The following is a 72,089-nucleotide window of genomic DNA, read 5'->3' on the forward strand; positions in this document are numbered from 1 at the left end:
CCCTATAATTCACATGCTTGTATGGTCACCCCGGAATTCAGAGATGTGCAAATAACCACTGCTCCTCAGCACCTTATCTTGTGCCCTTTTTGGAAATGCAAAGGTTTTCTTGATAGCAATTTTTTACTCTTTATATTTCAGCAAATGAATTGCTGTATACCCGGTATAGAATGAAAACGCACTGCAGGGTGCAGCTCATTTATTGGCTCTGGGTTCCTCGGGTTCTTGATGAACCTACAAGCCCTATATATCCCCGCAACCAGAGGAGTCCAGCAGACGTAACGGTATATTGCTTTCCATAATCTGACATTGCAGGGAAAAGTTACAGAGTAAAACATAGAGAAAAATTGATGTGTTTTTCACCTCAATTTCAATATTTTTCTTTTTCAGCTGTTATTTTCTGTAGGAAACCCTTGTAGGATCTACACAAATGACCCCTTGCTGAATTCAGAATTTTGTCTACTTTTCAGAAATGGTTAGGTTTCTGGGATCCAGCATTGGTTTCATGCCCATTCCTGTCACTGACTGGAAGGAGGCTGAAAGCACAAAAAATTGCAAAAATGGGGTAAGCCCCAGTAAAATGCCAAAATTGTGTTGAAAAATTGGGTTTTCTGATTCAAGTCTGCCTGTTCCTGAAAGCTAGGAAGCTGCTGAGTTTAGCACTACAAACCCTTTGTTGATGCCATTTTCGGGGGGAAATCCACAAGCCTTCTTCTGCAGCCACTTTTTCCATTTTTTAAAAAAAAAACGAAATTTTCACTGTATTTTGGCTAATTTCTTGGCCTCCTTCAAGGGAACCCACAAAGTCTGGGTACCTCTAGAATCCCTAGGATGTTGGAAAAAAAGGACGCAAATTTGGCTTGGTTAGCTTATGTGAACAAAAAGTTATGAGGGCCTAAGCGCGAACTGCCCCAAATAGGCAAAAAAAGGCCTGGCACAGGAGGGGGAAAAGGCCTGGCAGCGAAGGGGTTAAGGTGAACACCTTATTATAGGCACCAAGAGAATCAGGAGAGACAAAACTAAAATTGGCTCTTAATCTAAAAAAACATCATAAATTTAATCATCTTAAATGAGATAAAGGCCAAGATTAAAAACAAACCGAAAGTGGAAGTTGAATGGTAATGCTCATGTACTTTCAAAAACAAAAACAAAAATGTAGAGGCCTGAAACTATCATGGAAACTCTAGTCATGGGTCAACAAGTTTCACGTCTAGTGTCCATCCGGATCCAACGACGCTTCATCAGGACCAAAAAGATACTTCTCCTATAACACAACTAAATGTAAACCCTAAGCTTGGGGCTAAGATGTAGTCACTTACATTAAAGTCAACTGGTCAAATTAGTACGGTCGCCCTGAAAGACAAAGGATAGTATAATTATATCGTAACCAAATTATACATCATACCCAATCTGTGGGGAAATGTGTGCGCACGTGAAGTAGGTGCTCAGTGGTAATTCACATGGACAAAGCACAGCACTGTAGTAATAGACATAGAGAACGGACAAACGTCTGGGAAAACGTCTCTCTCTGGAAAATGTCCGTTCTCAAAAAAGTTTTGAACGTTTAGTTGTGTTATAGGAGAAGTATCTTTTTGGTCCTGATGAAGCGTCGTTGGATCCGGATGGACCACTAGACGTGAAACATGTTGACCCATGACTAAAGTTTCCATGATAGCTTCAGGCCTCTACATTTTTGGTTTTGTTTTTGAAAGTACATGAGCATTACCATTCAACTTCAAATTCCACTTTCGGTTTGTTTTTAATCTTGGCCTTTATCTCATTTAAGATGATTAAATTTATTATGTGTTTTGAGATTAAGAGCCAAATTTAGATTTGTCCCTCCTGATTCTCTTGGTGCCTATAATAAGGTGTTCACCTTAATATAACCATACCGAACAAGTCATTATTAGAGGATTTTGGCTAAGAGCTCCCTCCTTTGGGGAGCCCGTCAGGCATTGCAGCGCCGGCTTGACGAGGAGCATTCCCAATGATGAAACAAGACATCCATTTTGATGCGTGAGGGTTCTTGCTCCTGAAGAATCAGGTCCCCCGTCTTTCTGTGTTATTATACGCATACGATGCTGTTCTATTATCTAGGACACCCATCGGCCTGCAGAAACTGATGAATGCATTCAGGACCTTTATGGAATCAATTAAACTAGTGATTAATAAAGCTAAAACATATACTATGGCATATGGGAAAAAAGTGCAAAAAAGTAGACTTTTTAATTGGGAATACTCAGATAACTAGTGTTAACTCTTTCTTGTTATCTTTGGATAATATTTTCGAATAATGATGCTTGGTTCCACTATGTACAAAATACGACATCCAAGATGAGCAGAAACTGTCATGGAATATTCAGGTTCTCTGTGAAATTGGGTTATCTCTGCGTTAAGGAGATGATAGAAATATACAAGGCTAGAGGGGTTTCTACTGCTTTTTTGGGGGTGGGTTTGTGGGGTTATACCACTAGTCACCACCTACAGGTTGATGAAAATTCCTTTTTAAAGCATCTGTTATGTCTTCCCTCTTCAGTGTCTTCCCTGATTGTCCAAGAGTAGGTTGGTCTTCAATTTATAGAGGACCTACTTTTATTAGAACAATTATTACTTTGGTTCCCCATATTGGCAAAGGAGGAAACAAGATTTACTAAATCAATAATTACTGACTGCCTTACACTGGATCATGTTTCCCAAATCCCCTGGCTCTCCTGTATAAACAAGTATTTTATCTCTTTATTCAAAATGCCTGCCCTGAGAAATCCTCTCAAGATACTATCTCTTGATGAAAGATTAATCAAGTCGACATTCTTTAAACGGAGATATGAGCAGAAAATGTGAAAGGAGCAGAAGAAAACTAGCGTTTTATTTGATACTTAATCATTATGAGGGCTGTCAGTTTATTTGTCATGTGTTACCATCATTATGTCTTAACTAGATTTCGTGTGGGCACTGCTCATCACCTGGTTATTTTTCCTAATGTGAAGACTTGCCCACCTGACACGATGCGCTGTCCGTGTGATGGCTTGTCTATGCAGAGCACTCAGCACTGTATTTTGTTTTGTGATTTCTATGAGAATCTTAGGATTTATTATCTTAAACCAATTCTATCTGCGCAGAGTATTAGAGACTAGAAAGATGCACTGCACTTTTTGTCTGTGCTTGGAGATTATTGTGTGTGTTTTAATGTAGCTCTCTTTTTAAGGGCGTTAATACGTCTCAGGAAAAAATATGGGCATTTATTTATGATATGCATGATATCCATGAACTATTTGTATGCATTGGAGTTTATTGTGCATGTATTTTCATGCAGATCCTTTTTTAAGGGGAAGAAACTAGATTGTTTTTTAATCTGTTTTTTTCTTGTGTTTTTCTTGTTGATTACTTGTATATGTATCTAATGGCTGCTTTTAAAGAATCTTTCGAATAAAGTTTAATCGAATCGACTTTTAGTACTGCTTAAATGCCATGAGCACCGGGACGCTTCTTCAGAAGCAGCTGTGCGCTTTAAAAAATATATTGCATTATAGAGTATATTGTAACGTGGCCTCTTCGAACTAAGGGCGACCTAATCCTATTATGAAAATCATCAGAAAATGTTGCCGAAAAGCCAATTAATTCAAATCACAGTTTATTTTCAGTCTTTTGTGTCCAGCAATCATTACTTTTTAGGTGGAATATTTATAATCAGTTTCCTACATGAGCTCAATAAGAAGATCCAACCCATGGGGCACAGTTGGCATTTTTGGCAGGAGGGCAGCATCATTCACAAGTAGCCGTTACTGGTCAATGAGCGGAAAGCACAGAGCACTTCAGTGGACCGACTGGCTCCTGCCTTGGGGCAAGCCATTAGACCAACACAAAAGGCTGCGAGAAAACCCTACGCGAGCTACTCACACTTCTAGTGGAAAACCATCCTGATAGCACATTTTGTGCTTTGGCTGCATATTTCACATTGTCTGCTTTAGCACAATTGGCCTTGCGTATTAATATTGAATTAAATTGTTAAACCATGAACTTCATGCCAGCACCAAGATGTTCATAAAAATCTCCTGGTCCTGCTCTTAGGAAATGAATCCCTTCCCCAAGGTTTCCCTTCAGACCCATATTATTGTAATCTATGATCAACCACAGGATGCGACTTGAATATTTTTTAGAACAGCCACGTCCTCAACATACCGCCCAGATGAATACCTTCTGTCCAGCGCAGAATGAACAACTCACCATTAGCTACCACTCTAAGACCCAGCTTCACTGTGATGCTACAGAGGCATGCTGGCCTACAGAAACAGATCTGCTCACCGACCAGCGTGACTGCAAAGGCTTCCGAAGGTCAAGACTGGAGAGGTGTTAGGTCGAAACATATGTGTGTGTGTATATATATATATATATATATATATATATATACACACACACACACACACATACATGGTCAGGACACCCTTTTATTCTACAACGAAGGCTGAAAAGCAAGATTCAGTGAGAGGGTAGACTGTCTAAAAGACCCAATTGAGGAATAATCCCAACTCCACCATCCAGGAAAGTGGATAGATGCATATAGTCCACTCGTATTTGTAGGCTTTAATGTGCCTTTAAACCACTTGGAGCAATGGGTCAGCCCGCGTGCCTGCTAGCACTACATGCCAAGCACGTGTTTACTATTTTGTATAGCGCCAAAGAACTGCACTAAGTTATGCGTCAGAGCACTCTGAAACACAAGACACTTGGTTGCACAATAACCATGCTAGACCTATAACAATAGCTAATGTCTGAAAAGGTAGTCCGTCTCAATGAAAGCGCACCAGGCCGAGGGTGCTAACGGGATGTGTGTGATGAACACAGACAATCCTCAACAACACCGCCAGACAAAGAAAAAGCTGACTGTAGCGAGTAGACTCACCGATCAGTATTTACACAAGCGCTGTGGGGTCTCTCGGAGGCGATAAGGTTTTATGCACATCAGAGCAGGCGCTGAGTGGCACAAGTACTGCCTTGTCCAAAAGAATGGACACACGCAACTTCAACTAATGCTACCCCACACCCCACACACCCTCGCCCACCTCCATCAAGACACACAATAAATCTGAATCTGCAAGAGCTGCCTCACAACATCAGAGCTTCAAGAGAGGGCGCCAGTACCAGCAGTATTGAGGCACTTTGGGCAGTTGTTCATTTGAAACCGAAAAAGCCAAATGTGATACTTTGCAGCCGTATTAAAAAGTTAAAAAAAGAAAGAATTCGTTTCTTAATGTTCCCCATATACCTACCGCGTCTGGACCTTGCTTTCATTATTGAGAAGAACTAATGAACAGAGATTTTTGACGATGAGTCAAAGTTGGCATGTGGCGCGAAGACAGCAGTAAACGAGCAGCGCTGTGCCGACAGCACAATCACCTTGGTTGGATGACCTTCTTCAAGTCGACTTTATTGGTCTGCTCAGAAGCTGCGAAACCGCTGACACATCCACACCTACACAAGACACTACGAGGCAAAGCAGCAGTCCTGCCGTTCGGTAACAGCTCTGCCTACAGTCTGAATGGCATGTGCCTGTGAATGTCCACGCGCATTTAGTAGTTCAGTACGCACAAACACAAAACTTTGAATTGAGCAAGAAATGTATTGGTTTTAAGTGATTATTATGGGGAAACTGTGGGGCCTCGCTTGAAAAGTGGAACCAAGGCCAGAGTACTCTTTGGTACTGCCTTCAAACGCCCCTGTTTCCAGTCGCACAACACATAAGTACCTTCCTAAATACAAATGAAAGTGTTTACGTCACATCTTGTGGGAAGGGGCAGAATCCCAGTGAGTTGCGACTGTCTGGATCCCACAGGCACGTCAGAGTATACTGGTAGGCAGAGTAGGCAGAGGTGGAAAAAAGCCTTTGCCCATGCACTTGCTGTCATTGATGACGCAGAAAAAGAAGGACTGACATATATTCATATATCATGTAACCAAAATCGTATAAGGTAGTGTGATTTTAGCCAAGAAAAATAATGTACGTGGGAAATTGTGCCCACGGGGCAGTTCGCCATTATTATAAACAAGCTTAATTAATCATGAAGAATTGAAAATGTAGTAATCCGTCATAATTGCAAATGTATTCTATGATTTTCTTGTCGAAACTGTTATATGCTTAGCTTAAATTTAGCAGAGGCTTTGGCCTAGTTGCCTGGTCTCAAATGTAACTGCGTGGTTTTCACTTGTATTATCAAAGACATATTATTTTACTTTAAGGTTGTATTTTTCCAGTAGAGATGACTAATACACTTATCTCAAGGTTTCGTGCTAGGCTAGTTTCATCCCCTTTGAAGCAAGGTCAGCTTCTGCAGGTGCAGACAATAAGAGCTCTGATATAGAATTAATTGGCAAACTTTGTTGCAACTTGTGTTCCAAGGCTCAAGGACACCTTATGCATAAATGAGTACTAGGAGAAAGACACTATTCATTGGTCAAAAGGAAGCCACCCTATGAACCCTCCAATGGAAGACCCTGAAGAATTTGGAATGTTTCTCTACGATGGCATTTTGAAGCCCGATTCAAGACGCCATTTTGGAACGAACCCTTTGATGCCTTTTCTCTGTCGCAGAGAAAGAGACTTTAAAGAATTCTCACCCTAGAGACTTTAACTTTAATTTTGCCCCTTCCTGTCCATGCAGTAACTTTTGCCCCATTCTCCTTGCTGCCGCAAGGAAAACTTGCATTAACTTTGCCCCTTTGAAACCTGCCCCATGCTGATCGAACCGATACCTGAAGGACGAAGACTTTACTTGAATGCTGATTGTATTTGGTAAATATGAAAGGATAATTGTATTATGCATTGTGTTTTCTTTCCTAGGTACCAACTGCTTATTTTGATAGTGCCCAAGCTAGACGTTTTCTAAATTTGTGTTGACTAAATTCGTTTTGCATGAAGCCCCACATGTTAATGCTAATTAGAGGTTAGTTGAGGTACTCACTTGATGCACCATGCTAAATTGAAATCTTGTTATGCTGACCAATGTATGCAATTAGTCAAATTCAGTTGCTTATATTAGTGATTTGCATTGCTATAACCGAGTGTATTATAATCCAGATTTTGCGAAGATTGTGTTTCTTCCGTCGCTATGGACAGATAGTAATGTTTGTATATGTATACCATTTGATTTTGAGACTCACTTATATCATGCTAGCTTTGTTAATATAGGGAAATAAATTCATTAACTTCTAATAAACTGGTGTGGTTATTCATGACTGAAAGGTCATGGTGCGTAAAAATACTGATAGTTATTGATTCCTAATGTGTTGTTTGATCTATTAATTAAGTATTGGGTATTGATTATAATGGTTATTGATTATTGATTTGAAAGATCCGACTATATTTGGATGAGGAGAACCCAACTCGGTTAAAAGGTTCACCGATCTCCGGCGTGTCCAAGTACAAGTAATTTATAAAGACTGGACGAGCTATCAGTAGATGGTAGCAGAGGATGGTTTCGCCCTTTGGGACCCCATCCGAACAATAGATGGAGTCAAGTTAGAATTTTCTTTGATAAAAAAAGTTGGAGAGTTGATGATGCCCTAAATCCCCTATGACTTTCACAGAATCTCGGGGCTTGCGAATGGAGGAAATGGAGGTGTGAGAATGTTTTCGGCATTTCTAGTGACAGTATGAGTGAAGTTAGGGTTTTGCGCTTGCATAGCTTACGCTGCAGATGAATTGTGAAGTTTGTAAGGATTTAAGGGGGTTACGAACTCCAATTAAAAAAAAAATATTTAGAGGAGTGATACTCCAAAGTGTGAGAGTAGGGAAGTCGTCGAACTTCATGTGTGTTGTAAGGAAATGCCTCCTTGGCATGGTTACCCCCTGACTTTTTGCCTTTACTGATGCTATGTTTTGAATTGAAAGTTTGCTGAGGCCTGCTAACCAGGCCCCAGCACCAGTGTTCTTTCCCTAACCTGTACTTTTGTATCCACAATTGGCACACCCTGGCATCCAGGTAAGTCCCTTGTAACTGGTACCCCTGGTACCAAGGGCCCTGATGCCAGGGAAGGTCTCTAAGGGCTGCAGCATGTCTTATGCCACCCTGGGGACCCCTCACTCAGCACAGACACACTGCTTGCCAGCTTGTGTGTGCTGGTGAGGACAAAATGAGTAAGTCGACATGGCACTCCCCTCAGGGTTCCATGCCAACCTCTCACTGCCTATGCAGTATAGATAAGTCACCCCTCTAGCAGGCCTTACAGCCCTAAGGCAGGGTGTACTATACCATAGGTGAGGGCACCAGTGCATGAGCTCTGTGCCCCTACAGTGTCTAAGCCAAACATTAGACATTGTAAGTGCAGGGTAGCCATAAGAGTATATGGTCTGGGAGTCTGTCAAACACGAACTCCACAGCACCATAATGGCTACACTGAAAACTGGGAAGTTTGGTATCAAACTTCTTAGCACAATAAATGCACACTGATACCAGTGTACTTTTTATTGTAAAATACACCCCAGAGGGCACCTTAGAGGTGCCCCCTCAAACCTTAACCAACTACCTGTGTAGGCTGACTGGTTTTAGCAGCCTGCCACACTCGAGACATGTTGCTGGCCACATGGGAAGAGTGCCTTTGTCACTCTGTGGCTAGTAATAAAGCCTGCACTGGGTGGAGATGCTATCACCTCCCCCAGGCAGGAGCTGTAACACCTGGCGGTGAGCCTCAAAGGCTCACCCCCTTTGTTCCAGCGCCACAGGGCACTCCAGCTAGTGGAGTTGCCCGCCCCCTCCGGCCACGGCCCCACTTTTGGCGGCAAGGCCGGAGGAGATAATGTAAAAAACAAGGAGGAGTCACTGACCAGTCAGGACCGCCCCTAAGGCAACCTGAGCTGAAGTGACTCTGACTTTTAGGAATCCTCCATCTTGCAGATGGAGGATCCCCCCAATAGGGATAGGAATGTGACCCCCTCCCCTTGGGAGGAGGCACAAAGAGGGTGTAGCCACCCTCAGGACTAGTAGCAATTGGCTACTGCCCTCCCTGACCAAAACACACCCCTAAATTCTGTATTTAGGGGCTCCCCTGAACCTAGGAAACCAGATTCCTGCAACCTAAGAAGAAGAGGACTGCTGAGCTGAAAAACCCTGCAGAGAAGACGGAGACACCAACTGCTTTGGCCCCAGCCCTACCGGCCTGTCTCCCCCCTTCGGAAGAAAACTGCTCCAGCGACGCTTTCCCCAGGACCATCGACCTCTGAATCCTCAGAGGAATGCGCTGCTCTAAAAGGACCAAGAAACTCCAGAGAACAGCGGCCCTGTTCAACAAAGACTGCAACTTTGTTTCCAGAGGAGCAACTTTAAAGACCCCTGCAATCCCCGCCAGAAGCGTGAGACTTGCAACTCTGCACCCGGCAACCCCGACTCGACTGGTGGAGAAACAACGCTACAGGGAGGACCCCCCGGCGACTCCAAGACTGTGAGTAACCCAAGTTGTCCCCCCTGAGCCCCCACAGCGACGCCTGCAGAGGGAATCCCGAGGCTCCCCCTGACCGCGACTGTCTGAATCCAAAATCCCAACGCCTGGAAAAGACCCTGCACACGCAGCCCCCAGGACCTGAAGGATCGGAACTCCAGTGCAGGAGTGACCCCCAGGAGGCCCTCTCCCTTGCCCAGGTGGTGGCTACCCCGAGGAGCCCCCCCCCTTGCCTGCCTGCATCGCTGAAGAGACCCCTTGGTCTCCCATTGAAACCTATTGAAAACCCGACGCGTGTTTGCACACTGCACCCGGCCGCCCCCGTGCTGCTGAGGATGTACTTTCTGTGCTGACTTGTGTCCCCCCCCGGTGCCCTACAAAACCCCCCTGGTCTGCCCTCCGAAGACACGGGTACTTACCTGCTGGCACACTGGAACCGGGGCACCCCCTTCTCCATTGAAGCCTATGTGTTTTGGGCACCACTTTGAACTCTGCACCTGCGCGGCCCTGAGCTGCTGGTGTGGTAACTTTGGGGTTGCTCTGAACCCCCAACGGTGGGCTACCTTGGACCCCAACTTGAACCCCGTAGGTGGTTTACTTACCTGCAAGAACTAACAATAACTTACCTCCCCCAGAAACTGTTGAAAATTGCACTGTGTTAAAATAGCTATATGTGTTTTATTCCAAAAGTATATATGTTATTGTGATTATTCAAAGTTCCTAAAGTACTTACCTGCAATACCTTTCATGCAAAGTATTACATGTAGAATTTGAACCTGTGGTTCTTAAAATAAACTAAGAAAATATATTTTTCTATACAAAAACCTATTGGCCTGGAATTGTCTCTGAGTATGTGTCCCTCTTTTATTGCCTGTGTGAATGTACAACAAGTGCCTAACACTACTCCTTTGATAAGCCTACTGCTTGACCAAACTACCACAAAATAGAGCATTAGTATTATCTCTTTTTGCCACTATCTTACCCCTAAGGGGAACCCTTGGACTCTGTGCATACTATTCCTTACTTTGAAATAGTGCATACAAAGCCAACTTCCAACATTGGTGGATCAGCGGTGGGGTACAAGACTTTGCATTTGCTGGACTACTCAGCCAATACCTGATCACACGACAAATTCCAAAAATTGTCATTAGAAATTGATTTTTGCAATTTGAACTATTCTTCTAAATTTTTAAAAGTCCTGCTAGGGCCTTGTGTTAGTCCCTGTTAGCATTTCTTTTAGAGTTTAAAAGTTTTGGGAAAGTTTGAATTAGAACCTAGAACTAGTTTTAGATTCTTAAAAAGTATTCCAACTTTTAGAAGCATAATGTCTAGTGCAGAGATGAATGTGGAGGAACTCGACCTCACACCTTACCTCCATCTTAAGATGAGGGAGCTACGGTCACTCTGCAAAATAAAGAAAATCACAATGGGCCCAAGACCTTCCAAACTACAGCTCCAGGAGCTTTTGGCAGAGTTTGAAAAAGCCAACCCCTCTGAGGATGGCAACAGAGAGGATGAAGATAGTGACTTGGAGGAGAATTCCCCCCCTCCAGTCCTACTTAGGGAGAACAGGGCTACTCAAGCCCTGTCTCCAAATATACTAGTCAGAGATGCTGTTTCCCTCACAGGAGGGACCAGCACCTCTGAAATCACTGAGGATAACTCCAGTGAAGAGGACATCCACTTAGCCAGGATGGCCAAAAGATTGGCTTTGGAAAGACAAATCCTAGTCATAGAAAGGGAAAGACAAGCGATGGGACTAGGACCCATCAATGGTGACAGCAACATAACTAGGGTCAGAGATTCTCCTGACATGTTAAAAATCCCCAAAGGGATTGTAACCAAATATGAAGATGGTGATGACATTCACAGCTTTTGAGAGGGCTTGTGTAACCAGAAAAGTAAGCAAATCTCACTGGGGTGCTCTACTTTGGGAAATGTTCACTGGAAAGTGTAGGGATAGACTCCTCACACTCTCTGGAAAAGATGCAGAATCTTATGACCTCATGAAGGGAACCATGATTGAGGGCTTTGGATTCTCCATTGAGGAGTTTAGAATTAGATTCAGGGGGGCTCAAAAATCCTCAAGCCAGACCTGGGTTGATTTTGTAGACTACTCAGTGAAAACACTGGATGGTTGGATTCAAGGCAGATGTGTAAGTAATTATGATGGGCTGTACAATTTATTTGTGAAAGAACACCTATTAAGTAATTGTTTCAATGATAAACTGCATCAGCATCTGGTAGACCTAGGACCAATTTCTCCCCAAGAATTGGGAAAGAAGGCGGACCATTGGGTCAAGACTAGGGTGACCAAGACTTCCACAGGGGGTGATCAAAAGAAAGGGGTCACAAAGCCTCCCCAGGGGAAAGGTGTTAAGACATCCAAAAACAAAAATAGTAAAGAGTCTTCTACAGGCCCCCAAAAACCTGCACAGGAGGGTGGGCCCAGAGCCTCTTCACAAGCCAATTTTGGGTACAAGGGTAAAAACTTTGATCCCAAAAAGGCCTGGTGTCGTAGCTGTAATCAGCCTGGACACCAAACTGGAGACAAGGCCTGTCCCAAGAAAAATACCACTTCTAACTCCACTCCAGCTAACACTGGAATGGCTAGTCTCCAAGTGGGATCAACAGTGTGCCCAGAGCAAATCAGGTGTCACACTGAAGCTACATTAGTCTCTGAGGGTGGCATGGATTTAGCCACACTGGCTGCCTGGCCCCCTAATATGCAAAAATACAGGCAGCAGCTCTTAATTAATGGGACAAGTGTAGAAGGCCTGAAGGATACAGGTGCCAGTGTCACCATGGTGACAGAGAAACTGGTTTCCCCTGGTCAATACCTGGCTGGACAAACTTATCCAGTCACCAATGCTGACAATCAAACTAAAGTACATCCCATGGCTATGCTAACTTTACAGTGGGGAGGGGACAATGGCCTGAAACAGGTGGTGGTCTCCTCAAATATCCTAGTAGACTGTTTGCTTGGAAATGACCTGGAGTCCTCAGCATGGGCTGAGGTAGAACTGAAAACCCATGCAGCCATGCTGGGTATCCCTGAACTGGTGTGTGTCAAGACAAGGGCACAGTGCAAGGCTCAGGGTGAAAAAGTAGAGCTGGAGTCTGGAAAAAGGGCCCAGCCTACCAAGAGAAAAGGAAAGACAGCTGGGAAACCAGCTGCAACACAACAACAAAAAGAGAACCTCTCTTCTCAGGAAGAAGTTCTGCCTTCTGAGGGAACTGAGCCTATGGAGTTAGAACCTTATCAGGTTGAGCTCTTAGGCCCAGGGGGACCCTCAAGAGAGCAGTTGTGTAAGGGGCAAGAAACCTGTCCCTCTCTTGAAGGCCTTAGGCAGCAAGCTGCTGAAGAGTCCAATGGCAAGAAAACTGGAACATATAGGGTCTATTGGGAAGATGGACTCTTGTACACTGAGGCAAGAGATCCCAAACCTGGTGCCACTAGGAGAGTGGCAGTGCCTCAGAAGTTCAGAGAGTTCATACTGACCTTAGCCCATGATATTCCCCTTGCTGGGCATTTGGGACAAACCAAGACGTGGGAGAGACTAGTCAACCACTTCTACTGGCCCAACATGTCCCAGAAAGTTAAGGAGTTTTGTTTCTCCTGTACTACCTGTCAAGCTAGTGGCAAGACAGGTGGACATCCAAAGGCACCCCTCATTCCACTTCCAGTGTTGGGGGTCCCCTTTGAAAGAGTGGGTGTGGACATAGTGGGTCCACTTGAACCTCCCACAGCCTCAGGAAATATGTACATCCTAGTGGTAGTGGATCATGCTACTAGGTATCCTGAAGCTATTCCCCTTAGGTCGACTACTGCCCCTGCAGTAGCCAAGGCCCTCATTGGTATCTTTACCAGAGTGGGCTTCCCTAAGGAGGTGGTGTCTGACAGAGGTACCAACTTCATGTCAGCATACCTGAAACACATGTGGAATGAGTGTGGAGTGACTTATAAATTCACTACACCCTATCATCCACAAACTAATGGCCTTGTTGAGAGATTCAACAAGACATTAAAGGGCATGATCATGGGGCTCCCAGAAAAACTCAAAAGGAGATGGGATGTCCTCTTGCCATGTCTGCTCTTCGCTTACAGAGAGGTGCCTCAGAAGGGAGTAGGGTTCTCACCCTTTGAACTTCTGTTTGGCCACCCTGTAAGGGGACCACTAGCTCTTGTGAAAGAAGGCTGGGAGAGACCTCTTCATGAGCCTAAACAAGACATAGTGGACTATGTGCTTTGCCTTCGTTCAAGAATGGCAGAGTACATGGAAAAGGAAAGTAAAAACCTTGAGGCCAGCCAACAGCTCTAGAAGTTTTGGTATGACCAAAAGGCTGCAATGGTTGAATTTCAACCAGGGCAGAAAGTCTGGGTTTTGGAGCCTGTGGCTCCCAGGGCACTTAAGGACAAATGAATTGGCCCTTACCCAGTACTAGAGAAGAAGAGTCAGGTCACCTACCTGGTGGACCTAGGCACTAGCAGGAGCCCCAAGAGGGTGATCCATGTGAACCACCTAAAGCTCTTCCATGATAGGGCTGATGTGAATCTGTTGATGGTAACAGATGAGGACCAGGAAGCTGAGAGTGAACCTCTCCCTGATCTCCTCTCATCAAACCCTAAAGATGGTTCAGTAGATGGAGTGATGTATTCAGACACCCTCTCTGGCCAACAGCAATCTGATTGTAGGAAGGTCCTGCAACAGTTTGCTGAGCTCTTTTCCCTAACCCCTGGTCAGACACACCTGTGTACCCTTGATGTGGCCACAGGGGACAGCATGCCTGTCAAAAACAAAGTATTCAGACAGTCTGACCAAGTTAAGGAAAGCATCAAGGTGGAAGTCCACAAGATGCTGGAATTGGGAGTAATTGAGCCCTCTGACAGCCCCTGGGCTAGCCCAGTGGTCTTAGTCCCCAAACTTCCCACCAAAGATGGAAACAGAGAGATGAGGGTTTGTGTGGACTACAGAGGACTTAATTCTGTCACCAAGACAGATGCCCATCCCATTCCTAGAGCTGATGAACTGATAGACAAATTAGGTGCTGCCAAATTCTTAAGTACCTTTGACTTAACAGCAGGGTACTGGCAAATCAAAATGGCACCTGGAGCAAAAGAAAAGACAGCATTCTCCACACCTGATGGGCATTATCAGTTTACTGTTATGCCTTTTGGTTTAAAGAATGCCCCTGACACCTTCCAAAGGTTGGTGAATCAAGTCCTTGCTGATTTGGAGTCCTTTAGTGCAGCTTATCTTGATGATATTGCTGTCTTTAGCTCCAGCTGGCAGGATCACCTGGTCCTCCTGAAGAAGGTTTTGAATGCTCTGCAATCAGCAGGCCTCTCTATCAAGGCATCCAAATGCCAGATAGGGCAGGGAACTGGGGTTTACTTGGGACACCTTGTAGGTGGAGGCCAAGTTCAGCCTCTCCGGCCTAAGATCCAGTCTATTCTGGACTGGGCAGCTCCAAAAACCCAGACTCAAGTCAGGGCATTCCTTGGCTTGACTGGGTATTACAGGAGGTTTGTGAAGGGATATGGATCCATAGTGACAGCCCTCACAGAACTTACCTCCTAGAAAATGCCCAAGAAGGTAAACTGGACTGTAGAACGCCAACAGGCCTTTGACACCCTGAAACAAGCTATGTGCACAGCACCAGTTCTAAAAGCTCCAGATTACTCCAAGCAGTTCATTGTGCAGACAGATGCCTCTGAACATGGGATAGGGGCAGTTTTGTCCCAAACAAATGATGATGGCCTTGACCAGCCTGTTGCCTTCATTAGCAGGAGGTTACTCCCCAGGGAGCAGCGTTGGAGTGCCATTGAGAGGGAGGCCTTTGCTGTGGTTTGGTCCCTGAAGAAGCTGAGACCATACCTCTTTGGTACTCACTTTGTAGTTCAAACTGACCACAGACCTCTCAGGTGGCTGATGCAAATGAAACTGTTGAGGTGGTCCATCTACCTACAGGGAATGGACTTTATAGTGGAACACAGACCTGGGACTGCCCATGCCAATGCAGATGGCCTTTCCAGGTTCTTCCACTTAGAAAATGAAGACTCTCTTGGGAAAGGTTAGTCTCATCCTCTTTCGTTTTGGGGGGGGGGGTTGTGTAAGGAAATGCCTCCTTGGCATGGTTACCCCCTGACCTTTTCCCTTTGCTGATGCTATGTTTTGAATTGAAAGTGTGCTGAGGCCTGCTAACCAGGCCCCAGCACCAGTGTTCTTTCTTTAACCTGTACTTTTGTATCCACAATTGGCACACCCTGGCATCCAGGTAAGTACCTTGTAACTGGTACCCCTGGTACCAAGGGCCCTGATGCCAGGGAAGGTCTCTAAGGGCTGCAGCATGTCTTATGCCACCCTGGGGATGCCTCACTCAGCACAGACACACTGCTTGCCAGCTTGTGTGTGCTGGTGAGGACAAAATGAGTAAGTCGACATGGCACTCCCCTCAGGGTGCCATGCCAACCTCTCACTGCCTATGCAGTATAGATAAGTCACCCCTCTAGCAGGCCTTACAGCCCTAAGGCAGGGTGCACTATACCATAGGTGAGGGCACCAGTGCATGACCTCTGTGCCCCTACAGTGTCTAAGCCAAACCTTAGACATTGTAAGTGCAGGGTAGCCATAAGAGTATATGGTCTGGGAGTCTGTCAAACACGAACTCCACAGCACCATAATGGCTACACTGAAAACTGGGAAGTTTGGTATCAAACTTCTCAGCACAATAAATGCACACTGATACCAGTGTACATTTTATTGTAAAATACACCCCAGAGGGCACCTTAGAGGTGCCCCCTGAAACCTTAACCAACTACCTGTGTAGGCTGACTGGTTTTAGCAGCCTGCCACACTCAAGACATGTTGCTGGCCCCATGGGGAGAGTGCCTTTGTCACTCTGTGGCTAGTAACAAAGCCTGCACTGGGTGGAGATGCTATCACCTCCCCCAGGCAGGAGCTGTAACACCTGGCGGTGAGCCTCAAAGGCTCACCCACTTTGTTCCAGCGCCACAGGGCACTCCAGCTAGTGGAGTTGCCCACCCCCTCCGGTCACGGCCCCACTTTTGGCGGCAAGGCCGGAGGAGAATATGAGAAAAACAAGGAGGAGTCACTGACCAGTCAGGACAGCCCCTAAGGCAACCTGAGCTGAAGTGACTCTGACTTTTAGGAATCCTCCATCTTGCAGATGGAGGATCCCCCCAATAGGGATAGGAATGTGACCCCCTCCCCTTGGGAGGAGGCACAAAGAGGGTGTAGCCACCCTCAGGGCTAGTAGCCTTTGGCTACTGCCCTCCCTGACCTAAACACACCCCTAAATTCTGTATTTAGGGGCTCCCCTGAACCTAGGAAACCAGATTCCTGCAACCTAAGAAGAGGACTGCTGAGCTGAAAAACCCTGCAGAGAAGACAGAGACACCAACTGCTTTGGCCCCAGCCCTACCGGCCTGTCTCCCCCCTTCGGAAGAAAACTGCTCCAGCGATACTTTCCCCAGGACCAGCAACCTCTGAATCCTCAGAGGACTGCCCTGCTCTAAAAGGACCAAGAAACTCCAGAGAACAGCGGCCCTGTTCAACAAAGACTGCAACTTTGTTTCCAGAGGAGCAACTTTAAAGACCCCTGCAATCCCCGCCAGAAGCGTGAGACTTGCAACTCTGCACCCGGCGACCCCGACTCGACTGGTGGAGAAACAACGCTACAGGGAGGACCCCCCAGCGACTCCAAGACTGTGAGTAACCCAAGTTGTCCCCTCTGAGCCCCCACAGCGACGCCTGCAGAGAGAATCCCGAGGCTCCCCCTGACCGCGACTGTCTGAATCCAAAATCCCAACGCCTGGAAAAGACCCTTCACCCGCAGCCCCCAGGACCTGAAGGATCGGAACTCCAGTGCAGGAGTGACCCCCAGGAGGCCCTCTCCCTTCTCCAGGTGGTGGCTACACCGAGGAGCCCCACCCTTGCCTGCCTGCATCGCTGAAGAGACCCCTTGGTCTCCCATTGAAACCTATTGAAAACCCGACGCGTGTTTGCACACTGCACCTGGCCGCCCCGTGCTGCTGAGGGTGTACTTTCTGTGCTGACTTGTGTCCCCCCCGGTGCCCCACAAAACCCCCCTGGTCTGCCCTCCGAAGACGCAGGTACTTACCTGCTGGCAGACTGGAACCGGGGCACCCCCTTCTCCATTGAAGCCTATGTGTTTTGGGCACCACTTTGAACTCTGCACCTGACCGACCCTGAGCTGCTGGTGTGGTAATTTTGGGGTTGCTCTGAACCCCCAACGGTGGGCTACCTTGGACCCCAACTTGAACCCCGTAGGTGGTTTACTTACCTGCAAGAACTAACAATAACTTACCTCCCCCAGGAACTGTTGAAAATTGCACTGTCTAGTTTTAAAATAGCTATATGTGTTTTATTCCAAAAGTATATATGCTATTGTGATTATTCAAAGTTCCTAAAGTACTTACCTGCAATACCTTTCATGCAAAGTATTACATGTAGAATTTGAACCTGTGGTTCTTAAAATAAACTAAGAAAATATATTTTTCTATACAAAAACCTATTGGCCTGGAATTGTCTCTGAGTGTGTGTTCCTCATTTATTGCCTGTGTGAATGTACAACAAGTGCTTAACACTACTCCTTTGATAAGCCTACTGCTCAACCACACTACCACAAAATAGAGCATTAGTATTATCTCTTTTTGCCACTATCTTACCTCTAAGGGGAACCCTTGGACTCTGTGCATACTATTCCTTACTTTGAAATAGTGCATACAGAGCCAACTTCCTTCATGTGTGTATCGCTCTGTGCAGGAAAAATTGTCCACGTGGTTGTTGATGTTGAGACGGGCGCTGCGAGGTCAAGAGACTCCGGAATATGTTGAAAAGTGTATGAGACACTTGATTGATGTTGTAATCTGTTCGGTTTAATAGGTTGATCGGGTGTGGTCAACGAGTCAGTATGAATATTGAGGAATGGAAGAACATTTTTCGACTTTGAGATTTGACGAATTCTAAGGCGCGCTAGAATAGTTCATTGATCAGTTGAGAGTAAAGTTTGCGGGTCAAATTTTGCTTGTAAAAGTGGGAAACCGAGAAAGATGGAATAACTGCTGAGGCTAGTGAAAAATCCCTAAGGTTTCTGAAGCAATTGTATTACCCTTCCTGTAGTAAACCAACAGATTTGTTTTCTTCTTTTTGGTTAGTGCTCACGATATATTGCAGAAATTAGTTTTGAGTGAAGCTGAATGAAGGAGGACAAGCCGCAAGACTTTGGCAGCCGCAGTGTGTGGGTGTGACGTCACTAGGAGCCGCGATGGGATAGGTTGGTTGGTGAGAAGGGTTGCGCACGGATTGGACACAGTCCGTGAAGCGCGATTGGTGGGGAAAGGCAAGCGAAGAGTATTCCGGGAATTAAAGTCACTTATCAATCACATTTTTTAAGGAAAATAAAAGACGGAAAGATGAAATTTTTCAAAGCATTTGAGAGTGCCTTGAGAGGAGATGTATATATTAAAGCAAATGTAGGATAAGAAACACCGCCTGAGGGTACACCAGCTTACATCGTGATTGAAGAAAAGGGTGTCGCACCATGTCTTTGGTTAAAACAATGGTGTAAATTAACAGAAAAGCATGGATGTGTAGCGTTCCCTATCCATGGGTCGTTTAATCTAAGAGTTTTGGAGAATCTAAGATTTGCGCTATACGACATGAAAGTACCTCCAAGACCAGCACAGTTTGAAGCATTAACAATTTGAGAACTAATGGCTAGAAGGCAACAACAAAAGAAACTTGAGACAAGAGTGTGAAAAGTAGAAAAGACACTAGCGGATGCTAGATGGGATAGTACTCAAAAGGTTTGGAGATCAGACGTATTGCAGGGAATTCAATTGTTCCCAGCAATTACTGACGAAGCAGAGACGGAAGGAAGGAAAGCTACCTATAAAACAAACAGGAGTCAGTCCAGAGATAGAGAAAACAACAGAAATTTGAAAAGGTCAGACGAGTCAGACGATGAGGAGTTCATTATGCAATTGCTAAATGACCGCCCGCCACCATATGTGGAAAGTGAAAATGGCCCAAGCACCAGTACTGTCCCTCCTGAACCAATACAGGGTAACGTAACACCGAATTTGAGAATATCACAGAGACAAAGCAGTTCCGATATGCCTTTTACAACACAAATACCACAAGTTCAGAGAATATATCCTGACGTGCCTAAATTGAAACCTGTCAATGATTATCAGCCGCAGGTTCAAAGGCGCTATTGTGATGAGCATAATCTGGAAATGACCTCTAATTTAATGGCGCAGGGAGGACAGAATGATCAAAGACCGACATTGATTCAAGCCGAATCAACACAAATTTTTATGCCTCAAAAGCAAACGCAAGAGGTGCCGAGGTACACTCAAATAGCAGAAAACCAGTTAGACATGCCAGCAATGATGAACCATAATATGGGAATCAACATGCCACAGAATTCGGGGAACAGACAGAATCCAGACGCAATATCTTTGCCTTTCACTGTAGGTCCGCCAGTACCATTGTATATACAGGCAAAGCTGAATGTATGCGACCAAGGGGTAATGACACAAAATGAGACAGGGAGAAGATGCGTAGAAAATACTCCAGAAACGACTCCGGTAGGAACACTGCTAAATAGATCTGGGTCCTTGTTGGAATTCAGTCCAATTCCAGCTTATGCTCCGTAAACTGTGGTAAGGTCAGATCCACCACTAATAGTACAGCTAACTTCAAAAACAGAAGTGCCACAGAAACCGTCAGTAGCAGTGGACGCAAGTGCCACATTAATGGGACTGAACGCACAACAGTTAACACAATGGTTGAACAGCCTGAACTCCCCACAGAGCACACCCAGCGGGAAGGGAGAAGAATATTTGAATAAAATAAGATTGGGCATGGAAGCAGACGAACTAGTAGAAGGAACGATGGGTTTGAACAGGTTAGAATCATACACAGAAGAAGAGCTGAGATACATGTGCCCTAGAATTGCAAGAGAAGTAAGCAACATACATAAGAAGTTACAAGAAATTGCAGACAGAAACAAAGTCGACATAGGTAAAACCAAACACTTGAGCAGAAGTTATAGGTTAGACTTTGAGACAAAAGATTTTGAAACATTGAGATCTGCAGGAATGAAAACACACCTTAAGGAGTTACTGCAAAGCGCGCAGGTTTGGAGATGTTTAGACAAATGGGAGAGCAGGTGGGTTAAGAAAAAGGACAAGAAAAAAGAAAGTACCCCAGACCGGAATGAGAAAGTACAACAGAATGATGACCTGATAACCATGTTACCAATGAGAGAAACGGCAGGGGGAAAACTTGTACATGTACCGTGGCACAGGTGTGATATTCAATCCTTTATGGATGATTTCCCTAAATTAAGAGAAAAACCGATCGAATTGTATCAACAAACAGATAGATTTGTGAAACTCGCAAAATGTCTTTGGGAAGACCTGAATACCTTATTCAAGATTGTGCTTCCGGCAGATTTGTGGGAAGATTGCAAAAGGGCTGTAGGTTGGCCAACAAGTGAGCCAGAAAGAGATAGGGACACAGGTGCACCATCGCCTACAGTGATGAGTTTATACCACAAGGTGATTGAGCACTTAAAAACAAAAGTTGCGTCGAAAAATGTGGATTGGCAGAGAATAGGCAGAACAACACAAGAAGTTAAAGAGTCGATACATGCATACTATGAGAGATTGTTCAAAAGCGTTTAAAAATTACAGTGGCACGGAAACGATTGAGGCAAAAGACATGCTCCACTTTGTGTTTAGATTTGTGGAAGGATTGAGACCCGAAATCAGCCAGATGATTAAAATGCATTTGATTTGTTGGCAGTCAAAGTCGATCGATGAGGTGTTGAATTATGCAAAATACTACAGTGATAAGATTGAGACAAAGCAGAAAAGGTTGAAAGAAAAAGTGATGGTGATGCAGCTTAGAGCAGCTCAGACAGGTTCGCAAGGTTTGCAAGGTTTCCAAGGTTTCCAACAACAGTTGCTGCAGCTGCAACAGCAGGGAAATGCTATGTTTCAGCCACAGATGAGAGGCAGAGGCAGAGGAGGTCTTGTCAACAATGGTCCTGATTTAAATATCGTCGTGTTTCCAAACGGTATACAGGCAATGAAGAAGGTGATGCCATGTCACACGTGCGGAATCGTCGGGCATTGGAAACGGGAGTGCCCAATGTTGGTGCAGGAATGTGTAGGTCAGCAAAACAATGATGTCAATTCATTTCAGAATATGAGAGGACCGAAAATGAGAGGTCCAAATCCAAATTTCCAAAATAATGTAAATCAGATGCAGGGTTTACAACCCGTACAAGCGCAGCAGGTGCAAATGCCCCGTGTTCAAATGGCACAGTTGCAGCCAATGTAACAGCAGTTTCCTATGGTACCTAATCAGCAAATGCAAATACCCTTAGCACCAATGAATCAGCAACAAGTAATGCTTGCTCAACTGGTCACGGGTCAAGGAATGAACCAAAATGACACAGTACACCAATTCCTGTTACACAGTGAGAATGGAATAAACGATGTATGGGAGAGTGAAAGTTCAGATGAGGAGGGAAATTGTATGCTTGCAGCATCTTTGGAAGTTGATCAAAAGGGACCGTATGTGGAAGGAAGAGTTATGGGTCACAGCGTTTCATTCTTGGTTGACTCCGGAGCTACACGCTCTACAGTCAGAAGTATCGAAGTACCAAATTTTCCACTTTCTGGGAGAACAGTACAAGTAGTTGGAGTAGCAAATAGGTATCTGACAAACCCAATCACAGATCCAGTGCAAGTCAGAATTGGTAACTATTAAGGGTCACATAAATTTGTGGTATGTGACTCAAGCCCGATATCACTATTAGGGAGAGATTTATTGTGCAAATTGGGATGCTCGATTACGTGTTCAAATGATGGAATTAAAATTCAGACAAACAGTGATGAGGAAGAGGAGGACAGTTTAGGAGGGGACGAAGTGGAAACTGTCGATGAAGAGTATCCCCTGATTACTCTTTATCCAATGCTCACTGAAGCAGATATTCCTGCTGAATTACAGGAAACAGTTGAAGAGGAAGTGTGGGATATGACAGGGAAAGAAGTAGGCTTGGTCAAAGGAGCAGAACCAGTGAAAGTGACTGTAAAACCTAATGTAAATTTTCCTCAGACTCCACAATACCATATGTCACAAGACACTCTCATAAAAGTTGCCCAACTCATTGATGAGTTTGTGAAACAGGGAGTACTGAAAGAAGTACTAAGTAGTCCATGTAATTCACCAATCATGGGGTTAATAAAACCGAGTGGAAAGGTCCGAATTGTTCAAGATTTGAGAAAAATAAATGACATAATAGTCAAATGTTGTCCCGTGGTACCAAATCCAGCTGTGATAATGTTTCAAATTCCCTGTGATGCAGAGTGGTTCTCAGTCATCAACTTGTCCCACGCATTCTTTTCTGTGCCTCTTCATGAGGACAGACAATTTCTCTTTTGCTTCAAATTTCTGGACAGAGTCTAGAGTTAGTGTCGAATTCCTCAAGGGTTTTCGGAGTCACCATCAATTTTCAATCAGATTCTAAAGAAGGATTTGGAATTGTTGGAGTTACCTTTTGAATCAACCTTGGTACAGTATATTGACGATTTGCTGATCGCATCCAAGACAGAAAATGACTGTACGGTTGACACTATTGCCCTATTGAACCATTTGGGAAGGAATGGACACAAAGGGCCAGATGTAGCAAAGGTTTTTACCCATTCTGTGTCTATGGGAAAAAGTGTTCGTACATATGGCCCAAAGTGTCTCCTTCAAAATTACAATTCTGCCAGAAGAAAGTGAAATATTTGGGTCACCAAATAGAGAAAGGGTCGAGAAGAATCACGAAAGAAAGAATAACAAGTGTACTTCAAATGAGTCCACCCAAAACGAGGAGAGATGTGAGAAAGTTTTTGGGAATGGTGAGCTATTGTCGCCAATGGATTCCCAATTTCCAAACCTTTACTGAAACTGACCCAGAAAGATGTGCTGGATGAAATAGTGTTGAAAAGAGATGAAATGGATGCTTTTATTGAATTAAAGGAATGCATGTGCAGAGCTCCAGCTTTAGGTATGCCTGATTACACAAAGCCTTTCACATTGTTTTGTCATGAACGTGATGCATGTTCCTTGTCTGTCTTGACTCAAGCCCATGGTGGCATAAACAGACCAGTAGCATATTTTTCAGCTACTTTGGATCCAGTCGCAGCAGCCTTACCAGGATGCTTGCGTGCTGTAGCAGCAGTTGGTATGTGCCTAAATCAGAGCGAGGGAATAGTGATGGGACATTCTTTAACAGTCATGGTCCCTCACTCAGTTGAAATACTTTTGACACGTTCCAGAACACAGCACATGACCGGTGCTAGGCTTACAAGGTACGAGGCAATCATTTTGGGGTCACCCAATGTGCAGCTGAAAAGGTGCACTACGTTGAATCCAGCAACTTTGTTTCCCAGTGAAAATGTCGAAATTGAGAACGACTGTCTTCAGGTGACTGAATTTTGTACAAAACCAAGACCTAATATCAAAGACACACGGTTGGAAGAAAATGATCAAATTTATTTTGTTCATGTTTAAGAGATGCACTAGAAATATTGAAAGCAGGATATGCTGTATGTACAATAACTGGTGTTCTGGAAGCATCTTGGCTTCAGGGAGTTTATTCTGCACAGGTAGCAGAACTAGTAGCCCTTACTAGAGCTTGCCAACTTTCCACATTAATGAAAGTCACCATTTACACTGACAGTCAGTACGGATTTGGAATAGTACATGATTTTGGACAATTGAGGTCACAGAGAGGCTTCATGACCTCTTCAGGATCACCAGTGAAGAATGGTGAAAGAATAAGAGAATTGTTACACGCCATCCAGTTACCAGGAGAAGTAGCAGTGGTAAAATCCAGTGCACACTCGAAATCACAAGACAATGGGGGCATTCTGACCCCGGCGGGCGGCGGGAGCCGCCCGCCTGGAGGGAACCGCCAGAATACCGCTGCGCGGTCAAAAGACCGCCGCGGGTATTCTGGGTTTCCCACTGGGCTGGCGGGCGACCGCCAAAAGGCCGCCCGCCAGCCCAGTGGGAAACACCCCTCCATGAGGATGCCGGCTCCGAATGGAGCCGGCGGAGTGGAGGATGTGCGACGGGTGCAGTAGCACCCGTCGCGAATTTCAGTGTCTGCTAAGCAGACACTGAAATTCAGGGTGGGCCCTCTTACGGGGGCCCCTGCAGTGCCCATGCCATTAGCATGGGCACTGCATGGGGCCCCCAGGGGCCCCATGCAGCCAATACCGCCATCCTGTTCATGGCGGTATGGGGGTCAGAATCCCCATGGCGGCGCAGCAAGCTGCGCCGCCATGGAGGATTCTACAGGGCAGCGGAAAACCGGCGGGAGACCGCCGGTTTTCCCTTTCTGGCTGCGGCTGAACCGCCGCGGTCAGAATACCCTGGGGAGCACCGCCAGCCTGTTGGCGGTGCTCCCGCCGACCCCGGCCCCGGCGGTCCTTGACCGCTGGGGTCGGAATTACCCCCTATGTTTCTTTGGGAAATGGATGTGAAGATCAAGTCGCAAGATTTTGTGCATTGAACTGTATATTGCTCAGAGACTAATGTAACCTGATAAATGAGCCAGAACTTGAACCAAGTTAAGCCTTTGCTTTAAAAGTTGTAGATATGACTGAAGAATTGAAATTCCTACAAAATAATGTCAGTAAGGATGAGAAACTCTCATGGGGCAAACTACAGTGCATAAAGAAACCGGATGATTTGTGGGTTTCAAGTGAAGGGAGATTGATTCTACCAGACAGTCTTTTAACGCAATTGGCCAGGTTGTATCATGGACAAGCCACCTTGGAAGGGATGCCATGATTAGATTATTCAATATTGATTGGTTTAATCCCAAATTCCACCAAGTTGCTGAAGCAGTTTGCCATTGTTGCGTCAGTTACCAACAAATGAACGCAGGGAAGGGAACAGAAATTTGAGCCACATTGGAAGAGCAGATGGGCCATTCAGCAGGATGCAAATGGATTTCATTGAGATGCCTATGCATGCAGGCTTGAAATATGTGTTGGTGATTGTGTGTATTTTTAGTCATTGGATTGAAGCATATGCTACACGCAGAAATGCAAAACTACTTTCGAGAGAACTAATACCACGTTTCGGATTCCCGATCTCTTTAAAATCAGATAGGGGAAGTCACTTCAATAACGAAGTAATAAAATTATTGTGTGCAGCGCTGAACATTGAACAAAAGTTGCATTGTAGCTACCGCCCTGAAGCATCAGGACTAGTGGAGCAAATGAATGGCACACTGAAATCGAGAATGGCGAAAATATGTGCATCCACAAACTTGAAATGGTCTGACGCATTGCCTTTGGTGTTAATGTCAATGAGAAACACACCTGATAGAAAGACTGGACTATCACAGCATGAGGTCCTCATGGGCAGAGCCATGAGACTTCCAGCAGTCCTCGCAAATGCACTTTTAAGTATTACCGATGATATGGTATTGGACTACTGCAAAGGTCTGGCTGATGTGGTCCGCTCTTTTTCTCACCAGGTGGAGGCAACTACCTTGCCACCGATCCAAGGTCCAGGACACGCCCTGAAATCAGGTGACTGGGTCGTGATAAAGAAGCATGTGAGGAAATCGTGTCTGGAACCCCGTTGGAAAGGACCTTTCCAAGTGATTCTGACAACTACCACCGCTGTGAAGTGTGCGGGAGTTCCCAACTGGATTCACGCCAGTCACACGAAAAGGGTGACGTGCCCCACAGAAGAGGAAGTTGAAGCGCTGAAATTACCAGCAGCTGACAGGGAAGTACCAGGCACTGAGGCAGAACGAAGAGAGCCTGAGAGCGAACAAGAAGAAATGGAGACAGAAGCAATATTTTCTGAGGAAGACGCAGTCGATCCTTTTGAGGACAACAGAGAAGAAGCCTCAGGAAGCGACAAAGATACTGAAGGTGACAAAGATCCTGTCACAGGTGAAGAAGCAGGGGAGCCTAATGAGAGGAGGGCTTTTCCAGAAGCAGACGATACAGGCAAAGAAAAGGAAAACCTGATTGACCTTCTAGGTGAAGGAGACAAAACAGAACAGAGTGAAATCGTTCAAATTCTTCCAGAACCGGTTGCAGGTCCCTCAGGTGAAAGCAGCGCGAAACGAAGACAAAGCTTATCGCCAGTGAAATCAAAGACTAAAGAAATATTACAAGAAAGTGAAGGGCCAAAGTTGAAGGAGAAAAGAAAAGAAGTGTCTATCGTAATAACATCACCGAGTGAAGAAAAAGACACAGCCAAAGAACAAGACATCAGCGAGAGAGAATCAAAAGGAGATGCAAAATTGAAAAGGAAAAGAATATTGAGCAGAAGATATTCTGGTTCAGAGTGGGCATACACAGCCACTAATGATTGGTCAGACTAATTTCTATCGCTCAGTCTTGAAAACGAAGAGTCAGAACAACACTTTGGTACTTGAAAAGTGAAATTTCATGAACATTACCGAATAAGACATTGATAACCTGATTGACTTTTGAACTGGATAAGACATTGCTAACTTGATTGACTTTGAAACCGATCTTGAGACAAAGCTGCTAAACCGATAAGAGACTAAGCTGCTAAAGTAAACCGTGTGAACGTTGAACTCGTTCAGCTTTATATATATCTGCAAATTTGATTTGATAAAGTGTCTTAAACTTTTTGATTCTACATAGATCATGACAAGCTACACTACAAAAGGACACAAAATGAAATGTTGTAAATACATGTGTATAGGGTTAATAACCGCATGTGTACTAATAATTATAGCAATAGTTCTTGGAATGCATGGAGAGAATGAAAGAGACGCAAATGATGCTTCTACTTCTTAACCTACTACTGAATTAACTCCTCTGCAGAAACTCGAACAAGACGAGAAATATTTACACGACAAAAAAGTTTTATCTTCCAACGTCTTCTATCGCTTGCTGAATGAGTATGTTGAGACAATGGATGCGAAAGATTGTTATGTGTGCACACAAATACCTACCTCAGTAATAGAAGGAGTGACATATCATAGCATGCCTCTCACGTATGGAATTTCATGTAGTTTGTTACTAACCAGGTTTTATGGCCAGGAATCTATTCAATACTTCTATTCCAATCATGATGTCATGTTTTACTATGTCCCCAAAATAGAGTACTTGTGTAAAGTAGCAAGGGATTATTATATAAATATAGTTAGGAGTTTCTTTGAAACATTATCACCTTTTTCCACAGCTCAAGCTCATAGAGAAAACCTTACATGCTTGCTTGCACCTGTAGAGAAAAGCTTTTTAGATCACACTGAAGACAGAAGGAAAGTGGTGAAGGAGAAATTAGAAAGGGAATTACACAAAAGGACATCTGTAGACAACTATGCTTTTGCCGCGATAAAGACACAAGGGAAATTAGCTTTAGATGCAGTACACGTAGGAAAGCTTTGCATACATAGACCTAAATCATATTATGACACAATCTTTGTGGGAACGAGTGAATGTAAACACGCGTTTTTGTTTCAGGCTAAATGGACGTTCATGCTAAATGGCCTAGATCCAGCTACTCCAGGAGTATACTATATTTGTGGACTCAATGCCTATTATCGTCTTCCAAAAGGATGGTATGGGAGATGTTATTTGGGAATAGTATTTCCAAAGATTTATCAACTAGACGACTTAAAGAAATTTCCAAAGCTGTCTGAATTACATCGTATTCAGAAGAGGGAGACAGCTTCTGGTGTGGTAGGAGATATATTTGGAGCGTTGATTCCTTCAGTAGGAGTCATATTGAATTCAATTAAAATACGAAAGTTGTCTACTATTGTGGATAACATGCTGACAAAATTTTCAGAGCCATGATCCTGATTGATGCTGAACTTGCTGCAGAAAGAGCTATGACTCTTCAAAATCGGCTTGCTTTAGACATTCTTTTAGCAAAGAATGGAGGCGTTTGCAAAATGCTTAGTGCACGTCACTGTTGTTCTTATATTCCAGACAACAGAGGGCAAATTAGAAAAATGCTTACAAATTTAACTAACGAGAGTACAGATTTGAAAGAATTGAAAGAACCAGGAGTATGGGAAAAGGTTGGGAAAGGATATGCTTCTGTGGGAATTTGGCTCAGCAACATTTGGAATGGACTATTATTGAAAATAGTAAAAGGTATAGTAATAATATTAATCTGCTTATTAGGTATTTGGGGAATATGGAAAGCTATTAAAATATTGAAAACAAGAAACAAAAGGAGAAGAGAAGAGAAAGAACAAAATAAAATGGTAGAAATATACAGAGAAAAATCAAAGGGAACAAAAAGGAAGAGGGAATTGATTGAAGTGCCAAATTACTAAAACAGAATTTTAATGGAATAAAATTTGTGGGGGAAGATTTGATGTGATGACATAATTAGTCATCAGAGGAGGGATTGATGACGCAGAAAAAGAAGGACTAACATATATTCATATATCATGTAACCAAAATTGTATAAGGTAGTGTAATTTTAGCAAAGAAAAATAATGTACGTGGGAAATTGTGCCCACGGGGTAGTTCGACAATATTATAAACAAGCTTAATTAATCATGAAGAATTGAAAATGTAGTAATCCATCATAATTGCAAATGTATTCTATGATTTTCTGGTCGAAACTGTTATATGCTTAGCTTAAATTTAGCAGAGGCTTTGGCCTAGTTGCCTGGTCTCAAATTTAACTGCAAGGTTTTCACTTGTATTAACAAAGACATATTATTTTACTTTAAGATTGTATTTTTCCAGTAGAGATGACTAATACACTTATCTCAAGGTATCGTGCTAGGCTAGTTTCATCCCCTTTGAAGCAAGGTCAGCTTCTGCAGGTGCAGACAATAAGAGCTCTGATATAGAATTAATTGGCAAACTTTGTTGCAACTTGTGTTCCAAGGTTCCAAGGACACCTTATGCATAAATGAGTACTAGGAGAAAGACACTATTCATTGGTCAAAAGGAAGCCACCCTATGAACCCTCCAATGGAAGACCCTGAAGAATTTGGAATGTTTCTTACTTAAACCCACCGGACAAAGAGAAGTCAGCCATTTTTCTACGATGCCATTTTGAAGCCCGATTCAAGACGCCATTTTGGAACGAACCCTTTGATGACTTTTCTCTGTCGCAGAGATAGAGACTTTAAAGAATTCTCACCCTAGAGACTTTAACTTTAATTTTGCCCCTTCCTGTCCATGCAGTAACTTTTGCCCCATTCTCCTTGCTGCCGCAAGGAAAACTTGCTTTAACTTTGCCCCTTTGAAACCTGCCCCATGCTGATCGAACCGATACCTGAAGGGCGAAGTCTTTTCTTGAATGCTGATTGTATTTGGTGATTATGAAAGGATAACTGTATTATGCATTGTGTTTTCTTTCCTAGGTACAAACTGCTTATTTTGATAGGGCCCAAGCTAGATGTTTTCTAAATTTGTGTTGACTAAATTCGTTTTGCATGAAGCCCCACATGTTAATGCTAATTAGAGATTAGTTGAGGTACTCCCTTGATGCACCATGCTAAATTGAAATCTTGTTATGCTGACCGATGTATGCAATTAGTCAAATTCAGTTGCTTATATTAGTGATTTCCATTGCTATAACGGAGTGTATTATAATCCAGATTTTGCGAAGATTGCGTTTCTTCCGTCGCTATGGACAGATAGTAATGTTTGTATATGTATACCATTTGATTTTGAGGCTCACTTATATCATGCTAGCTTTGTTAATATAGGGAAATAAATTCATTAACTTCCAATAAACTGGTGTGGTTATTCATGACTGAAAGGTCATGGTGCGTCAAAATACTGATTGTTATTGATTCCTAATGTGTCGTTTGATCTATTAATTAAGTATTGGGTATTGATTATAATGGTTATTGATTATTGATTTGAAAGATCCGACTATATTTGGATGAGGAGAACCCAACTCGGTTAAAAGGTTCACCGATCTCCGGCGTGTCCAAGTACAAGTAATTTATAAAGACTGGACGCGCTATCAGTAGATGGTAGCAGAGGATGGTTTTGCCCTTTGGGACCCCATCCGAACAATAGATGGAGTCAAGTTAGAATTTTCTTTGATAAAAAAAGTTGGAGAGATGATGATGCCCTAAATCCCCAATGACTTTCCCAGAATCTCGGGGCTTGCGAATGGAGGAAATGGAGGTGTGAGAATGTTTTCGGCATTTCTAGTGACAGTATGAGTGAAGTTAGGGTTTTGCGCTTGCATAGCTTACGCCGCAGATGAATTGTGAAGATTGTGAGGATTTAAGGGGGTTACGAACTCCAATTTAAAAAAAAAAATATTTAGAGGAGTGATACTCCAAAGTGTGAGAGTAGGGAAGTCGTCGAACTTCATGTGTGTTGTAAGGAAATGCCTCCTTGGCATGGTTACCCCCTGACTTTTTGCCTTTGCTGATGCTGATGCTATGTTTTGAATTGAAAGTGTGCTGAGGCCTGCTAACCAGGCCCCAGCACCAGTGTTCTTTCCCTAACCTGTACTTTTGTATCCACAATTGGCACACCCTGGCATCCAGGTAAGTCCCTTGTAACTGGTACCCCTGGTACCAAGGGCCCTGATGCCAGGGAAGGTCTCTAAGGGCTGCAGCATGTCTTATGCCACCCTGGGGACCCCTCACTCAGCACAGACACACTGCTTGCCAGCTTGTGTGTGCTGGTGAGGACAAAATGAGTAAGTCGACATGGCACTCCCCTCAGGGTGCCATGCCAACCTCTCACTGCCTATGCAGTATAGATAAGTCTCCCCTCTAGCAGGCCTTACAGCCCTAAGGCAGGGTGCACTATACCATAGGTGAGGGCACCAGTGCATGAGCTCTGTGCCCCTACAGTGTCTAAGCCAACCTTAGACATTGTAAGTGCAGGGTAGCCATAAGAGTATATGGTCTGGGAGTCTGTCAAACACGAACTCCACAGCACCATAATGGCTACACTGAAAACTGGGAAGTTTGGTATCAAACTTCTCAGCACAATAAATGCACACTGATACCAGTGTACAATTTATTGTAAAATACACCCCAGAGGGCACCTTAGAGGTGCCCCCTGAAACCTTAACCAACTACCTGTGTAGGCTGACTGGTTTTAGCAGCCTGCCACACTCGAGACATGTTGCTGGCCACATGGGAAGAGTGCCTTTGTCACTCTGTGGCTAGTAACAAAGCCTGCACTGGGTGGAGATGCTATCACCTCCCCCAGGCAGGAGCTGTAACACCTGGCGGTCAGCCTCAAAGGCTCACCCCCTTTGTTCCAGCGCCACAGGGCACTCCAGCTAGTGGAGTTGCCCGCCCCCTCCGGTCAAAAGAAAGCCACCCTATGAACCCTCCAATGGAAGACCCTGAAGAATTTGGAATGTTTCTTACTTAAACCCACCGGACAAAGAGAAGTCAGCCATTTTTCTACGATGCCATTTTGAAGCCCGATTCAAGACGCCATTTTGGAACAAACCCTTTGATGACTTTTCTCTGTCGCAGAGAAAGAGACTTTAAAGAATTCTCACCCTAGAGACTTTAATTTTAATTTTGCCCCTTCCTGTCCATGCAGTAACTTTTGCCCCATTCTCCTTGCTGCCGCAAGGAAAACTTGCTTTAACTTTGCCCCTTTGAAACCTGCTCCATGCTGATCGAACCGATACCTGAAGGGCGAAGACTTTTCTTGAATGCTGATTGTATTTGGTGATTATGAAAGGATAACTGTATTATGCATTGTGTTTTCTTTCCTAGGTACAAACTGCTTATTTTGATAGGGCCCAAGCTAGATGTTTTCTAAATTTGTGTTGACTAAATTCGTTTTGCATGAAGCCCCACATGTTAATGCTAATTAGAGATTAGTTGAGGTACTCCTTTGATGCACCATGCTAAATTGAAATCTTGTTATGCTGACCGATGTATGCAATTAGTCAAATTCAGTTGCTTATATTAGTGATTTCCATTGCTATAACCGAGTGTATTATAATCCAGATTTTGCGAAGATTGTGTTTCTTCCGTCGCTATGGACAGATAGTAATGTTTGTATATGTATACCATTTGATTTTGAGACTCACTTATATCATGCTAGCTTTGTTAATATAGGGAAATAAATTCATTAACTTCCAATAAACTGGTGTGGTTATTCATGACTGAAAGGTCATGGTGCGTCAAAATACTGATTGTTATTGATTCCTAATGTGTCGTTTGATCTATTAATTAAGTATTGGGTATTGATTATAATGGTTATTGATTATTGATTTGAAAGATCCGACTATATTTGGATGAGGAGAACCCAACTCGGTTAAAAGGTTCACCGACCTCCGGCGTGTCCAAGTACAAGTAATTTATAAAGACTGGACGTGCTATCATCATCAATGTGTTGTAATGGTTTGTATTGAGCTTGGATTGAGGGAATGTGGAATGCAGAGTGTCGGTGGGCGCGGTGTTCCTCCTCGAGGCAGTTGCTCGACGGGCTGGTGAAGGGTAGCCGCACGCTGCCGTACCTCCTTTATTAAACAGTTTTCCTACATACATTTATGCTGAGTGAGTCGTTCACTGGTCATAGCATACATTGGGCGACGAAAGTGGGACAAGGGTTGTGCCCTTGATGACAAGCACCAGTCTGCTTTTTAATGTCCCCTTTTTTCATTCCACAGCCTGTGATTTTGCTGGAGTTGGTTCATGATCTTGATGATTTAACCATCTCTTATGTCCAGTGGAGGTCTGGGAGGTGTGGGAAGAACCCCACCCATGGCTGAGTATGATTACCCCTCGTCGTGGTAGGACATTAAGAGTCTGGTGGTTGTGTTGTAATGGTTTGTATTGAGCTTGGATTGAGGGAATGTGGAATGTGGAGTGTCGGTGGACGCGGTGTTCCTTTTCGAGGCAGTTGCTCGACCGGCTGGTTAAAGGAACACCGCGCCCACCGACACTCTACATTCCACACTCACTCCCAGTCATGCATTGCTCTAGCCCCTGTGTGTGCAAGGACATTACTCTTAATTTGCACCATAAACAATCCCTTAAGAATAATTCAGTGACTTCAAAACCCATACTAACCAGGGTCTAAAGCTAGGGTGCATGTTGAAACCCCTGTCGCCGAACTTACATGTAGACTTTAAGGTCTCTTGCTAAGGGCAGAATATTTCCACCAAAATTAGGTGGACAGTCAGTGGCCTTCCTGCACTATGCAGAGTACACTGTCCATTAAGACAGACTAAACATTGAGCTGAAACTGACATTATAGCCCTGGAGACATATAGTAATAATAACTAATTAGTAATGAATTTAAATAATCTCAAAGTAGTAATTGTTGCCCGGCAACATCACTAACCGAGGGAATGTTCCTCACTGGTAGGAGGTGAAGTGTGTACCCTTTATAAATACTTGTGGCTCTGGTTTGAAGACAAAAGGGGACATTAATGGGACTTGGACTCCCCAAAAGACAAAGTTGAAGACACCGAATTCTGACTTATGTTGTCTAGTCAAGGACATGGAAGTAATGTCGCTAAACACAATTTTGCCGGTGATGAAAGACTTCTATACATTTGTTTGGAATATAAAACACCATGGTACAAGCTCCAAATAAGTTAGAATTGTGACTTTCAAACTAAGAGCTTGCCCCCGAAATTGAATTGTACATAAATGCCCTGGATATCTATAGACAAGGTGAACGACAAGCATACATGTATGACTACTTTCATCCTTCATGAGATGTAAAATTAGAAGGATAAAATTTGCCTTTATCTCACTGAGTGATTTAATATCAGGGCGGAACATAGCTTCAACCAACAAGGGGTGCTAACAATGCAACTTCAAAAGTGAATCCTTGGTTCATGTCTTATGAGTATGTGGAGAACCTGATAAGAGTGGAAGAAGGGGGCTAACACTGCTGTTCATAAGCTAGGGCTACTTGCATTTCCGAACCATTAAGTTTAGATTCCAAAGAAATTACCAGAATATGCCTAAGAGCACAGGAGAGATTGCTGTTTTAATGTGTTTTGTCATGTGTTATATGTGTAATAGTTTTAATTGACCAAACATGCCAATAGTAATTCAACAGACATGAAAGGTAAGGCCAGGCAATTACTTGGCTAGCCCTATCTTTACATCCTCTGATAGTTTAATTTCTTACATTTAATATTTTATTACGCATTTAGGCCCAGATGTATCAAGCCTTTTTGCATTCGCAAACGGTGCGAATGCCCGTGTGCAAATGCAAAAATGCCTTTCAGTATTTATGAAAGGCATTCGCAACGCAAATTTAAGGAATCGCTAAAATAGCGATTCCTTAAATTTGTGAGCCCGTTTAGAGAATCGCAAATTGCGATTCTCTAAATAAGAAATCGCAAATAAGGAATCCTTATTTGCTATTTCTAAACCACATGTATCAAGCAATTCGTTAATGCGAATTTGTCATTAAGGAATTGCAATTACCACCAAGTTTTACTTGGTGGTAACCATGTGCAAATTTTAAAAATGCATTAAAAATGCATTTTTAAAATTGACATGTAACGCACACATGCCCCTTTGGCATGTGTGTGCCTTACATGTCCCCAAAAACTTTTTGGGGTGCAGCAGAGGGGGTCTTAGGCCCCCAGCTGGGGTTTTGCATTTCCAAAATTGCGAATTCCAGTTAGGAATTCACTATTTGGGAAATGCAAAAAAATCGCAAATATGGGCCTACACGCCCATAGGTGCGAATGGGGGCTGTATCGCCATTTGTGATTCGGTAATAGCATTTGCGATTTTTAAGAAATCGCTATCACCGAATCGCAAATATAATACATAGCATTTTGCGAATCAGAAATAGCGATTGCTTAAAATTTGCTATTACCGATTCGCAAAAGGCTTTTTTGATACATCTGGCCCATAGGTCCTTCAACTTTTGCCTCCGATTTTAAACCACTCATTAACAACAGAGTAGATGTGAAAAAGCGCTGTGATAATAGGCAAATCAATGCAGGAAATAAGGGCAAGCTGTGAAAAATGTTGAACATGTGCCCTTTCAATATACCGAACGACCCTGGGACACATTCAGCAGCGCGTTGTCTTCTTTCCGTTGGGAGCAGCAACCTGTAGGTAGCGAGAGAACTTTGATATTTTCTCTTCTAGCAGGGTGCAAAACAAAGGTCTGATTTAAAGGGTCATTAGCCCTCCTTTTTTTCAGCATCACCCTGACTGAGATGGAGGCAAAAAAAGGCACACAGTTTATCACTTCACAACTACATAGAGAAACTATGGTTTGGAGGCAGTTTTTTTTTTTTTTTACTTTATTCAAGCAATGCAAATAAAACATATACATTCCTTGTAAGAATATCAGATGTATGCGTCTTCATTAGTAATTACAAAATAGTGATTTAAGTAGTACTTACTAATTATTTTTTTATTGAATTATTTTATAGTGCTTCTCGTCAGGATATCAGAGTGCTTTACTTCACGCACAACCATTATACAGAAGCAATGCATTTCACAAGTGTGTACATAAATGTATAGGAAATGTTACACAAGATAAAGATGGTTGCAAGATGTAGGAGTTACATATCGACCATGCTACATTTGAGGCCACATTCGATCTTATTTTCCCTGTTTCATAACGATACTTACAAATAAAACATATTACCTTTTGTTGCATTTTTCACTAGCGGTTGCATTGTCCGTGACAGTGTGCCCTCTAATCTCCTGGCATGTAGCATCTTATTCTACAGAAAAAAGCTATTTTTCCAACCACTTACATTCTGAGCCTTTGCTCGGAAATTGAAAGCACGTTTTAGCTCTAGAAAGGTCAATCAAAATCCCGGCACATTATAATAATGAAAGTCAAAGTCACATTGAACATGATCCCTCAACTAAAGAGGTAGATCTCTAAACAATTTTCAACAATCTCAATCAGGGTTTGCCTTGCTTGGGGCTCACCTCTGTGAGGCCACACGACAAGACTTGAAAGTAATGAATGAGGAGAGATAAAACCTAATAGCAGGACCTGCACAGATATGCAATGGAAACTAAAACTGGAAAACCACTACTGTAACATACAGCTGCAATACCATTCTGTAGCGATTCATTAGTGAATTAGGGTAGAGCTGGCATAATATTGTTGGCATTCTTGGCAAAACAGAGGCTATTGTCAGATTAAACAATACAACCTTACCTTGCAAGCCCGCACTGTGGTTTCGTAAAGAGACTATGGACCCAACTCCATATTGCCCTATCTTTCCTACTCGTGTATACTCAAAATGACAAAGAAGACTGCAAGGGACTAAGGAAGAGGGTCTTGTTATGTAGTGCCATTAAGATTGTTCCCAAAGAGTGGTTCTCAAAACTATAAGACCTTTTTGGTGTGCTAATTCGTTTTTCGTGATACTCTCTAATTTCACAACGTTTTTCTTTCTATGATGACCTGTGATCAACTAGTTTGAGTATGACTTGTATACAGTTTGTGAAGACTTCAGATGATCTTCTGTGAATCTCATGTAGGGATGTCATTCCATTAATTACCTACAAAACAATCACTACTTAGTATATCTAATATAAAACAGCCTTAGTCACCATAAAGTTATATGCCAGACTTGTTTCATGAATCAATTTACATAACAATTTTGGAATATAATGTTCAAGTTCCCTTATATGGTGTTGTCTTTCACACAGAAGGTTTAGTAGTTGAACAGTCTCTTAACTTGTAGCTCTTAATTGTACCATGGAGAAATCCAATCCTTAATATGTCTGGGAATCTAGCAATTTCATTTTTATAACGGCCAAGGATTTTGTGTAAGATAAAAAATGTTTATACCTTTGATCTGTGTTCTCGATCAGAGACGAGTGCACTTTCTCCATCTTTGCAGGTTTTTCAAGAAGTGTGCAGATGGGCCGAAAAAAAAAAAAAAACGAAAACTGGAAACAAGAAGCATTCCGGATCTTGGATAAGGGGATGTAGTTGCAGGATTTCTTTTCTTCAGGTAGGTTAAGAGACAGAAAGGAGAACCTCCTTCTAGGAAATCCTTAAGGCAAAACACATGAGAAAACCTGGGCACATTTAAATACTGTCCGTGCCCAAGATGGCTGCCAAGATTTGCCAAAATCTTGCAAGACTGGCAAATCCCACAGAAGAAGCAGAGTCACAGCAGTACTGAAGGAACGTCAAAGAAACAGGGTGACAGCCTGTTTTGAGAAGCACACAGTACAACAATGCACATATCAACAGAAAGTATTTATCTGAACTTGCCTGACCCTGAGCTGGGTAGGGATGAGCGAGGGGTGCATATGGGCCAGGGGGCTGAAATATGATTAGAAGAACACTCATTGACAATGAAGGGCCCTCACCAAGTTTCATAACTACAGTTGGGAGGTCAACATGTCAGGTGGTCTAAATGACAGGAGGTAGAATGACTGATCTGGTGGCACAGTGCATGACAGCTATGACTGATATTATACTTCCCCTTCTGACATGTTGTGAATATGCTTGGTGTATTTGGGACTACCCCTATCACAATGATAACCCTAGCCCTATTATAGTAGCACTAATAGCCGACATATTGTAGGTATTCTTAGCATAACCGTGGAATCTCTGACATAATGATGCCCAGACTTGACATGAGGTGGGCTTTCCTTATATATGTGCGGCTAGCCTGGCATAGTTGAATTCCAGTCATAATGTTGTTCATCCTGAACAAATGGTGGGCATCCGTGTCTTAATTGTGGCTGTTTGTTTTGTACTTGTGGCCCTGGCAACCGTTGCCTAACTTTGACACAATGAGGGTTTTCTTGCAATAATTCTGTTTACACAGCATAATGGTAACAGTACTGATGCCCATCCTTTACAAACGTAATACAATCTTGACATGAAAGTGGCCATCTGTGGCACAACGTTTGCTGGGAACAGAAATTTATTTTTCACTTAGGATTGAGCACAGTGGGCTTGAACGATGAGATTGAGTGGCACTTTCTGACACACTGCGATATGTGCTACCTAGTACATACACCAACACTACTGTAGGACCTCTCTTTAACATCCATAAGTAAAGGAGGTCTGACTCAAAAATGATTATCAATAATGAGCATGAAGGATCATTCACCAGTGATTGTAGATTGGTCCCAACACCGTTAGCCAAAGGCAAATATAATTGCACCATATTGATTGCATAAAATGTATCATAGGACTTTGGAGCAAGAAGGTGCCCATGTTATCCCTATTTCTCACACAAGAGTCAATAACGTTTGGAAATCAAATGTGGTTAAAAAGTAGCAGTTAAAAACGTAAATATTACCATAGATAGCATGAGAAGTTTTCAAAGATCTAAATTAACATGTCAAGGAATGTAAACTATTGATATCTCCCACTGAAGAACCTTTCATACAAAATAATTGTATTGCTCATTACCAGGGAATAACATTGAATCAAGGTGCGTAAAACGTAGACTAAACTTTAACCTTAAAGATACACATAACCACCATAAATAGCCTTAAGAGTATTTAAATATAGTAGTTCACATGCGTTCGACAGAGGGGATCAATTTCACCAGAGAAGGAACAGTACACTTTATTCTTTAAAAATGACACTCAAATTCGACCTCTCCTTCAAGAGGCAGCTGGTCCAGTAACATTAATATAACTGGCATGCATAGTTACAGGTCTAGTGCAAGTATGACGTTATTGTCAGGTAACCGACAGATCCAGATGCTAACGGAAGAACGTGACATCACACACATCAGCAATGTGGTGACGTGCCCACACACGATAGGTGAGATACAATGGTTCATGCATCTAAAAAGTATGTTCATACAAAATCTGGCAGCAGCAAGACAGGGAAAATGCTAGTATATTATCATGTCAAGAGAAACTACAAAAATTTCCTATATATTTGCTTATCGGTATTAACTGTATGGGATTAAATAAGGGACATCTTAAGAATTTAGGGGGCCAAATGTATTTTGAGGGGCCCTGTTGCGAACAGCTTGATTTTATGATCCATTTTCAGCTCTTTCATGCCCTCTTTGGTGAAGTCAGACAGTGCACAGGAGCACTGGTCCAAATTCTAAAGACCTCATTTAAGAAATGTGGCGCTGTACTCAGTGCAGCAACACTTTTCTTGTGCCCCTTAGCGCCCCCTAACGCTACCATTTGTGTGCTGTATCTAAGATATGGCGCACGATGGCAGTAGTTAGGGAACTAGCATCAGAATGTTTCACACTAGTTTGGAATTTTGCAGGATTAGCGGAAAAAATGTTGACGCTAATCCTGCAAAGCCCATTAGGCCCATTGTAAACAATGGTGTGCCTCCTTTTACACCCGCTCAGAGCAGGTGTTAAAAGTGCCCAAACAAATGACACAAAGAAATCTCATAGATTTCTCTGCACCATTTTTTTGCCTTCCCCCCCCATTGGAGTACACCCCCTTTGCATACATTATGCCTGGCTCAGGCATAATGTAGCGCAAAGGGTTACAAAGTGGTGCAATGCGTGCATGCTCCACTTTGTAAATTTGGTGCTGCGATTTTGTCTTCGGACCACATTAGCGTAAAAAGAAAATGACTCTAATGTGGTGCAAGGAGGCACTAGGGGTTCCTAAATCTGCCCCTAAATGTTTGCCACTGACATTCAGAGGTAGTGATGTCTGTTTTCAACATTGTAACAGAGCAGAATCTTACTAATATTATTGTAAATAATCTCTACGACCCCTCCCCCTCCAATTTCTTATTTGTGAGGTTCTGTTTCGATCTATAAGAAACATTTTTTAAGGGTTATGTGTAACTTAAACACATTTCTCTGCAAAATGTGTGTAATAAAGCCTAGCACATCACTCACCCCACATTAAAAATAAATTAAAGGAAAACGATATCTAAAACTATATGGTTACGAATTTTTGAGGTCATCAGGGATAGATTCTCTGCAGAACAGACATGGCTCTATCAGAAGGTCCCATGAAAGGCTGGGACCCTGGGGCAACCCCCACTCTGCCCATGATTTAAAACGTTTCTGGTCCCCTACACTAATAACGACTGAGTACACTGCATTAATATCTTAGAATGACAATGGTCACCTGACTTCAAAACAATTCTCCCAATGTATCAATAGCATAGCTCTGATTATCTCCGTAGACTGTACGGAATAAACTATGAGTGGCTCCGTCTCTCATAATGATGTGCACTAATATCTTAAAATGACAACAGTCACCAGACTCTAAATTTTTTTGCTATTATGTCAATAACATAGCTCTGATTTAGGAGCAGTACATTACCCCCTTTGACCACCAAAATGCCATAACTTACATACGAGTAGTAAACACCTTAACAGGCGAATATTAGTCATCATATACAGATATCTACCAGTCCCTCATACAGGAGGGCAAACACCTCATCAATGAACGCACACTTCACAAACAACATAGCGGCCTGACTTTGAAACAGGAGGCCCGGCAGTAGCTTTGCAGTGAACTCACACCTCAAAACTATGACAGCCTCCAGATTCTAAGAAGTGATCTCTGCTTAATTTGAGCCGGTGGTTTCCGGTGCGTGGCACCAGCACTCTATTGTCAACGCTAGCGCTTATGACAGTCTGCCACACAGTGGCCCTGTCTGTATAATTTACAGGTGAGCACAACAACAGTTGTTTATTAATTCAGTATACATTGAAATGCAACTACCCACTAACTAACCATTCTTGTAGCTTTAGAGGCATGAAATAGTCTGAATTCTCACACTTGTAGGAGTGTGCTGGTTAGTAGTAATGTTGGCACTGTCATTATTAGGGTGGCAAGGGTAATGGGTGGAGCAAGCTGCAGTGGCCTACTGAGGAGGTCCCTGGCGCTTATTTAGTTACAAATTAAGCACTGGAAGTGATGAGCCCAAAAGGGTTATAGTGCTCATCGTGCATAACTGGCAAACAACTAATCATAATATACATGAATTATGACGTCATCTGATGTACTAATTTCCAACAGAATGTACAATGTGGTTTTCTGTACTCAAGACACCTCTAGCTCAAGGGTCCCATAGTTTACGTAAGCACAAGAGTGCACGCTGTTTGCTTCAGCCAGTTTGCAGTGAGTTTGATACACACGTAGGTTGGTGTAATTTTGTGTATGTACTGTAAGTTACACAGTGACAAAAACAGAATGACGGGTAATAACTATAACAAGACGATTTTTGTTGCCCTTTTCCTTTTGCAGGATAATTTCCAGAATATCGGAACAAACTGACAGGTAGGTCATGCTTCATCTGACAGGTAGGTCATGCTTCATCTGACAGGTAGGTCATGCTTCATCTGCTCCTACGGGAGTGTAATAGGGTAGGACAACAATTAGGAAGAAGAGAAACATAGGCCCTGACGAAAGCCTACCTAGTGATGTAGTCCCACATAGGGTAGGGCTGACACATGTTAATCTGGATAGAAGAGGTGAAGAAGGTATCATAATGCAACATTCACGCTTTTTATGATTTCAATTTTGTACGTGCGAAGGACAGCTCTTCATTTTCCCGTTTCGCAATACAATGTTAACCCTTCACAACCCTTTACACACCCAAAAACGTCACTCCCAGTTAAGAGTTCTAGATGAGCACCTCTCTGAAGAAGCATGCCATCTAATGTGGGTGCTTAGTGCATTTTTTTAAGAAAACCAAAGGGATACCAGTACCTTCACTTGAAACACAGGAAGAAGAACATAAAATGTGCATTAGAAGTGCCCGTTTAGGATAATATGCAATGCTTGTCATGCCTAGTCCTGATGTCATGATAGTCCTGATCGTTGGCAAATTGTGGCCATTCATGAAACAATGTATGCAGTGCATGGAATGATGTTGCCATCCCTCACATATTGTGTGCATTCTTGACATACTTCCAGCGATTTTTGGCATAACGGTGCCTATCTTTGACACACTGTACCCGTTTTAAAAAATATGATGGCTTTCTTTTGGTTAATTTTGAATTTCTGTCGCATAATGGTGGTGGAAATCCCTGTCACATGTAATGATGAATGAGTATGAAAACCAGAATCAGTCTATGTGCAGCAGCAGCATGTGTGAGTACTAGATGAAAAAAACAGACTCGAAGACTAAAATGTATTTGTTAAATATGCAAAGCTGTTATTTCTGAATAAAGAAAAATAAAAAAATACTTTGCAAGAAAAAGGAAAGCTTTTGTTGGGACATTTTGGCTCATGTGTTCAAAATAAAAAGTATGTATTTAATAGCATAGTGTGATTATTCTACTGTCTAACTCACAACTTGGCAAAAAAAATATTAAATACATTTATGTTATGTTATGTTAAGGTGCTTGTATAGCGTGTGGCTACCCGAAGACCTCCCAGCGCTAGAGGACAAATCTCCATAATTCTGAATATATAACAAAACAATTTAGAACAGCCAGGTTTTTAATGCTTTCCGAAAATTGAGTTCATGGCTGGTTAACCGAAGGCTACGGGGGAGGGAGTTCCACAGTTTAGCTCCAAGATAGGCCATCATCGTACCTGAATAATATTGTGGTTTTGTGGTATTTGAATAATATTCATTATTGGGTTTGGGCTACATATTTCTGACCTTGGTCTCTTGTCACCAGAGGCCAATTTTGTCTTCAATTTATCTTATTTGTCTTTTAGGAGCCGCGTTATATTGAGCCTTTTCCCACTTGTCCGGGCCATGCGAGTCGTTATTCATTTGCAAAGGCTAATGCGTTTTTTTTTCTTTGCTGTGAAACACTGCGCATTACGTTTATTTTGGGATTTGGTAGTATGCTTCTAATTCATATATTCATGTATTCCTTTTATTAGGTGATTCTGCAATGGAAAATATAATAGCTTTAGGAATTATCACATTATTTCTTTCACATTGCATCAAGATCGTGTGGTTTATTATTTTTCATAGTAAACAGTATAGCTAGTCATTGCTCTCTCCGTGAGAGAGTTCAGAACTTCGAAGGCATTTAGTGATTAGAGAGCAGCGAGGCTCAAAGTGAGACAATGCCAAGGCCATCTTGGCTGTTTGTCTCACCACATTTTCCTGCATAGCCTGGCATTCAATGTTCCCTCTAATTTTTTTCCACTATGTGCAGCAGTGTGCGGTCTCTGTGCGCTGCAGCTAAGGATACGTGCGCCAAGAAATTGATCATTCATGCGCGCGCAGCGCATAACTAGCCAAGATCTTTGGCATTAGCCTCTCCCTACCACTAAAGCAAAAAAGGGATATCATTGCTCCATGCAATAGGGCATCAAGGCAGTTTTGTGACCTGGTTGCACTCCCCAAGGACATGACCTGTTAAGTGCCACTTACACCCCAGTTAGAGGAAACAGAGGAACATTGCCCGCGGCCTTTAAACGCTGTATTCATTGACTTCAATCCAGATTCAAATATGAGCATTTTCTGCAATAGGAGAGCACGACTATCGCTCTAAAAGGCTTATTTGATCTGAGAAAGTGATAATGCATATAAACAACTATGAAGTATGACAATGATGGAAAAGTTGATAACAGCACATTTCCTACTGTTCTGAAGCATTTCCTAGCTCATTAACCATTCATTTTCAACATAAATATCACTTGCTCGCTTGTATGCTAAAGTACGCCAAATGATGTTTAAAACACTCCCCGCGGCATTTAAACGCTGTTTTCATTCACTTCAATCCAGATTCAAATATGAGCATTATCTGCCTTAGGGGAGCACGTATATCGCTCTAAAAGGCTTATTTATTAACGTGCGCGCTTGCCGAAGGGGCCTGCTCGATGGGGGAAGGAAAGGTGCGCGCGCGCGAGCACACGCGCCTTACAGGGAACATTGCTGGCATTGTCTTGCAGACAGGCGAACAGACTGAAATTACATGATTCAGGTACGAAGCTGTGTTGTTTATGTTGAAATACTGAAACTCTAAATTTGACAAACCTTTGATACTTAAAGATTAGGGATGCAGGGATCCTTAAAAAATGCATGTATAATACGTTGCATGCTGTCATATTTTCTGTTCTTGTGCACTCACTACGATAGCAGTGGTTTTTTAAATTGTTACATTTATTATGCACTAAAATTGGCTAGAAATAAAACCTTTAAAAATAACAGCGTGGATTAGTTGTGGCAAAAGGTTGCCAGCACTCACAACAAATAGGATATGCTTGACAGTTTCTGACCTGTCATTAAGTGCCCAACACACATTACCTCTGGGTAAATTGAGGGAGATCCATGGATCATATCTTGTCCGTTCCTTCTACTTAAGCTGATAAGTTGGTCCATATTTATGCTTTCCTGAGGACCAAGAAGAATCTTTCGGGTAGTGTTTACAGCAGACTTTGACAATGTAACGACTAATCGATTTTTTAAAACAAGTTTTATTGGTTTCAACTATGAGGTACAGGTACTAGTAATATTAGTGAACACATGACATCACACACACAGTACCCTTTCGTGCGATACTCTATGTACAGGATTATGTTACACTCATAAACTAAATAGGTCTGGTATAGTCAAATAGTCACCATTAATGCTGCTTTGCCATAAAACACATACCCATCCTGGGTGATGAGCATTAGTCCAAGAAATCTCTACCTGGGTCAAACGTATAGAAACAAAGAAAAAATGAGTGCAGAAATAGTATGAAGCAATAGATTGAAGATGTATTTCAATTTTTAACAATGTGTTAAACATTTAATACATGCCCTCACCTAGTAGTGAATTGCTATGGAGCATTCGTGGTAGCTCACCACTACTCTTGATTCTGCACACAACTTAAGAAAGTGGGCGGGGGCGTGCCAAAAATGGCGACCGGAGCTGCGGCGTGAATCGGAGCTACACACCCAGCCAAATAAATATCCTGTCCCCAGGCGGTCACTGGATTTCTCTAGTCGATCGCCATGGGTCCTGCCTCCCCCTGACTGCTTCTGAGTTTATTTGGCCACTGTGGTGAGTGACACAGGATGCGGGTGGCGCTTCGCCTGCGGCGCTGGACGGGTCGGGCCGTGGAGGCTCGCGGAAAAGGAGCACGTCGGATGCGGTGTTTCCTCCGGTGGTGGCCGCCTGGACTGGGAATGGCGGGCTCCCCTGGTGGGGGTGGTGGGGCCAAGGACAAATTATGTGGAAAACGGATCAACACTGGAGATGGCCGGTGGGGTTGCGGTGCTGCGCCCACATCGGCCATAGGCCCGGGCCTTGTCAGCAGCGTTGTTTGTGCCGCGGCCCGCGTCGCTGGAGAACAGCTGGACTCTGCAGGCTCAGCATCCCGGCCCGCTTGGGGCTGCCTCAGGGGCCGTCGGCTGATTCGTGCTCCTCAGGGCACCTTTGTGTTGCGGCCCCCCCACCATCGGCCTCATAGCGGCTGGACCGGCATGATTGCCCCGACCGGGGAAAGAGGAGCTGCGGAACATGAGAGGTCCGGCCCACTACCAGGCCATGTGAATTAGCTGAGCCTAGGTGGCTACTTGTGCGGGACCCAGGATCCATGGCAGCGAGGAGAGGGGGGCTAAGAGGGTCGTCCTAGCCTCTCCTCGCTCTGGTGGTGGCACTGCCATCCCTTCAGTGGTGCTGCATCGTGCTGGATACCCGCAGCAGACTGACATCGGCATAGCCTAGAGGATATGTGATATCGGCACCCACCACTCTGAGAGGCCTGCGACGACGGCTTGTTCACCCTGTGGGGCTCTGCGGTCCGGCAGAGGAACAGGCCTTCCTGGCCAGATGTGGCTCCCTTTGAGGTTGGTCGCCACCACTCGCCCCGCAGACACTGCCTACACTGCACTGGCTGGCGAGCCGTTTGAGGGGCACCCGCTGGGGAGTGCCCCAACAACAGGAGTCTGAATGGGCAAACCAAAAACATCGAAGACGCCAACGGTGACAATGACCACGCCGGATGCCCCGCCTGCAGTTTTGGGTGTTACTTCTTTTGCCCTACAACAGATGGACGCTACACTCCACACTCAAACCTCCCAATTCGAAAAGGTTCTAGAGGCCATCTTGGACACTAAAACCGCCCTTGAAATGAAGATTGATGCAGTGACATTGGATGTTAATTTATTATGTGTGAATCATCTCAAACTGTGGAAAACAGTAGCGGAAACAGAGACAGAGGAGGCTGAGCTGTGCCCCACAATGAAGGAACTACAGGATACGAACTAAATACGGAAGTGTCAGCGTTGCAACGTACAGCGAACTTTGCTGAAGTGAGATCGCAGCACAACAACGTCCGCCTGGTGGGGTTCCTCGAGCTTGCAGAGGGCCCCAATGGAATTGTTCTTAGAGCTTGCAAACACGGTCCTACGAGACAAGGTACCAAAATTCTTCTCAGTGGAACGGGCACCCAAGGGTGCTGAGCATGCCCCCACCGGCAGGGGCTCACCCCGACCCCTGATCGCTCGCCTGCTCAACTACAGCAACAGGGATCTGATGCTCCAGCTTTTTCGTAAAGATGGACGGCAGAAATTCGAGGATGCATTCACCACTGCCTATCAAGACTTCACTGCTGAAGTTCAAAAGAAACGTAAATCTGGTGAAGCAACGCCTCCGGAAACACAACCTCAAGTATGCCCTCTTGTTTCCTGCAAAGCTGCGTGTACAGGATGGCTCCAAAACTCACATCTTTGTGTCGCTAGAGGACGCCTGGACCTGGCTCCATGCCAAGGGCCTGGCCCAGTCAATGCACCTGGAGGATGCGGAAGGACAGTGGTAGACTCCAAGGGGAAGCGTAAACGTCACACATGAATGAAGGCCAATCCGACACCAGCTCAGGCAGTGGAGAAATGATCCAGTGCACTGCTCGAGGTTACGTAGTTTGCGGCCAATCCATTCTCTGTTCTGCGGGAGTCCCAGGACTCTGAACCTGAATGGGGAGACCGCACTGACTCAGAGGACTCTCCCTGCGGCCCGCTGCTCACTCCCTGGTCGGCAGACGATATCTGAGGCCGACTCCCTTTGCCAAAGGGGCCCATGCTTCCTTAGATCCCCTTGCTTACTCTCTGAGGAGTAAAAGACTATGCCACATGGGCCATAAGGGGAGCAACATCAGGACTTTATGTAGGACTCCTGGTTCCTCTACGGTCTGGTGAGGTTGCAGAATACAGTTCAACATCCGGATGGCTGTGCAATCAGGCCCTCTCACCTGGCTCTCACTCCTGTGCCTTAGTCCGTATGGACCAGTTGTCCCCCGCGCCTGATCTCAGGCTCTGTTTCTTTGGCTTTGTGTTGTTTGTGGATCATGATTTTGGTCTTTTGTTAGACCCAATTTTGCAAAGCATTTCTCTTTCGATCGCGCTGGCGATGGGAGGAGGCCCTCTGTGATTGTCAGCGCGCGATGCGTGCTGACGTCACTGGGGGGGTGGAGGGGGTCGAGGTGGAAGGAGAAGGGCTTCCCCTTCCATCCCTGCCTTGGGGGGTGGGTGGGGAGCACAGGGGGGGAGCGCTAGCGCTCCCCCCAGTTCCCGGGTGTAGGACGAGGTGACCTCGTCCAAGGCACCCGGGAACCGGTGCATTGGACGAGGTGACCTCGTCCAAGGCACCCGAGGGGTTAATATTGGACACTTCCCTTCTGACCATAACAGTCTTTAGCCTGGTTTCCCATGACACAGTAGCAGAAATTGCTTTAGCTCTGTCTCGGGCTACCATAAGAAGAACATCAATAGAACAAGCGGCAGAGGGGATGACCTTGCCATAATTAATAAAAAAAGATATGCCTGTAGCTTGCCTCCAGACTGAAAGTACTCTTTTTAAAATTCTTTTAAACAATAACTTCACTTTATCAGGGCTCCTTATGTATTGTCCTCCTGGCACTTCTAAGGCTTTCAGGGAGGTTTTGATCAATGTTACTGGTCTGTTGACCATTATGTCAGCTGATTTTAATACAGTAGGGTGACCTTAAAATTCATTTTGATGATATCCATGATAGTGGCACCACTAATCTTTGAAATTATTTTTCTGCCCTGCAATTAACTTAATTATTATCAGGTACCATGCATTCAGCCGGTCACCTTTTAGATCCAGTTTTCTCCAACCTTAGCTCTCTACAAATGACTAGCCTGCTCCCCATGGTCTGGACTGACCATTTTAAGATTCCTCTGGCCATTTGCCTGCTGCATCAAACCCAAGTACCTGCTCCTGACTGGATTAGGAAAACTTGACACTCAAAAATGTGGGGCCTTTATCTGGTCAAAAGGCCCATCATTTGATTCAAATGTAGATACAGCTCATAAAGATTTGCAATCCTGGCTTACCTCAGCTTTAGATATTTCAATCCACACCAAACAGTCCTCCAATAGGAAAGAGAATGCTGCTTTTGGGTTCAACAAGACTCTTGTTGCAGCTAAGAAGCAATGTAACTGGTCTGTTGACCATTATGTCAGCTGATTTTAATACAGTAGGGTGACCTTAAAATTCATTTTGATGATATCCATGATAGTGGCACCACTAATCTTTGAAATTATTTTTCTGCCCTGCAATTAACTTAATTATTATCAGGTACCATGCATTCAGCCGGTCACCTTTTAGATCCAGTTTTCTCCAACCTTAGCTCTCTACAAATGACTAGCCTGCTCCCCATGGTCTGGACTGACCATTTTAAGATTCCTCTGGCCATTTGCCTGCTGCATCAAACCCAAGTACCTGCTCCTGACTGGATTAGGAAAACTTGACACTCAAAAATGTGGGGCCTTTATCTGGTCAAAAGGCCCATCATTTGATTCAAATGTAGATACAGCTCATAAAGATTTGCAATCCTGGCTTACCTCAGCTTTAGATATTTCAATCCACACCAAACAGTCCTCCAATAGGAAAGAGAATGCTGCTTTTGGGTTCAACAAGACTCTTGTTGCAGCTAAGAAGCAATGTAACTGGTCTGTTGACCATTATGTCAGCTGATTTTAATACAGTAGGGTGACCTTAAAATTCATTTTGATGATATCCATGATAGTGGCACCACTAATCTTTGAAATTATTTTTCTGCCCTGCAATTAACTTAATTATTATCAGGTACCATGCATTCAGCCGGTCACCTTTTAGATCCAGTTTTCTCCAACCTTAGCTCTCTACAAATGACTAGCCTGCTCCCCATGGTCTGGACTGACCATTTTAAGATTCCTCTGGCCATTTGCCTGCTGCATCAAACCCAAGTACCTGCTCCTGACTGGATTAGGAAAACTTGACACTCAAAAATGTGGGGCCTTTATCTGGTCAAAAGGCCCATCATTTGATTCAAATGTAGATACAGCTCATAAAGATTTGCAATCCTGGCTTACCTCAGCTTTAGATATTTCAATCCACACCAAACAGTCCTCCAATAGGAAAGAGAATGCTGCTTTTGGGTTCAACAAGACTCTTGTTGCAGCTAAGAAGCAATGTAACTGGTCTGTTGACCATTATGTCAGCTGATTTTAATACAGTAGGGTGACCTTAAAATTCATTTTGATGATATCCATGATAGTGGCACCACTAATCTTTGAAATTATTTTTCTGCCCTGCAATTAACTTAATTATTATCAGGTACCATGCATTCAGCCGGTCACCTTTTAGATCCAGTTTTCTCCAACCTTAGCTCTCTACAAATGACTAGCCTGCTCCCCATGGTCTGGACTGACCATTTTAAGATTCCTCTGGCCATTTGCCTGCTGCATCAAACCCAAGTACCTGCTCCTGACTGGATTAGGAAAACTTGACACTCAAAAATGTGGGGCCTTTATCTGGTCAAAAGGCCCATCATTTGATTCAAATGTAGATACAGCTCATAAAGATTTGCAATCCTGGCTTACCTCAGCTTTAGATATTTCAATCCACACCAAACAGTCCTCCAATAGGAAAGAGAATGCTGCTTTTGGGTTCAACAAGACTCTTGTTGCAGCTAAGAAGCAATGTAAAATGTTAGAGCGTTATTGTAGGAAAGCCTATTATCCCTTTCTAGAAGCTCAATACAGACAGCTATTAAATCCTACCATAAACTTATTTCTAAAACAAAGACAGACTATTTTGCAGATAAAGTCAAAAATAGCACCAACCCTACTAAAGACATTTTCATATTACTAATCAGTCTTATCAACCTAGTACTCTCAGCCGGCCCTACTGTTATGTTCTATATACATTGCAAGAAGCTAGCAGACTATTTTGTCAGCAAGATAGAGGATATTTATACACAGTTTCCCATGAACATTGCTACTGTTAAGTTAGAGGGCGTGACATCATTTGAGGATATTAACTCAAACACTTGCACTCAGTTCTTTTCATACATGGGCACTAGGCGTTGCCGGCTTACAGAGAGCAAGCAGAGGCTCCCACTCTGCCTCGGAGTGTGCTAGCTGGGTGTTCCGTCCAATCCTACCACTGCTTTCATGCTGCTGACAGCGTAAAAGCAGCAGTAGGATAGGATGCAGGGAAGCCTCGGAGCCTGTGCCTGCAATGCAAGATGGAGCAAAGCAGAGCAGATGGGAGCGGCGCAGGAAAAAGGTAAATTTATTTAAATTATAATTTTTTTGGTCACCCCACCACGCACCACCGACCCCTTTTCCCTCCAACGAGCTGTGCCTGCTGCTTACAAGTTGTAAATTTGTCTCTGTACATGCTAAGGTCATTCCCCTTTTGAAGAAGCCATCTCTAGATGCCTCCAAACCAGAAAACGTTTGTCCTATTTCTCTCCTGCCTTTCTATGCGAAGGCTACAATGAAGCATCTGAACTGAATTTTTGCAAAATATTTGGATGACAACTGTATTCTGGATATATCCCAGAATGGCTTTAGGCTGAGGCACAGGACAGAATCTGCATTACTTGCAGTCACTCAGCAACTCCGCTGTGCCCTAGATGAAGGCCATGTATCTGCTCTGAGTTTGCATGAATTGAGCACCGATTTTGACACAGTGTCTCATAAAATGTTTATACAGTGTAAGGAAATGCCTCCTTGGCATGGTTACCCCCTGACTTTTTGCCTTTGCTGATGCTATGTTTTGAATTGAAAGTGTGCTGAGGCCTGCTAACCAGGCCCCAGCACCAGTGTTCTTTCCCTAAACCTGTACTTTTGATTCCACAATTGGCACACCCTGGCACCCAGATAAGTCCCTTGTAACTGGTACCTCTGGTACCAAGGGCCCTGATGCCAGGGAAGGTCTCTAAGGGCTGCAGCATGTATTATGCCACCCTAGAGACCCCTCACCCAGCACAGACACACTGCTTACCAGCTTGTGTGTGCTGGTGAGAACAAAATGAGTAAGTCGACATGGCACTCCCCTCAGGGTGCCATGCCAGCCTCTCACTGCCTATGCAGTATAGGTAAGACACCCCTCTAGCAGGCCTTACAGCCCTAAGGCAGGGTGCACTACACCATAGGTGAGGGTACCAGTGCATGAGCACTGTGACCCTACAGTGTCTAAGCAAAACCTTAGACATTGTTAGTGCAGGGTAGCCATAAGAGTATATGGTCTGGGAGTCTGTTTTGCACGAACTCCACAGCACCATGATGGCTACACTGAAAACTGGGAAGTTTGGTATCAAACTTCTCAGCACAATAAATGCACACTGATGCCAGTGTACATTTTATTGCAAAATACACCCCAGAGGGCACCTTAGAGGTGCCCCCTGAAACTTAACCGACTGTCTGTGTAGGCTGACTAGTTCCAGCAGCCTGCCACACTAGAGACATGTTGCTGGCCCCATGGGGAGAGTGCCTTTGTCACTCTGAGGCCAGTAACAAAGCCTGCACTGGGTGGAGATGCTAACACCTCCCCCAGGCAGGAGCTGTAACACCTGGCGGTGAGCCTCAAAGGCTCACCCCTTTGTCACAGCACCGCAGGACACTCCAGCTAGTGGAGTTGCCCGCCCCCTCCGGCCCCGGCCCCCACTTTTGGCGGCAAGACCGGAGAAAATAATGAGAATAACAAGGAGGAGTCACTGGGCAGTCAGGACAGCCCCTAAGGTGTCCTGAGCTGAGGTGACTCTAACTTTTAGAAATCCTCCATCTTGCAGATGGAGGATTCCCCCAATAGGGTTAGGATTGTGACCCCCTCCCCTTGGGAGGAGGCACAAAGAGGGTGTACCCACCCTCAGGGCTAGTAGCCATTGGCTACTAACCCCCCTGACCTAAACACGCCCTTAAATTCAGTATTTAAGGGCTACCCTGAACCCTAGAAAATTAGATTCCTGCAACAACAAGAAGAAGGACTGCCTAGCTGAAACCCCTGCAGAGGAAGACCAGAAGACAACAACTGCCTTGGCTCCAGAAACTCACCGGCCTGTCTCCTGCCTTCCAAGGAACTCTGCTCCAGCGACGCCTTCCAAAGGGACCAGCGACCTCTGAATCCTCTGAGGACTGCCCTGCTTTGACGACGACAAGAAACTCCCGAGGACAGCGGACCTGCTCCAAAAAGACTGCAACTTTATCCAAAGGAGCAACTTTAAAGAACCCTGCAATCTCCCCGCAAGAAGCGTGAGACTTGCAACACTGCACCCGGCGACCCCGACTCGGCTGGTGGAGAACCAACACCTCAGAGAGGACCCCCGGACTACTCTACGACTGTGAGTACCAAAACCTGTCCCCCCTGAGTCCCCACAGCGCTGCCTGCAGAGGGAATCCCGAGGCTTCCCCTGACCGCGACTCTCTGAAACCTAAGTCCCGACGCCTGGAAAAGACCCTGCACCCGCAGCCCCCAGGACCTGAAGGACCGGACTTTCACTGCAGAAGTGACCCCCAGGAGTCCCTCTCCCTTGCCCAAGTGGAGGTTTCCCCGAGGAAGCCCCCCCTTGCCTGCCTGCAGCGCTGAAGAGATCCCTTGATCTCTCATTGACTTCCATTGCGAACCCGACGCTTGTACTAACACTGCACCCGGCCGCCCCCGCGCCGCTGAGGGTGAAATTTCTGTGTGGGCTTGTGTCCCCCCCGGTGCCCTACAAAACCCCCCTGGTCTGCCCTCCGAAGACGCGGGTACTTACCTGCTGGCAGACTGGAACCGGGGCACCCCCTTCTCTCCATTGAAGCCTATGCGTTTTGGGCACCACTTTGAACTCTGCACCTGACCGGCCCTGAGCTGCTGGTGTGGTAACTTTGGGGTTGCTCTGAACCCCCAACGGTGGGCTACCTTGGACCAAGAACTGAACCCTGTAAGTGTCTTACTTACCTGGTAAAACTAACAAAAACTTACCTCCCCCAGGAACTGTGAAAATTGCACTGTGTCCACTTTTAAAATAGCTATTTGTGAATAACTTGAAAAGTATACATGCAATTGAAATGATTCAAAGTTCCTAATGTACTTACCTGCAATACCTTTCAAACAAGATATTACATGTTAAATTTGAACCTATGGTTCTTAAAATAAACTAAGAAAATATATTTTTCTATACACAACCTATTGGCTGGATTTGTCTCTGAGTGTGTGTACCTCATTTATTGTCTATGTGTATGTACAACAAATGCTTAACACTACTCCTTGGATAAGCCTACTGCTCGACCACACTACCACAAAATAGAGCATTAGTATTATCTCTTTTTACCACTATTTTACCTCTAAGGGGAACCCTTGGACTCTGTGCATGCTATTCCTTACTTTGAAATAGCACATACAGAGCCAACTTCCTACATTGGTGGATCAGCGGTGGGGTACAAGACTTTGCATTTGCTGGACTACTCAGCCAATACCTGATCACACGACAAATTCCAAAATTGTCATTAGAAATTGATTTTTGCAATTTGAAAAGTTTTCTAAATTCTTTAAAGTCCTGCTAGGGCCTTGTGTTAGTCCCTGTTAGCATTTCTTTTAGAGTTTAAAAGTTTGGTAAAAGTTTGAATTAGAACCAGTTTTAGATTCTTAAAAAGTATTCCAACTTTTAGAAGCATAATGTCTAGTGCAGAGATGAATGTGGTGGAACTCGACACCACACCTTACCTCCATCTTAAGATGAGGGAGCTAAGGTCACTCTGTAAAATAAAGAAAATAGTAATGGGCCCCAGACCTTCCAAACTACAGCTCCAGGAGCTGTTGGCAGAGTTTGAAAAGGCCAACCCCTCTGAGGATGGCAACACAGAGGATGAAGATAGTGACTTGGAGGAAAATTCCCCCCTACCAGTCCTATTTAGGGAGAACAGGGCCTCTCAAGCCCTGACTCCACAAATAATAGTCAGAGATGCTGGCCCCCTCACAGGAGGGGCCAACAACTCTGAAATCACTGAGGATAACTCCAGTGAAGAGGACATCCAGCTAGCCAGGATGGCCAAAAGATTGGCTTTGGAAAGACAGATCCTAGCCATAGAAAGGGAAAGGCAAGAGATGGGCCTAGGACCCATCAATGGTGGCAGCAACATAAATAGGGTCAGAGATTCTCTTGACATGTTGAAAATCCCTAAAGGGATTGTAACTAAATATGAAGATGGTGATGACATCACCAAATGGTTCACAGCTTTTGAGAGGGCTTGTGTAACCAGAAAAGTGAACAGATCTCACTGGGGTGCTCTCCTTTGGGAAATGTTCACAGGAAAGTGTAGGGATAGACTCCTCACACTCTCTGGAAAAGATGCAGAATCTTATGACCTCATGAAGGGTACCCTGATTGAGGGCTTTGGATTCTCCACTGAGGAGTATAGGATTAGATTCAGGGGGGCTCAAACATCCTCGAGCCAGACCTGGGTTGACTTTGTAGACTACTCAGTAAAAACACTAGATGGTTGGATTCAAGGCAGTGGTGTAAGTAATTATGATGGGCTGTACAATTTATTTGTGAAAGAACACCTGTTAAGTAATTGTTTCAATGATAAACTGCATCAGCATCTGGTAGACCTAGGACCAATTTCTCCCCAAGAATTGGGAAAGAAGGCGGACCATTGGGTCAAGACAAGGGTGTCCAAAACTTCCACAGGGGGTGACCAAAAGAAAGGGGTCACAAAACCTCCCCAGGGGAAAGGTGGTGAGACAGCCAAAAATAAAAATAGTAAAGAGTCTTCTCCAGGCCCCCAAAAACCTGCACAGGAGGGTGGGCCCAGAGCCTCTTCACAAAACAATCCTGGGTACAAGGGTAAAAACTTTGATCCCAAAAAGGCCTGGTGTCGTAGCTGTAATCAGCCTGGACACCAAACTGGAGACAAGGCCTGTCCCAAGAAAGGTTCCACTCCAAACTCCAATCCAGGTAACACTGGAATGGCTAGTCTCCAAGTGGGATCAACAGTGTGCCCAGAGCAAATCAGGGTCCACACTGAAGCTACTCTAGTCTCTGAGGGTGGGGTGGATTTAGCCACACTAGCTGCCTGGCCGCCTAACATGCAAAAATACAGGCAGCAGCTCTTTATTAATGGGACAAGTGTAGAGGGCCTGAGGGATACAGGTGCCAGTGTCACCATGGTGACAGAGAAACTGGTTTCCCCTGGCCAATACCTGACTGGAAAAACCTATACAGTCACCAACGCTGACAATCAGACTAAAGCACATCCCATGGCAATGGTAACTTTAGAATGGGGAGGGGTCAATGGCCTGAAACAGGTGGTGGTCTCCTCAAACATCCCAGTAGACTGTCTGCTTGGAAATGACCTGGAGTCCTCAGCATGGGCTGAGGTAGAACTAAAAACCCATGCAGCCATGCTGGGTATCCCTGAACTGGTGTGTGTAAAAACAAGAGCACAATGCAAGGCACAGGGTGAAAAAGTAGAGCTGGAGTCTGGAAGAAAGGCCCAGCCTACCAAGAGAAAAGGAAAGTCAGTTGGGAAACCAACTGCAACACAGTCAGAAAAAGAGAACCTCTCTTCTCAGGAAGAAGTTCTGCCCTCTTAGGGAACTGAGCCTTTGGAGCTTGAACCTTATCAGGTTGAGCTCTTAGGCCCAGGGGGACCCTCAAGGGAGGAGCTGTGTAAGGGACAAGAAACCTGTCCCTCTCTTGAAGGCCTTAGGCAGCAAGCTGCTGAAGAGTCCAAGGGCAAGAAAAATGGAACACATAGGGTCTATTGGGAAGATGGACTCCTGTACACTGAGGCCAGAGACCCCAAACCTGGTGCCACTAGGAGAGTGGTAGTGCCTCAGTCGTTCAGAGAGTTTATTCTGACCTTAGCCCATGATATTCCCCTTGCTGGGCATTTGGGACAAACCAAGACGTGGGAGAGGTTAGTCAACCACTTCTACTGGCCCAATATGTCCCACAAGGTTAAGGAGTTTTGCCTCTCCTGCCCCACCTGTCAAGCCAGTGGTAAGACAGGCGGGCATCCAAAGGCCCCCCTCATTCCACTTCCAGTGGTGGGGGTCCCCTTTGAAAGAGTGGGTGTGGACATAGTTGGTCCACTAGAACCTCCCACAGCCTCAGGAAATATGTATATCCTAGTAGTAGTGGATCATGCTACTAGGTATCCTGAAGCTATTCCCCTTAGGTCAACTACTGCCCCTGCAGTAGCCAAGGCCCTCATTGGTATCTTTACCAGAGTGGGTTTCCCTAAGGAGGTGGTGTCTGACAGAGGTACCAACTTCATGTCAGCATACCTAAAACACATGTGGAATGAGTGTGGGGTGACTTACAAATTCACTACACCATACCATCCACAAACTAATGGCTTAGTTGAGAGATTCAACAAGACATTAAAAGGCATGATCATGGGGCTCCCAGAAAAGCTCAAAAGGAGATGGGATGTCCTCTTGCCATGTCTGCTTTTCGCTTACAGAGAGGTGCCACAGAAGGGAGTAGGATTCTCACCCTTTGAACTTCTGTTTGGTCACCCTGTAAGGGGACCACTTGCTCTTGTTAAAGAGGGCTGGGAGAGACCTCTTCATGAGCCTAAACAGGACATAGTGGACTATGTACTTGGCCTTCGCTCTAGAATGGCAGAGTACATAGAAAAGGCAAGCAAAAACCTTGAGGCCAGCCAACAGCTCCAGAAGTTTTGGTATGACCAAAAGGCTGCAATGGTTGAGTTCCAACCAGGGCAGAAAGTCTGGGTTCTGGAGCCTGTGGCTCCCAGGGCACTTCAGGACAAATGGAGTGGCCCTTACCCAGTGCTAGAAAGGAAGAGTCAGGTCACCTACCTGGTGGACCTGGGCACAAGCAGGAGCCCCAAGAGGGTGATCCATGTGAACCGCCTTAAGCTCTTCCATGACAGGGCTGATGTAAATCTGTTGATGGTAACAGATGAGGATCAGGAGGCAGAGAGTGAACCTCTCCCTGATCTTCTGTCATCAGACCCAAAAGATGGCTCAGTAGATGGAGTGATCTACTCAGACACCCTCTCTGGCCAACAGCAAGCTGATTGTAGGAGAGTCCTACAACAGTTTCCTGAGCTCTTCTCCCTAACCCCTGGTCAGACACACCTGTGTACCCATGATGTGGACACAGGAGACAGCATGCCTGTCAAAAACAAAATTTTTAGACAGTCTGACCATGTTAAGGAAAGCATCAAGGTGGAAGTCCACAAGATGCTGGAATTGGGAGTAATTGAGCGCTCTGACAGCCCCTGGGCTAGCCCAGTGGTCTTAGTCCCCAAACCTCACACCAAAGATGGAAAGAAAGAGATGAGGTTTTGTGTGGACTACAGAGGGCTCAACTCTGTCACCAAGACAGACGCCCATCCAATTCCTAGAGCTGATGAGCTCATAGACAAATTAGGTGCTGCCAAATTCTTAAGTACCTTTGACTTGACAGCAGGGTACTGGCAAATAAAAATGGCACCTGGAGCAAAGAGAAAACAGCATTCTCCACACCTGATGGGCATTATCAGTTTACTGTTATGCCCTTTGGTTTAAAGAATGCCCCTGCCACCTTCCAAAGGTTGGTGAATCAAGTCCTTGCTGGTTTGGAGTCCTTTAGCACAGCTTATCTTGATGATATTGCTGTCTTTAGCTCCACCTGGCAGGATCACCTGGTCCACCTGAAGAAGGTTTTGAAGGCTCTGCAATCTGCAGGCCTCTCTATCAAGGCATCCAAATGCCAGATAGGGCAGGGAACTGTGGTTTACTTGGGCCACCTTGTAGGTGGAGGCCAAGTTCAGCCACTCCAACCCAAGATCCAGACTATTCTGGACTGGGTAGCTCCAAAAACCCAGACTCAAGTCAGGGCATTCCTTGGCTTGACTGGGTACTACAGGAGGTTTGTGAAGGGATATGGATCCATTATGACAGCCCTCACTGAACTCACCTCCAAGAAAATGCCCAAGAAAGTGAACTGGACTGTAGAATGCCAACAGGCCTTTGACACCCTGAAACAAGCAATGTGCTCAGCACCAGTTCTAAAAGCTCCAGATTATTCTAAGCAGTTCATTGTGCAGACAGATGCCTCTGAACATGGGATAGGGGCAGTTTTGTCCCAAACAAATGATGATGGCCTTGACCAGCCTGTTGCTTTCATTAGCAGGAGGTTACTCCCCAGGGAGCAGCGTTGGAGTGCCATTGAGAGGGAGGCCTTTGCTGTGGTTTGGTCCCTGAAGAAGCTGAGACCATACCTCTTTGGGACTCACTTCCTAGTTCAAACTGACCACAGACCTCTCAAATGGCTGATGCAAATGAAAGGTGAAAATCCAAAACTGTTGAGGTGGTCCATCTCCCTACAGGGAATGGACTTTATAGTGGAACACAGACCTGGGACTGCCCATGCCAATGCAGATGGCCTTTCCAGGTTCTTCCACTTAGAAAATGAAGACTCTCTTGGGAAAGGTTAGTCTCATCCTCTTTCGTTTGGGGGGGGTTGTGTAAGGAAATGCCTCCTTGGCATGGTTACCCCCTGACTTTTTGCCTTTGCTGATGCTATGTTTTGAATTGAAAGTGTGCTGAGGCCTGCTAACCAGGCCCCAGCACCAGTGTTCTTTCCCTAAACCTGTACTTTTGATTCCACAATTGGCACACCCTGGCACCCAGATAAGTCCCTTGTAACTGGTACCTCTGGTACCATGGGCCCTGATGCCAGGGAAGGTCTCTAAGGGCTGCAGCATGTATTATGCCACCCTAGAGACCCCTCACCCAGCACAGACACACTGCTTACCAGCTTGTGTGTGCTGGTGAGAACAAAATGAGTAAGTCGACATGGCACTCCCCTCAGGGTGCCATGCCAGCCTCTCACTGCCTATGCAGTATAGGTAAGACACCCCTCTAGCAGGCCTTACAGCCCTAAGGCAGGGTGCACTATACCATAGGTGAGGGTACCAGTGCATGAGCACTGTGCCCCTACAGTGTCTAAGCAAAACCTTAGACATTGTAAGTGCAGGGTAGCCATAAGAGTATATGGTCTGGGAGTCTGTTTTGCACGAACTCCACAGCACCATGATGGCTACACTGAAAACTGGGAAGTTTGGTATCAAACTTCTCAGCACAATAAATGCACACTGATGCCAGTGTACATTTTATTGCAAAATACACCCCAGAGGGCACCTTAGAGGTGCCCCCTGAAACTTAACCGACTGTCTGTGTAGGCTGACTAGTTCCAGCAGCCTGCCACACTAGAGACATGTTGCTGGCCCCATGGGGAGAGTGCCTTTGTCACTCTGAGGCCAGTAACAAAGCCTGCACTGGGTGGAGATGCTAACACCTCCCCCAGGCAGGAGCTGTAACACCTGGCGGTGAGCCTCAAAGGCTCACCCCTTTGTCACAGCACCGCAGGACACTCCAGCTAGTGGAGTTGCCCGCCCCCTCCGGCCCCGGCCCCCACTTTTGGCGGCAAGACCGGAGAAAATAATGAGAATAACAAGGAGGAGTCACTGGGCAGTCAGGACAGCCCCTAAGGTGTCCTGAGCTGAGGTGACTCTAACTTTTAGAAATCCTCCATCTTGCAGATGGAGGATTCCCCCAATAGGGTTAGGATTGTGACCCCCTCCCCTTGGGAGGAGGCACAAAGAGGGTGTACCCACCCTCAGGGCTAGTAGCCATTGGCTACTAACCCCCCAGACCTAAACACGCCCTTAAATTCAGTATTTAAGGGCTACCCTGAACCCTAGAAAATTAGATTCCTGCAACAACAAGAAGAAGGACTGCCTAGCTGAAACCCCTGCAGAGGAAGACCAGAAGACAACAACTGCCTTGGCTCCAGAAACTCACCGGCCTGTCTCCTGCCTTCCAAGGAACTCTGCTCCAGCGACGCCTTCCAAAGGGACCAGCGACCTCTGAATCCTCTGAGGACTGCCCTGCTTCGACGACGACAAGAAACTCCCGAGGACAGCGGACCTGCTCCAAAAAGACTGCAACTTTATCCAAAGGAGCAGCTTTAAAGAACCCTGCAATCTCCCCGCAAGAAGCGTGAGACTTGCAACACTGCACCCGGCGACCCCGACTCGGCTGGTGGAGAACCAACACCTCAGGGAGGACCCCCGGACTACTCTACGACTGTGAGTACCAAAACCTGTCCCCCCTGAGTCCCCACAGCGCCGCCTGCAGAGGGAATCCCGAGGCTTCCCCTGACCGCGACTCTCTGAAACCTAAGTCCCGACGCCTGGAAAAGACCCTGCACCCGCAGCCCCCAGGACCTGAAGGACCGGACTTTCACTGCAGAAGTGACCCCCAGGAGTCCCTCTCCCTTGCCCAAGTGGAGGTTTCCCCGAGGAAGCCCCCCCTTGCCTGCCTGCAGCGCTGAAGAGATCCCTTGATCTCTCATTGACTTCCATTGCGAACCCGACGCTTGTTCTAACACTGCACCCGGCCGCCCCTGCGCCGCTGAGGGTGAAATTTCTGTGTGGGCTTGTGTCCCCCCCGGTGCCCTACAAAACCCCCCTGGTCTGCCCTCCGAAGACGCGGGTACTTACCTGCTGGCAGACTGGAACTGGGGCACCCCCTTCTCTCCATTGAAGCCTATGCGTTTTGGGCACCACTTTGAACTCTGCACCTGACCGGCCCTGAGCTGCTGGTGTGGTAACTTTGGGGTTGCTCTGAACCCCCAACGGTGGGCTACCTTGGACCAAGAACTGAACCCTGTAAGTGTCTTACTTACCTGGTAAAACTAACAAAACCTCACCTCCCCAGGAACTGTGAAAATTGCACTGTGTCCACTTTTAAAATAGCTATTTGTGAATAACTTGAAAAGTATACATGCAATTGAAATGATTCAAAGTTCCTAATGTACTTACCTGCAATACCTTTCAAACAAGATATTACATGTTAAATTTGAACCTATGGTTCTTAAAATAAACTAAGAAAAGATATTTTCTATACACAACCTATTGGCTGGATTTGTCTCTGAGTGTGTGTACCTCATTTATTGTCTATGTGTATGTACAACAAATGCTTAACACTACTCCTTGGATAAGCCTACTGCTCGACCACACTACCACAAAATAGAGCATTAGTATTATCTCTTTTTACCACTATTTTACCTCTAAGGGGAACCCTTGGACTCTGTGCATGCTATTCCTTACTTTGAAATAGCACATACAGAGCCAACTTCCTACATACAGCATTTACAGAACATCGGTATAGGTGGAACTGCACTGTCTTGGTTCACCTCATTCTATCTGAATGCCCTTTTCAGGTTATCTCTCCCCCTTTTAATTCCGATACACATATTTTACAGCATGGTGGTTCGCAAGGGTCCTCACTAAGCTCTACCTTGTTTAACATGTATATCCAACCGCTAGCACAAGTCATTGAATCCACCAGAATGATGTTGATATCCTATGCTGACGATATGCAGTTGGTGCTTTCCCTCACAGATAACCCCTCACCTGACTGTGCAAACTTCCAAAAAGGACTATTGGTGTTAGCAGAGTGGATGAATAACTGTCTCTGCCTGAACACTATTAAAATGGAAGTACTTCTTTTAGGCAAAGATATTCATCTCTGGGGTGACCACTAGTGGCCTAGCCCCTAGGGATTCCCCCCACACCTAAACCTTTTGTAAAAAATGTAGGCGTTATCGTGGACACCACTTTGTCCTTTGGTTGCTGGCAGCTGCTTCGGGCTCTTGAGGAGTCTCTAACCTATTCTTGGCTTTTTCATTCCTATATGCGACAGACTATTGTCCAGGCAGTAGTTCTATCCTGGTTGGATTACTATCAGAGCTGTATTTGGGTGCTAATAACTCAGGTATTAGAAGACTTCAGCTGGCCCAAAATGCTGCAGCTAGGCAGTTATTATCATTCCCAAAGTTTTGTTCTGTGTCCAGACTTTTGTATAAATAACAGTGGCTCCCGGTGGAGAAGCATATGTATTTTAAGGTCTTGTGTGTGGCTCATAAAATTCATTATTCCCATGGGGCCCCCATCGTGTCTAAACTGGTTCTCCCATATCGGCCCTCCCGCTCATTGCACTTGATGGATCTTATTCTGGCAGAGCCTCCCAGCGTAAAGCGAGTGAGAGCCGGAGGCCGTTCTTTTTGCACCAAAGCTCCTGCTGCTTGGAATTCGGCACCTTTTCACATCAGGAACACAGAGAACCACCTGCACTTTAGGAAGATCTTAAAGACTTGGCTTTTTTCTCTCTAGCACTTGCAGGGTATTCCTTTTTCACTTTTAGCAGTAGCAGTTCCTACTCCCGTTTCAGGCTTAGTGCTAGGAAGCTCCGTTTCTGGAGCAGTCATGCACTTTACAAATCCCTTAACATAACATGCACTTCTATTGGTTAATTAAAGTTGACACAGAAAAGGGGGGGAGAGGACTGCTGCTGTCCTAACCGATACCCAATGTCCAGCCATATCGGTGTGCTTAGATCCCAGCAATGCCAAATAGCATGCCCATTCCACCATACAGTCTCCTAATTGACCAAATAGTTTGTCATACCTTGCATAGTATCCAAGTGCTGATTGTACAATTACCACTCCCATGGCCAAAATCATGCTGTTGTCTTCTTTCCATACTTCGCAATGTGTGGGTTAGCAACTGAAACATGCGCTGTGTAAATCCAATTACTTACCTCACCACAGCCATAGCTTCTAATTCCTTAGGCACAAATCTCGCACAAGTCAGTTGTATGGCAGTACTTCCAAGCCGTGGACTTTTGAAATGTATCTACATGTACAGTGCCTGCACCACCAAGTACTATTGCTGACAGCACAATCTTGTCAAATTGATCGACAGATATTGATTTGTTGGAAGCTTGTTAAAAAAAGCAAAATCCCTGTGAGGTGGGGATCCCTGGGGTGGGGGGCATGTGGCTCCCTCACCTCATATTAAAATAAGCCCTGTCACCCCTGCACAATTTGTATCATTAAAGCCCTGGGGAGGTGATGGGCCCTGGGGCCTGGGGGATCTGCACGGCCCTCCCTGCCAATTTATTTTTAATTGAAGCCCCAGTGAATTGGGCGTGCCCTGGGTCCGCAGGGGTCTGCAAGCCCCCCGTTATAATTTACATGAGACCCAGGGAGGTGGTGGTCCCCAGGGCATTAAAATGGGCCCGTGCGCCCCACCTTTATTTAAAAAAAATGTTTACATGCCTCCGGTACCTTGCCCACCCGGGGTCTTTAGTACAAAGAAGAACAGGAGACCACACTTGTTTGTTTTATTTTTGCAGTAAATTGGTGACAAATTTGCAGCAAATTTTTTTGAAGTGCTATTGTGCCCTGGCGGGGTCCCTCTGGGACCCTAAGACCAACGCTTGGTGGTCAGGATATTCCTAACCAGCCCGTTTTATTTTTATTTCCATTTTTTGTGGGACTCAGCTGAAGCAGAGACCCAAGATGGCTACCAACACTCACTTGGTGAAAGGTTAGCTGCCAATCAGACCTTTGCATTTCCCCACACAAGCTTGTTATACTTCGTGAAGTCGTCACAGGGGATCTGCATCCTTAGATATACAAATTGGAATTCTCTTAAATTTCCAACAACTACTGAACAGGATTTCACCAAACAACAAAAAGCACAATCTGTGGAACAAAATCTACCTTTCTGCCAAATTTGGTGTAATTCAGTGCGGTGGTTCGGGCTGTAGTCGTGTTCAAAACTCCTATGGGAATTAACATGGGAAAAACACTTTTTTTTTACTTCCCCTTTTTCTCAGCACCCGCTTAACAGTCCTCCTCGAAACTTTCCATACGTAACAAGAATTACCGGCACAATATTTCTAAAAATATTTTGAGAAGATCTGTCAAACGGCACCAAAAATATAAGCAAGTCAAAAAACGCTTTTCTAGTGGAAACATGGTCCTAACTATACCTACCTACTGGTGACAGCCAGAGGGCTATCTACAGATATATATCTATATCTACTTATATATATGCACACACACATTACCTATTGATAGTCACCACTAGGTAATTATAGTTAGGAACTAGTTTCTATAGAGAGAGCAGTGTTTTACTTGCCTATATCTTTGGCACCGCTTGACGAATCTTCACAAAATTAAAAAACAAACAAATCGTCAGCTGCTGCCTGGAAAGTTTTGTGGTGATCCATCAAGCGGGGCCAAAAAAGAGGGGAGGTCAAAAAAGGAGCGTTTCTCAGTTTCCCATGTTAATTCCCTTAGGGATTTTTAACAGCTATAGCACCTGCCCTATGGAATTACACCAAATTTGGCAGAAAGGTAGCTCTTGGTCCAGATAGAACCCTTTTTATTATTTGGTGTCAATCCTTTTAGTATTTTTTGAGGAATGAAAGAAAATCCAAATTTGTATATATAGAGAGACGCGAAGGGCTTCGCGAACCCTCTTGATCTCGTGCTGAGATCTGATTGGCTGCCAACACTTCAGGGAAGTGTTAGCAGCCATGTTTGGATACGGCTTCAGCCCAGTCCCAGAAAAAAGTGTGATAAAAAATTAAAAGGAACCAGGGTAGAGACACCCTGACCCCTTAGCTCTGGACCCCCAAGAGCTAAAAAACACTATTTTTTTTAAATTTTCACAGTGATTCACGGCGCATTCAGTGAAAATTTAAAGATAGAAAAAACAAGCACAGGCATGTTTTGTAATTTGCCCCTGGGTGGGCCAAGTCCTGGGGGCATTTCCATTTTAATGCGGGGGCATACCAGCCCCCTCAATGCCCCAGGGACCGCCACCTCCCTGGGGCAATAAAAGTTATGTGTGAGGGGGCCACCCAGCCCCCACACACCAGTGAACCACCACCACCCTAGAGCTATCAATCTACACAGTGCAGGCGCGCGTGGCACCCCGCAGCCCCGGAGATCTCTATAATAATATAGTGAAGTGGGTCAGTTTCAGACCCCCAAACCCTGGCGACCACCACCTCCGTGAGGCTATGGTCATTGGAGGGGGGCCACGCAGCCCCCCTCGAGGAGCCACTTATGGCACTGGGGACTGTCACCCCCCAGGGTTGGCTCCTGCTACGTCCTGGGGTATCCACTCTGGGACATAGCTGTTTGCTTTTGCTTGGAAGGAGGTGACAGCTCCCACCAAGCAAAAGCAAACCAAGTCTGGTTTGTGCAAGAGAGAGAGAGACGTCAAACAGCTCTCCCTCATCTGTTTTCCCTGAACGTGTATTTGACAGATGAAAACATTGCTCCCACACGCAGGGAGCTGCTACTAAAAGCAACTCCCTGCTTGGGGGAGCAATGCTGGCTCCTGCAGGATGCGGGGAGCCAGCTAGAACCGATAGGGCTTTGAGGCTCCCCCGCGGTCCTGTCTCTCTCTCTCTCTCTCTCTCTCTCTCTTGCACTCTTCCATCCCGTAATGGAATGGAACCACAAGTACAGTAAGCAGTTGCCTGTGGCCAAATGGTTTATGTCACAGACCCTCACACCACAAGTTGAGAGTTCTAGTCCAGGTGTGTCAGTGGGTATTTTCCTGTTTTAATATATTTTAAACTTTCAAAGTTTAAGGTTCATACTGAAAGATGATCTTACTCATTTTAATTGACAAATAATTTTTTTTTTCCATTTGTCCAGAAATATCTAATTTTAAGTATATTATTCACCAAAGACTAAAAAAAACTCACTACCTCTCTCCTTCTCACTTTCTTCCTCTCTCTCTCTCTCAATTTCTCTTTTTCATTCTCCTTCTCCCACTCACCCACCCACTCAGACCCTCACGCACCCACTCACAGACCCACTCATACCCTTCTGCACCCACTCACAGCCTCACATAGACACTGACGCACCCACTAAGACACTGATGCACCCACCCTCACACCCAGATAGACACTCACTCACCTACTTACAAACCCACTGACACTCTCACACACTCACTCACAGATGAACTGATACCTTCACACACCCACTCACAAGCCTACACCGACACTAACACACCCACTAAGACACTGATACACCACTCTTACACCCAGACAGATACTCTCACAGTAACTCTCAGTTCAGATACACCCTCTCACACCTATTCTCACACCCATCAAATCAAATCAAATCATTAACATTTATAAAGCGCGCTACTCACCCGTGCGGGTCTCAAGGCGCTAGGGGAAAAGGGCGGGGGGGTTACTGCTGCTCGAAAAGCCAGGTTTTTAGGAGTCTCCGGAATGCGGAGTGGTCCTGGGTGGTCCTGAGGCTGGTGGGGAGGGAGTTCCAGGTCTTGGCTGCCAGGAAGGAGAAGGACCTCCCACCCGCAGTGGAGCGGCGGATGGGAGGGACGGCAGCGAGCGCGAGGCCGGAGGAACGGAGGAGACGGGTGGGGGCGTTGAAGCTGAGGCGACGGTTGAGGTAATCCGGTCCCTTGTTGTGGAGGGCTTTGTGTGCGTGGGTGAGAAGTCGGAAGGTGATCCTTTTGCTGACTGGGAGCCAATGCAGGTGTCTCAGGTGTGCGGAGATGTGGCTGTTGCGGGGTACGTCGAGGATGAGGCGGGCCGAGGCGTTTTGAATACGTTGCAGGCGTTTTTGGAGCTTGGCGGTGGTCCCAGCATAGAGGGTGTTTCCGTAGTCCAGGCGGCTCGTGACGAGGGCGTGGGTCACGGTTTTTCTAGTGTCGGCGGGGATCCAGCGGAAGATCTTGCGGAGCATGCGGAGGGTGAGGAAGCTGGCGGAGGACACGGCGTTGACTTGCTTGGTCAGGGTGAGAAGAGGGTCCAAGATGAAGCCGAGGTTGCGGGCGTGGTCTGCGGGGGTCGGTGCGGTGCCGAGGGCCGTGGGCCACCAGGTGTCGTCCCAAGCGGACGGGGTGTTGCCGAGGATGAGGACTTCCGTTTTGTCAGAGTTCAGCTTTAGGCGGCTGAGCCTCATCCAATCTGCGACGTCCTTCATGCCCTCTTGTAGGTTGGTCTTGGCGCTGGCGGGGTCCTTGGTGAGGGAGAGTATAAGTTGGGTGTCGTCGGCGTAGGAGGTGATGATGATGTCGTGCTTGCGTACGATGTCGGCGAGGGGGCTCATGTAGACATTGAAGAGTGTCAGGCTGAACGATGACCCTTGAGGTACGCCGCAGATGATCTCGGTGGGGTCTGAGCAAAACGGAGGGAGGTAGACTCTTTGGGATCGGTTTGAGAGGAAGGAGGCGATCCAGTCCAGGGCCTGGCCTTGGATCCCGGTGGAGCGGAGGCGGGTGATTAGGGTGCGGTGACAGACGGTGTCGAAGGCAGCCGAGAGGTCGAGGCGGATGAGGACGACTGTTTCACCGTTGTCCATCAGGGTTCTGATGTCGTCTATGACTGAGATGAGGGCGGTTTCAGTGCTGTGGTTGGTTCGGAATGCGGTTTGTGAAGGGTCGAGCAGGTTGTTGTCTTCTAGGGAGGTGGTCAGCTGTTTGTTGACGGTCTTCTCTATTACCTTGGCGGGGAAGGGGAGGAGCGAGATGGGGCGGAAGTTTTTCAGGTCGCTCGGGTCAGCCGTAGGTTTCTTTAGTAGTGCGTTGACTTCGGCGTGTTTCCAGCATTCGGGGAAGGTAGCAGAAGAAAAAGAGGAGTTGATGACGGCCTGGAGGTGCGGGCGATGATGTCGTCGGCTTTATTGAAGATGAAGTGAGGGCAGGGGTCCGATGGAGCGCCGGAGTGGATCGAGTTCATGGTGGTTTTGGTTTCTTCGGTGTTGATGTGGGTCCAGTCGTTGAGGGTGATGGTCGGAGGTGTGGGTTCGGTGATGCTTGGTTGGGTCTGGTGTCCGAAGCTGTCGTGGAGGTCGCTGATCTTGCGATGGAAGAAGGTGGCGAGGGAGTTGCACAGATCTTGTGAGGGCGTGACGGCGTTGGCGTTGGGGTTGGAGAACTCCTTGACGATGCTTAAAAGTTCTCTGCTGTTGTGGCTGTTTTTGTCCAGTCTGTCGGTAAAAAAGTTCCTTTTGGCAGCGCGGATCAGGTGGTGGTTTTCGCGGGTAGCGTTCTTGAGGGCGGTCATGTTGTCAGCGGTGTGGTCCTTGCGCCAGGCCTTCTCGAGGGCACGACAAGTTTTCTCCGATTCTTTGAGGGTGTCAGAGAACCAGAGAGGTTTTTTGGTGTTGGCCTGTCGATGCGTGCGTTTGAGGGGAGCAAGGTTGTCTGCGCAGTTGGAGATCCAGTTTGTGAGGCTGAGGGCTGCGTCGTTGGGGTCGGTGGTGAGGGTGGGTTGGTTGGCGGCGAGTGTGGAGAAGAGTTGCTCTTCGGGTATTTTGTTCCACTGTCGACGAGGGATGGGTTGAGTGCGGAGGTGGCGGGTCTCGCGTCGGAATGTGAAATGTACACAGCTGTGGTCGGTCCAGTGTAGAGCGGAGGTGTGGCTGAAGAAGACATGTTTGCTGGCGGAGAAGATAGGGTCAAGCGTGTGTCTGGCGATGTGGGTGGCGGTGTTCACCAGTTGCTTGAGGCCGAGGTTGGCGAGGTTGTCGAGCAGGGTGGTGGTGTTGGGGTCGTTGCTTTGTTTCAGATGGAAGTTGAGGTCGCCTAGGAGGATGTAGTCCGGCGAGGCGAGGGCGTGCGGGGAGATGAAGTCGGCGATGGCGTCGCTGAAAGGGGCGCGCGGTCCGGGAGGACGGTAGACGAGGGATCCTCTGAGGGTGGTCCTGGGGTCGGTGCGAATCTGAAAATGCAGGTGTTCAGCGGCGAGAGGGGTGTCTTCGGTGGAGGTGGTGACGCTGATGGAGTCTTTGAAGACGATGGCGATACCTCCTCCTACTTGGTTGGTGCGGTCTTTTCTGGAGATCTTGTAGCCTTCAGGGATGGCGGTGGCGATGTCTGGAGCAGAGGAGGCGTTCATCCAGGTCTCCGTGATGAAGGTGACGTCCGGTGCTGTGGAGTCCAGGAGGTCCCAGAGTTCAACGGCGTGCTTGTAGAGATAGACAACGGCCAAATCCCACCACGCATAGGAAAAGGGCTGGGGGGTCCTGGGTGGGGGGTTAGAGGGGTAAGCCACAGGGTCTGGCCACAGGCCAACCACCGCCGCCAAAGGCCATTCGCGGCAGTGGTTGGTTTAACGTATAGTAATGAAAATTATTTTACGTTCGAAAAACCATAGAAATTCACTGAAAAAAATCAAAGGTTACAGGGACATTATAGTTAGGAACTAGAATTGAAAAAACCCCACAGAACCTCACTTAAAAAAACAAAGGTTACAGGGATGTTATAGTTAGGCTCACATAGAAATTTACCTGTTATAGCTAGAGTTATCTCAAGTAACTATAACTTGTACCCTAAGGTAACTATAACTCGTGCTCTCGCTATAAAGATATCAATATAACAAACATATTTATATATGTATGCGTATGTGGGTGTGTGTGTGTGTGTATAAATATATATATATATATATATATAGAGAGAGAGAGAGAGAGAGAGAGACTGAAGCAAAATTCTTACATTTTCATTGTAAAGGCATGTAGTAGAGGCATTTGCATTGTAATGGATGTGTTGTAAAGGTATGCATGGTAATGGCATGTATCATTCTGTCATACAACCTTTTATTACTAGTGCACTTTCTAATATATTCCATATTGTACTCAAAAGAAAACAAATCTACAGCTACACACATCTGTGAGGCTTTTTCTTGGGGGGGTTACTGTGCACTACCTATTGGTACTCTCACTTACTGCTGATGTCCCAGGGCTACAAGTACTGTTGCATTCAAGTTGAATGAACAAGTTACTATTCTGGACACTTGAATCTCCAGCAGTAGTGTGAGAGTTGAACTAACCAGCAATGAATTTGCATTGATAAATGTATTAATAATTTACATGTTTTAGGTTAACGAGGAAAAATAAAAATGTTCTTGGAAAAAGTGCCCACCAGAGTGGCCACCATGTTGTATGCAGCTTAACAAAATATAGTATTAACTATTATAATAATAATAATGCATAAGTGAATAGAAATGTATTAGTACACCATATTGACATATAATTGTTATGTGTTTGCTTAAACTTATGATTGCATAGACTAATTGTGAAAATACTAGGCCCACTCAACTAAACCCCATGCTAAGTCTCCTGATATTAAATAAATGCTCAAAATGATTTACTGATGCATGGAAGGAAGCTTCACTGTTCTTTGTTCTCTGTTCACATGAGGTTGACCAAATCGGTTGTAATGTTGCAATGTTAAGTTAGCTAATGTACTGACTTTCTCATGAGGATTGCTTGCTGTAATGTTTTGTGCTAGAAGTCTATACTTTGTAGGTTTGACGCATAAAGAAGGAAAGTTTCCCAGGAGCTGACAATGGCCATACTGCGAGAGAAGGAACAAAAGTTACATGAAGAAATCCAGTGACAAGAACAGGAGAAGAGGAACCAATCATCAACATGTCAACAACTGTCTAACTATATCAATGATTTGGTGCAATTACCCTATTGGTTTTAAGGCGGACATTCGATATTCCGACCAATGACAACAAGGGAAATTATTGTGTAGTTTTGGTTTATCCCCCACTTCACTTGACAGGAGCACTCAGAGTTTGTTTGTGAGACTGAAAGAGGTGCTTGTGTGTTTGAGCGATGAGAGATGTGAGTGTGTGTGAGTAAGAGAGACTTAGATGCTGTTTCCCATATTGATGCCCTAACTTTGTTCAGCTGACTTAAAGCCCATTGTGGCTGAGACAATCTCTTTCACTATCTGTGAATTCTGACCAGATGTATGTCCAGCTGATGAAGAAGACTCTGCTTGCTGATTCCTTAAAGGAGAGGTATAACTGAAACTGACATTTTTTGGCTATAGGTTTTTGTCTTTTCTTTTCTAGGTACCAACCTACATATGTTTGTTTAGAGCCATAGCTAGATGTTTTTCCAGATTAACTTTTGTCTGTGTTTTCTTTCGCATGAAAGCTCAATCATGACATTTGGATTAAAGGGTTAGTTAGGAAGTTCATGATCCACAAAGGGTATTAACAATGTTTGATTTTGTTAATCTGTGAATCTTCTAAATGTATGCTATTTCATCAATTCAGCTATTGTTGATATTAATCTGTTTGATTATTCTTGAATGTTTAACCTTAAATACATTAGTTAAGTTAAGGTTTTTCCGTCGTTTTGGTCAACCCATGTTGTTTATCTATGTTTGTCAGTTGGTTTTGAGATTCCTATACATGACTTTAGCGTTGGTAATCTAGGAAAATAAACGTTTTAACTTTTACCCAAGGTGTCGTTATTTATGGCCACATAGGTCATGGTGCGTGAAGGTTACTGACTCACATTTTTACTAGTGTTCATGCATACTGATTATGTTGTTGTTATAATGATAATGTGTAGGCATTGTGTCTATGATAGATCACTCTTAATTGAGTCCAAAGGTCCATCAAACCTCTAAGGCATCCCCCTATCAGTAAAAATAATAACAAAGAAGGTCAGATGCTCGCACAATAGCAAAGTCAAGGCAGGGCTCAATTATCAGCTGTGCAGCCAGTGCCTTACATCATCAGCATGTATTTAGCAGGTCACTAACTTGTGTTTTTTCTGAGTGCCTGTCTGGCTCCTGAGTTGGTACCTACTCTTGCCTTGAATACAGACGTGAGGCGGAGGCTCATGGGCACC

The sequence above is a fragment of the Pleurodeles waltl genome, chromosome 6, assembly GCF_031143425.1.
Source record: "Pleurodeles waltl isolate 20211129_DDA chromosome 6, aPleWal1.hap1.20221129, whole genome shotgun sequence".
NCBI classification, from domain to species: domain Eukaryota; kingdom Metazoa; phylum Chordata; class Amphibia; order Caudata; family Salamandridae; genus Pleurodeles; species Pleurodeles waltl.